General features: G+C 48.5%; 10 protein-coding genes; 4 read left to right on the top strand and 6 right to left on the bottom strand.

Moving 5' to 3' along the window:
- The first annotated feature begins 17,123 nt into the window (after positions 1–17,123).
- CHC_T00007735001 (hypothetical protein) lies at positions 17,124–17,372 on the top strand. Its single transcript, XM_005711432.1, has one exon. It carries the CDS (start codon positions 17,124–17,126, stop codon positions 17,370–17,372), a length of 249 nt encoding a protein of 82 aa, XP_005711489.1.
- A 649-nt stretch (positions 17,373–18,021) lies between these two features.
- On the top strand, positions 18,022–19,387 carry CHC_T00007734001 (hypothetical protein). XM_005711431.1 is given in 2 exon segments: positions 18,022–19,239; positions 19,240–19,387. The coding sequence occupies 1 exon segment, from the start codon at positions 18,022–18,024 to the stop codon at positions 19,237–19,239; it is 1,218 nt and encodes a 405-aa protein (XP_005711488.1). The 3' UTR covers positions 19,240–19,387.
- A 432-nt stretch (positions 19,388–19,819) lies between these two features.
- On the top strand, positions 19,820–20,924 carry CHC_T00007733001 (hypothetical protein). XM_005711430.1 is given in 2 exon segments: positions 19,820–20,776; positions 20,777–20,924. The coding sequence occupies 1 exon segment, from the start codon at positions 19,820–19,822 to the stop codon at positions 20,774–20,776; it is 957 nt and encodes a 318-aa protein (XP_005711487.1). The 3' UTR covers positions 20,777–20,924.
- Positions 20,925–21,183: 259 nt separating this feature from the next.
- CHC_T00007732001 (hypothetical protein) lies at positions 21,184–22,443 on the bottom strand. XM_005711429.1 is given in 2 exon segments: positions 21,184–22,134; positions 22,135–22,443. The coding sequence occupies 1 exon segment, from the start codon at positions 22,441–22,443 to the stop codon at positions 22,135–22,137; it is 309 nt and encodes a 102-aa protein (XP_005711486.1). The 3' UTR covers positions 21,184–22,134.
- On the bottom strand, positions 22,260–24,903 carry CHC_T00010326001 (Putative poly(A) RNA polymerase, mitochondrial precursor). XM_005711428.1 is given in 2 exon segments: positions 22,260–23,118; positions 23,119–24,903. 1 exon segment carries the CDS (start codon positions 24,901–24,903, stop codon positions 23,119–23,121), a length of 1,785 nt encoding a protein of 594 aa, XP_005711485.1. The 3' UTR covers positions 22,260–23,118.
- A 695-nt stretch (positions 24,904–25,598) lies between these two features.
- Positions 25,599–26,360, top strand: CHC_T00007730001 (hypothetical protein). Its single transcript, XM_005711427.1, has one exon. The coding sequence runs from the start codon at positions 25,599–25,601 to the stop codon at positions 26,358–26,360; it is 762 nt and encodes a 253-aa protein (XP_005711484.1).
- A 53-nt stretch (positions 26,361–26,413) lies between these two features.
- Positions 26,414–26,605, bottom strand: CHC_T00007729001 (hypothetical protein). The gene has a single exon (XM_005711426.1). It carries the CDS (start codon positions 26,603–26,605, stop codon positions 26,414–26,416), a length of 192 nt encoding a protein of 63 aa, XP_005711483.1.
- Positions 26,606–26,620: 15 nt separating this feature from the next.
- Positions 26,621–27,490, bottom strand: CHC_T00007728001 (hypothetical protein). The gene has a single exon (XM_005711425.1). The coding sequence runs from the start codon at positions 27,488–27,490 to the stop codon at positions 26,621–26,623; it is 870 nt and encodes a 289-aa protein (XP_005711482.1).
- A 249-nt stretch (positions 27,491–27,739) lies between these two features.
- Positions 27,740–31,369, bottom strand: CHC_T00008655001 (alpha-mannosidase type II manG). Its single transcript, XM_005711424.1, has 4 exons — positions 30,099–31,369; positions 29,021–29,963; positions 28,078–28,948; positions 27,740–28,023 (listed from the first exon to the last, which is right to left on the bottom strand). The coding sequence occupies exons 1-4, from the start codon at positions 31,367–31,369 to the stop codon at positions 27,740–27,742; spliced, it is 3,369 nt and encodes a 1,122-aa protein (XP_005711481.1).
- Positions 31,370–31,990: 621 nt separating this feature from the next.
- On the bottom strand, positions 31,991–34,204 carry CHC_T00009518001 (Inosine-5'-monophosphate dehydrogenase). XM_005711423.1 is given in 5 exon segments: positions 31,991–32,234; positions 32,235–33,683; positions 33,797–33,872; positions 34,002–34,075; positions 34,076–34,204. 3 exon segments carry the CDS (start codon positions 34,073–34,075, stop codon positions 32,235–32,237), a joined length of 1,599 nt encoding a protein of 532 aa, XP_005711480.1. The 5' UTR covers positions 34,076–34,204; the 3' UTR covers positions 31,991–32,234.
- Between the last annotated feature and the right edge of the window lie 35,504 nt (positions 34,205–69,708).

Genomic DNA, 69,708 nt, shown 5'->3' with positions numbered 1-69,708 from the left:
GCGAAGTGGTCTCCGGTCACAGCGACGTAAATGAATTGGGTGCCATCATGGCACCCAATTCATTTACGTCACATCTCTATCTACGGAGAAATCATTTCTTCGTAGATAGAGATGTGGGTCTGAGAGGAGAGACTTATATCCCGCGGCATTGAGATGATCCTTGAGTCCGTCCATGTAGACATGAGGCGCATGGGGAGTACCCCAGAGATTTTTGCGGACTTTGGCGACCATACCAGCCTGGCGCGGCGTGCAGTCAAAATTGGCGAGAGGGACCATGAAGAGGGGTGTCAGTCCTTTGTAGTCTTCGTGTAGAAATGCGCTGGTAATGTCCAATTGTCGCACGCGCACTCGAGCGGCGACACAAAGAGACAGAAGCAGACGCATAGAGTCTCGGTCTGCAGTATGTGACGGGATGTTTTCCGGGTCGTAGTGCATACCTGGAACAAGGCGGTGGCCTGGATACGCACAGCGGGCTTTGTAGTCCTGGACTCGGGCATTTCGGTCGAGTTTGTAGCGGAGGGCAAGCACGAGGCGGGCAATTTTTGTGCCAGGGGGCACGGATGCCTGGGGGACATATTCGAATGTACCAAAGCTGTCGTGCATTGCGCGCTCTGCGTTGTACGCGGCTTCCCAGTGTCCCGCGTCTCGATCTCGGCGGGCTTCCGCCAGTGTGCGGGGCGGCTCGGGGATGTGATTGTATGGGCTGAGAGGGGATATGGTTGCACTATGAGCTTCAAAGGGGATAACGTGATGGGCGTTCACGCGCGGTACAGTTCCGGTTGAGGGGGGTATTGCGTGTGCGTAGTAGAGGGATGGATCGAAATTGGGATTATAGGGGCGGAAGTTTGGGATCCGCGTAGTGAGGAGCTGCCCGTTGCTTGGGTTCAGGACACGATAATGGCTATCGTCCTTGCAGGATAAGTAGCGTACGAGCAACCCGCGAGGGTCAGTTTTTTCTTTGGTGCGGTGTATGTCAGGAATATATACAAACTCGCCGAACATTCTGTAGTTACCAAGGAAGAGTGAGCGGGGAGGAAAGGGAGAGTATTGGCTGCGGTGTGCCGTCCATAGTGCACGTGGGATTGCAGCAATGCCTGTATGCAGACAGGCATTGTATTTGGGTGTGGTGTCGAGGAGGTAGTGTGACCAAGCTCTGATGAAGGGCATTTTGGCGACAGTAATTGTCGCGCGTACTCGGGCCATGAGAGTGCGGTTCAGGCTTTCGGCAAACGCGTTTTCCTCTGGGGTATGCGGTGTAGTAGGATCAAGTGTGATACCCATGGCGGGAAGGGTGCGGAGGAGGAGTTTTGACAAAAATCGTTGGCGTTGTCGCACCTGAGTCGGGAAAAGGGGGTGGCCAATGTGTCTGCCTATGCGTGCGAGTACTGACCGTATGTGTTGTTCGGTCTCAGACCGTTTGCGGAGAAGGACGACGATAATATGTCTTGTATGTAGCTCTATGAACGTCAGAAAATATTTGAAGCCTTCCGTCGTCGGGGGATATGGTCTTGCAACGTGTGTAGCGACGGTGTGGCCCGGAGGGGGACGCCTAGTGCCGGAGGGGGGGAGGCGAGCTGCATATGGCCAGTCGCGCAGCCGTGGCAGTGGACAGGTACGTGTGCATGAGAAAGTCGGGAGGGAAGTCCCAGTTTGATGTGCTGCGAGGCCATAGCGCGAATTATTGAGGGTGATGTTTGGTTCAGGCGCAAGTGCCATGTGTAGAGCATGTCGGCCGCTGGGCGGAGCTTCGTGGGAGCAGAGGGAGATGGTGGGGATAAGGGATAAGGTGGGTCTTGTGGTCTGTATGGCGTCCACGGAAGGATGGTCGGGATGGACGGTTGTGGGAAGCGGTGCTCGTGGTCAGCATGGCCAGAGGTGCCGGCGTAGGCGTCCGTATCTGTGGAACCGTGGTTTTCGGTGTAGCCGTGGGTGTCGGTGTAGTCGGGGTGGGGTCAGAGGGGGTGGCGCGCGTCCGAGCGGCAGTGCTGGGTTTGGCGGCCTTGAAGTAGGCGCTGATGGGCTGGCTGTTACGTTGCGTGTTATGACACGTGGGTGGGTTGTGGTGTTTTGGAGAGGAAGTCGATAGATCCCGTTTCTGAGCTGGAACGGGTCGAAGGCTTCGGAGGGCATGGTAGATGGGTTCGGAGTAAAGTAGCCGCCTGTACTCGTGAAGACAATGGCACAATTATTGTGCCGAGTTAGTTGACTGACGGATAGGAGGTTCTTCGAAAAAGAGGGTGCACTTATGGCAGTCGGGAGGCGGAGAATGACGTCATCTGGTGTGCGGAGCTGTAATGCTGCGGTGTGCGATCCGGTGCAATTTGCGCGATTGGGGAGGGTGATGGCGACGTTGGTCGGTCGGGCACCGGGAGGGATATGAGTGATGTAGGAGGGAGAACGGCAGGAATCAAGGAAATAGTGGGCAAATTCGTTGATGTTTACGTCAGGTCCTGATGCGTCCTCGGAGGGATCGGTAGCTTCCTCTTCGTAGAACTGATTGGCAGTGTGGGGGGGAGGAAAATCGTAGATATCCTCGCAATTTGGTTGGCCAGCTGCGTTGGCTTGAGGGGCGAATTTAGCCCGCTGGTAACGAGGACCAGCGAAAGGTCGACCACGTCCACGCGCGCGGCCGCGTCCGCCGAAGGGCATGGGTGGTGCGGCGGTAGAGGGCGCATCTCTGTGATAGGCTGGAGGTGCGGCTCCGAGATAGGGCTTGTACTGCGAGGCCTGGTGTCGTTGGAGCTGTGTACACTCGATAGTGTTGTGTGAGGGGGATTGGTGGTACGTGCACCAGGTAGAGGGACTCGGTCTTGCCTGGGCTGCGGCGTGATGGGGATTGGTGTTGACAAGCTCGATGACCTGGCGGGCTTGACGAATGGTGGCCGAACGAGATGTCAGGAGGAGCGTAATGTGTGGGCGAAATCTTGGGCGACCAGAGAGGCCACGGATGATAAAGTTCACCGTGATACGCTCATCCTGTATTCCGGGTAGAGCGGCGCGAGACATTTCTTGCCGGACCGCGAGGTGTCGTTCTATGTATTTTTGATAGTTTCTTTTGGCTGTATCACGATTCGGGAGGCCTTGAGGCGGAGACGTTCATGTTCCTCTGATGTGCAGATGGTGTCGAAATGTGTAGCAAGTGTTTGGAATATGGCGTGGGGGTGAGTGTGAGATTTTGGTTGCCACCAGTGGCCAATATCTGTGGAGATAACGCAGTTCCTAAGATTCGCTTGACTTGAGCCACTTGTTTGTGGTGTAGGGTGAGGGCTTCGGGTTGATCGACAGCAGATGCAGGGACATCAGCGAAGTGGGCGACGCCAATCTCAGTCAAGTAGTTGTGTAAGGAAAACTGCCACAGTAGGTAGTTGTTCTTCGAGAGTGTGGGGAGGGAAAGGGTGAGGGATGGCGGAGGTGTGGTCATCGTGAAATGAAGGAGGGAGAGTGACGGTTCAGGTTCGGTTTGGAGAAGGGTGTTGTCGTAGAGATTATCGATGCGGTTGCGGAAGCTCAACCGACGTTGCCTGAGCGCGGCCTGCGTAGAGGGATCCAGTGTGAGAATTCGTCACCGCGATGGAAGTCACACTGGGATGGTCCCCATAACCTGTAGTAAACCGTGAGGCCGTCGCGGGAGTCGCCGTGGCCCGGCGGCTCTCAGATGACCGTATTTATAGTCAATAAATGGGGGCACTTATGATACCACTACACACACGACGATAGTTTGCTTGCTTTCCGGGAAATACGATCACGGGTGTGTACGCCACACCTGCGGCAGAGACAACGGGCATCACTGTTACTCTGTCAGGCTTTCCCTTCGTGCGAATCGCTGTCTGCACTAGTGGCATTTATTTGGCTCCATACCCTTTTCGTAGGCTTCTTCTAACCATCTTTTCGAATGAAGCACTTGATTGGTCCATATTAAAGATCAACTTACTATCTTTAACGCGAAAATATCACATGCTGCTTGAATGCGAGCGAGCAATGTGTTCCGCAAAAACGCTTTTTGAGAGGGCCTCTACACGGTGTTGTTCGATAACGCGCACCGCTTTGTACTTTAGCCCATGACGGTTTGCCATTTGGTTCACCCACGGCAGGCAAGGGCGGTTGTTAACGAATTTTATATCTTGTTGGCGAGAGTGGGTCAACAGACCCACACAGTGAGCGACGAGGTCTTGTGTCTGGCAGCGCATCAACGGGGTGTTGTGGTCGGCGAAGTGCTTCATAGCTTCCGCAATGGTGGATTCTTCAGTTTCGTGTAGCATGCGTGGGCGCCCAGCAGAACTGCATTGAATATGAATGTCACCATAGAATCGCGCTTGAGACTCCGGGTAAGCCCTTGTCCACTTCTCGTAAAATCGCCTGATAGTAGTGGCTGGTATTCCATTGCTCTTTTCCAACGTTTTCCAAGATACATCCTCACTGAGGCGGCAAAAAATCGCCTTCCGAAGGTCGTCTCGATAGTTTTACATGATTGGAAGGGCGATGATGGGGGCTACCGATCGATATGAAAATGAATATTGAGTTGTACTGGCATGCCACAGCCTGAACTTTTGGCGGACACGCGGTAATAACGGGCTTGGCATGGCGCCAAAACCGTAAAAGGCGGGCAGTTTGTAATCGTTGTAGTGAGTTACAGAGTTAGCAAATGGCGGGGGCGGTTTGGATGATTCTGTTTCGGAAAAGTGCCGCAAAAAGGGTAGCAGCGCATTTCCAAAATAAGTTATGTTTGCCAAAATAGTTGCCGAACTGTTACACCCCGAGCTCCAACCCCCCATCCCACCTCCCGCACACCACCACTCGCGTCAGGGGTAGTGTGGTTACATCCAGAAACCCAAAAAAACGCTCAGATGGTGTGCGCGTGCCGACCCCGCACAAGTAGTTACATCCAGACCACAGTAAGGCACGCACCCGTAATAAAACATTGCCAATAGGGCATGCCATACTCGCGACGCAATAAAGTCGCCAACGGCCACCCGCACCTTCTGGGATCGGGGGCATCGGAGTTCATGGAATAAAAAACCGGGACATGTTAAAGACATACCCTGATGGTGTGTCTTAACATGCCCCGATTTTCTGCAGTTTGCTTTTCTTTGCCCAAGGAGGTGATTTGGCGTGCTATCAGTGGCTCCTACGTAAGATTTTAAAAGCATTCCTGGCAAAACCGGGCAAGGCAAGCAACAACCACCCTGTTAAGACACCCTCACAGCCATGAGGCAATGAGACAGATGGCGCAATGTACGCGATTTTTCGGTACAGGGGGGGTCACCCAATAGTGCCTACTTTAGTAGTGCTTCTCCATATATAGTGCTATAACTGCCCCTTGTCACGTGGTATCGTAGCATACCCACGTGTCCACGTGTAAGACGTATCCATGGTAAGCTGCATCACGCTTTGGCGGCGTCCAACTCTAGTTTCAGACGTCGGTCCGGAACTCATGAGTTCATGACGTTCAGATCCGATCCATATCCCTCCCCCCCATTTTTTACTCGTCACCCCCAACCCTTAGCCTCCAGTCACAATAGGCCATTCCGATCCTAATGACACAACCTCAGCCCAATCCGCGCAGAAATCTCAAGGTGGGTAGAAGTGGAGAAAGAGTCGGATGTAACTTGTAGCGCCTACCGGGTCCTGAGCTACTGCTCGTAATGCGGAGGAGTGAAAGCTCTCGTATCTACGATAAGAGGCTCAGAGAGAGGTACAGAGAGGTGAAGCATAGAGGGGGTAGAAAAAGGCAAAGCAGGGAAAGTATGGTCACACTGAGTCGCTCCGTGCGTGCTCGTGTGCCTTCGTTTATTTACAGCCGCCACTATTCGTCGCCGCGTTATACCCACGCGGGAAAGAAGCTTTTGGAATGCCCATGGTGTCGGGTCCGAATCGGAGCCGCGACCTTTCCGGCGGGCCAAATGCCCACTTGCATTCACGAATGAAGGTGATCCGAATTGCATTGCATTGATGCATCGGAGGTGGTGTTTGCCACGTCAGTGCGTGAGCGAAGCATATGGATCGGGATCTCTATCCCGGATCGAGATCAAAATCCCACGCGTACGCGATGTACACGTGTTACAACTGAACAACAGCTGCTGGGCGTTACAAATTGTAGGAATAGTCAACGACGCGATGGATGGTCTGCAAAATATGTCTTTGGCTCGGTCGGGCTTAGAAAACAATGATGGCACTAATAGTGGTTCCGACACGCGACGCTGTCGCCCGATACTACTGCTGTTATGCTCACGGAATTGTTTTTGGGGCTAGAGAAATTGGCGTATGAGTGCAATGTACAGGAAGCAAGATTCATGTTACGAAGCGCGAAGAAAGCATTTCTCATTGCACGGGCTCAGTCATCACGAGAGAGGCAAGCAGTGCTGGGCGATTATCTATGACTAAGGCGCACCTAGATAGGCATTAGAAGGGTGCATATTACCTCCGTTTCACTCTCTGCAAGTAGAGCCACTTCTGAATAGTGCCATCTTCTGGCATGTGGGAAGGGGTGGCACTACTGCGTGTATCCCACTGTAAGGCATCTACTCTTTCCAGAGAAAGGCGAGTGTGTTTAGTTCAGCCCATCTGTGCTCATCTTTCCTTGAACGGAATCGCATAAAAGTGTGAGCACATGTGCATTGAGTACGGAACAAAAGTATAAACTATTTGGGCCTCAGCACGCTAGTCCCGAAGACTTGCCGCCATTGGCCATTGGTGCGAGGCCAGAAGTGTGGTGGCACGTCCGCTCTAACCCAATCAATTACTTACAGGGGGTCCCACGATATAGTGCCATACCGGCACAAACCGGTATATGTGGCACTATTGCAGGGTTGCCATTATACAAAGAGAACCAAAATACGACCTTTTACTAAGGAAGCACATAAAACCATCTTTAAAGGACTTATGATACCGCGTGCCATGGCGTTTCGCATAGCACTAAATCGAGGGCGGCACTACTCAAGCTAGCACTATTGCCCGACCCCCCCTGTATTACCTAACACTGGTTGATACCAGGGTTGTGCGGGCATGTGGCTTGGAGCATGCCCTCACGGGTACGGGTATAGAGCGCGCCAACCGTAACACGGGCGGCGGTCATAGGTGCATTACAGAGCCATAGCAATAAATAGCGGGCATACTCGCATTGGTGCTGTACTTCTGCTTTACATTCAAAATATTGGCTGCGGATAAGGGCATGACCTAGTGCAATGCGCGGATATGCACAGGGCCGACACACCGGGCATTCACACTGTACTAGCGGGACGACAGAAACAGGGCATCGGTAGAGGGCGCCTGCATGCAAAAAAATATATTCTAACAAACAGGGTATGATACATCGGCCAACGTAGCTGTAAAGGGGCGAGTTACGAGCAGGGTATCGAAAATGTTTTTAAAAAACGAGCGGCATCGGGGCATGCACAGGGTACATTCAAAAATCGGGCTACAGTGACCATGCCCGCGCGGGCATGGTCACTGTAGCCCGATTTCACAAGACCTCGCAGCCCAGTGGGACGAGAGCAATTTATCGCTCCGAGGTTGCGGGTTCAATTCCGGCCACAGCATTTCCGCCAAAAGACCTTCGGGGAGTCCTTGCGAGCAAGAAGCTGTCGTTTGGAGTCTGATTCTTATTTTATGACCCACTCAAGTTTCACTTGTAGTTGTTTTCTAGGCATCCACCGGACAGCTTCGTGGCTTGAGCATGGATGAGAGTCTGAATTCAGGCGTCACTCATTGTTCTAACAGATAATGTCCAATAGACAGCAACGGGAAGGTTGAAATCCGGATCGCGCGGGTGTAGTGCAATGCGCCTGTAAGGCAGAGACCAAGGTCCGACGGTCCAACAAAAACAACAACTGCCAACGGCACAGCGCTACGGAGTGCTCGAAGCTCCCTGTCCTCTTTAAGCGGGTTTGCGGCCCGCAGTAGCTCGGATCCCTGATAGGGGGGGCAAAGAGAAGGGCCCAGCCCGGGATCGGTGAATGGTGGTAGAGACTTGTAAAGGAAACTGCTCGACGAGTTCGGAGGGGTGTCTGGGTAAACCTGGTCCGATGGGTCGTAAATCCAATGCTCGAAGAGCGCCTTGTACACCTTATACCCTTGTTAAGGTCTTCGACGGGGACGTCGCAACGTAGCCCGTCGGAAAAGAAGAAAACGTAGCCGCGCTACACTGTCGTACTGCCCGATGGCAAAGTACGAACACCGGATCGGTCGCAACCAGATTCCGATGGAACCAACGCTGAGAAAAGCACCACGGGTGCACCAACACAGAAGCCCGATGGCTCATGACGTCACGTTGCGAATCGCAATCCTACAAGGTGGGACCAACTCAAGATTAAGGGAAATTAGGATAGGGAAATAAAGGAAAATTGATAAGGAAAAAGGGGACCCCCGAGCGCAAAGGATACCGTAGGTTAGAGTAGAAGGGAATGTCTTGTAAAAGACGGACTTCGACCAAGGCGATATCAAACTCTGGCAACTCGGGTTCGATTGGGAAATAAAGGAAAAAGGAATGGGACCCCCGAGCGCTGAAGGATGCCGTAGGCTTAGGTAAAAGGGATCCTCTTAGTAGAGACGGACTTCGACCAAGGCGACATTCAACTCTGGCAACTCGGGTTACCTTTACTAACTTGGTGGTCAGAGAGCTAAGGTATATATCGCCCCGCCGGAGCCAGTACAGTAGCTCGCGGCGCTAGATCCTAGATCTAATCTAGTGTCAGCAAAATTAATGCCAACTAATTAACTAAATAAAATAAAATAATTAAAAATTAAAACTGTGCAATTATTCACACGTGTGTCCCCCAACCCGGACTACTTTTCATATCCAAATATTTTCCTTTCTTTTCACCCCCCTTTTCAGGTGCGTATTGCACTACAGCGGGTGGCTTCAAATGCGTTTTGGCTCAGATTCATTTATTTTTTCACACATGCACTTCACGCACAGGAACTCAATCGCAATTAGGCAAAGTGGCATATCTAGCTAGATATTTCTAGAAATAGTACACGGATATTCCTCAACATCTGCCTTGGATTCATCTACAGCTAAGTCAAGATCGTCCTTTTCCTCCTTGACAACCAGAAAATCACTAAACTCTTCGAAAGAGTGGACTTCATCTAAGCGCCCCGCATGGTTGTGAGGATAGTTTCGGACTATAGATACAAGATTATATATGTTTTCAGTCGAGATCTGTTTCGACGGGGGGATGCAATTCTGCCAGCCAGACTGAAAACTCTTTCGCTCTCGATTTGGGTGGCTGGAATTGAAAGAATTTGCTGTGCAAGGGCGACGACATGTGGGTACTTCGTACGGCGTGAAGCAAGCCATATCAACTTTGTTTCCATTTTCTTATTGAAGACATCGCACCTGGAAGACTTCAGTTCGTGTTCCATAGATTTCCAAACCTTCTGATGTTCTGTCTCTGGGGGTTCAACAACAAAACAATCTTCCACGTCTGCGTACTACTCTGTATCTTGCACAGAATCATTCGGGGCTACGGAAGGAGATCGTTCAGATGTATCTCTAACACAAGATAAACCGTCTTTGGAAAGAAAGATCGGCTCTGAAGCATCTGTCTGTATGTTTTGGTCATCCCTTATCTTGACCTCATCGGCTCGGCTTGTGTTCAGCGCTTCGTGAATTGATACCAGAAGGGGAATCACGACCTCTTGGTCATACAGCCTAGCCAAAGCCCTTCCCGCAGGCGCGTCTCCGACATGAAGCCTCATGAATGAACTCCTTAAAGATTTGAATTCTGGGTCAACAACCAAAGCCACAAAATGATGAACGTGCTTTTCTCGAATTCCTTGAAAAGAAATAAGAGGACGCACTATTTTCTCCAAGCTCGCCTTAATACACAACGCCAATCTCTTCTTGTATTTCAAAAGTTGATCCTCAAAAGTAGAATCTCTTTGAGCAGAGTCTCGTTTTGCTAGTACACTTGTTGTCGGCTCAATTTGTGAGTAGAACATGTACAGATTTGCGAATTTGGCGACTTCATCGCTAATAAACCATCCGTTATGGGTCTGACTGAGAACGCAAGTCTTCATTATTGGTCCAAGCGTGTCGACCATGACCCTTATAATTTCCCATGTTTCGGTAGAAGGGACACGCTGCCTTAAATCCAACTTCTCTTGGTCAGAATAGCAGTGCTCTACGACATCCCGATACAGCAACAACATACTCATCATCACCACAGACGTGACGAATCGTGTCTTGACTGGAGTTGGCATCACTCTCTCTTTCTTTCCCTTTGCACGGCAGGAAGCACACCAAGCGTCTCTGCCTTTCGCACTCTTCTTGGTCCAGGTAATGCATTTCTGCAAAGAAGCTTTCGCCTTTTTTGCGTCAATGAGAGCCAGTCCGTCGTCGAAGGAATTGTGCAAAGCAGCATTGCAGGCATTACTTAACACATGGGCAAAGCAAGGACCTTCAAAGCAGGTATCGAGATCCAAGAAGTCACAACGCACTAAGCCCTGCAGAATAGTTGTGCAGGACCGTAAATTTGACCCACCGTCCTTCACGCAAGCTACGACACGGCTCATGAAATTATGTTTCTTCAACTCGGTCTTCAGAACTGATGCCAAATATACCCCAGTTATAGAACTGCACTCAACCATCCGTAAGTGAACTTGATGCTGCTGGAAAGTGTCATCCATGCCATGAACCACCAGATCAAAAATGTCCTCACAACCAGGACTCATCCACAAGTCGAAAGTAATCGACAAGGTTTTCATAGAATCCAGTTTTGGGGTCACAAACGTCTCTTCACATTACTTGATAAATTATGGAATCAACTGGCTTGTCAACTTGCGTCGGTCTGGTATTCGAACTCTTGGATTCAACGTATCCACATAGCCTTTGAAATAGTCATTTTCGACGAGTGAAAGAGGTAAACATGACTTTGCAATCAGCAATATGAGTTTTCGATCATGATGCTTTTGATTCTCGGACGCTTTGCCATATTGCTGGTACGTGTTAAGGATACTTCCATCCATTTTTGATGTCCTTCTATTCTTGCGACGTGATCCTCCTTCCTGGAATCCGAGTAGACCCGTTTCCAGAACAGAATGTTCTGCCGTATGATGCCCAAGTACATGTCTTCTTAACGAACTGGTTCCAATTTTGCTTTGGTACGATATCAGTCCCTTCTTCTCCCTCTTGTCTCGCACATCCATAGAACTGGTAGAGGGGTTGCAAATGATGCAAGAGTAAAGATGCTTGTCTAATTCCACGAAACCCCCCCACACTGCTGCTTTCTTGTTTTGCAAAGCATACCGCTTACACCGCTTCAAAGCATCATTGAAGTAAAAACTTATGTCATCGGAAGCAGTTGATTAGTTTTGTGCACTTGGTGATGATGTATTTTGCAAGTTTTTTCTGGCGTTAAGGTTCACCGTTCGGGTCGGTTCGGTAGCTGTAGTAGAAGCACCGCCGAGCAGGAGCACATGAGACTCATCCTGAACTGGACCCTGTATAACTAGAAAGGCTAGCGTATTAAAGATTCTGTTGATGATACAGGCGCGTCTGGAAGTACTTGAGGAGCTTGGACTTGTACCAAATTCGGAGGAAGCATAGGAGCTATGGTGTTTGACGGATGAGTTTCCGACGGGCGGTCTAGATGTTCTTCTTCGTCTGGTAGCATGATTGAGGCTGGTGAAAATAGACGAGGTAATGTGAGCCACGCTATCTTGAACGCCGTTCAGCTATTCAAGATTATTTCCGGATCGGTTCGCCGCTTCTTGTTGTGTATCACAGCCTTGATCCGAAGTGATTTGGTGCCACAACTGAAAATGGCGGGTATCTGTGCATGTGGGAAAACCACCGACGAAAAGTAGGGCATGTGTGAGGGCATCTGGCAAAAATAATTTTAGACCGGCATGGGTGGTGCATCAGTGCATTTCGCACTTAAAAAATTAGAAGCATACAGCGGGCAGCATTAAAGTACACTTGGCGGAACATGCGCGGGCATGGTGGCATGGGTGCACTAAACGGGCATTTTGGTTTAAAAACTTGCAAGGGCATGTATGCAACCGTGCAGTACAGCCACAGAATATACGACGGGCATGGGTACCAAGGGCATGCCAAGTGTACTTGTACAGTGCGCGAAATTAGAATAAATACACCATCGACGAGAAAAATGTGAACACTTAAAAGGCGGCCCGTTCATAAACTGGGACGTATCCAGTGCCCACACGTGCCGATGAAAACGCCTATCAACTCAAAACAATGATACCAGGCACCGTTATCGAGATATCTTTAAAAACGTGGACGAAATTGATATAAATACGCGAAATTTGATATGACACAGAGCACAAACAAGCCTTTAATACTTAGTTGCGCCACCTCGCGCATCCATGACGGCATGCATGCGAGGAGGAAGACTCTTGTAAAGCGTTAATAAAAGGCCCGACCCTACAGTAGACCATGCTTCCTCAATAGCCACCTTCAAATCCTCAACATTTTGGTAGTGCTTACCCCTGGCGTAAACCATCCTCGCCATCACGCCCCAAACATTTTCTATAATGTTAACGTCGGGGGACTTCGCTGGCCACGGTAGAGTAGAGAAAGAATGCTCAGAGAGCCAGCTTCTCGTAAAACCAGAGGTGTGTATCGGCGCATTATCTTGCTGAAAAAACCAGCGTTGTTCTTCTCGGAACACCTCGGCTGCAAACGGGAGTAAGCCATGACGCAAAATATCAACGTACTTCTTAGAGTCCTGCCTCCCATCCATGAACATTATCGAAGATACACCATAGAGACTAACAGCCCCCCAAACCATGACGGAAAACACGCCATTTTGACGCTTGGAAAAAATGCGCTCTGTAGTGCGAAGGTCGTGCCAATAAGATGCAAAACCATCCGGACCGTCGCTATTAAACTTCTTCTCATCGCTAAACACCACAGCGTTCCAGAAACTTTCGCCTTTACTTATGAATTTACGACACCAGTTTACCCTCATGTCTTTGTGCTGAGGGGTCCTTTGTGGTGCCGTAATCATCTTTTTATACTTGAGAAATGGAACTGCGCTGAAGATTTGCTGGACACGTCTATGACCGATTGGCAATTTCAGCTCGGCCTGAATTGTTCTTGCACTATCTTCACCCTTTAAAGCTTCACGAATTATAGCCCTCTTTTGGGTTTCGGAGATCTTCTGGTTTCCTTTCCAGTGCTTGGGGTGCTTACATTTAAAGCCTTGACGCACTACACCCTGCACTGCTCCCACCGAGCGATGAACCATCTGCGCAATGCGTCTGAAGGAGATGCATTTGTTGTGGAGTGCCAATATTTGTCCGCGCTCGATATCGGTAATGGCAGGGCCCCGGGGCATTGCAATTGTGGTTTCAGCGGAATTCACGCTTCCAGTTGCAGAGAAGAATGGTAAACGTCCAGTTGCTCACGTTTATAGCAAGATATAGCGCAATCGACGCTTGTTTTGGCGCCTTCAATGTACTGTGCTATATGGGATTCGCGTATGTATCCCAGTTTCGCCCGGTTTTATAGAAATAGAGCGAGAACAGTATCCTTATACACTATTTGGCCTATACAGACGTTTCTATCGCGTTGCGGTGGTACTGTGCACGAAGCGATTCTTAAAAAGGGGCTCAGGAAGTGTAGTTTATGTGGTGCTCGATGGGTGTATTTTATTCTAATTTCGCGCACTGTACATGCCCCGATACCCGCGGGCAACCCTGCCCGTACTTCCATATGCCCGCACAACTCTGGTCAACACAGTACCTCTCGTACTCGATGCCTCGCACCCCTCGTACACTATGCCCTATCAGGGCACTTCAATTTCAAATTTACTCCTAAACCGATAGTGTTGCGCACAGAAATGCTATATGCAAACGCAAAATTTTACACATTTAGAGCATCCTCGGTCCGGGTAACAACAATCGCCGCCGTAGCCGCTGGGTAACAGGCGCGCACCCGGGGCCGCGCAACGGGCCAAATTGAGCACACGTGGCTATGCTGGCAGCGCTGTGGTGCCAAATCGCTCCAGGTTGCTTGATTTTGCCGCTCGCCCGAATGTTACCCCCCATGTTACCCGCTGTGGCACGACGCGCCGGATGTGAAACAGGATGTGCAAATCTGGCCTGGGTCACCGGGCCGGATGTAAGTCGGATGCAGGGTAAAAAAAGAGCGATAGGAGCCCACAGGGTAGGCGAATAAAAGCCCAATAAAAGCGCATGCGACACCGTCCGGCGGACATTCATGCGGCCACGCTGCAAGCGCCGCGCCGCTACGCCCCTCTACATCTACGCCATCTCCACGGCGCGCAACTTCCACAGCAACCGCTGATCTCAGCGGTGGCTCTCAAGAGCCGTCCTGCGCTGCCTCCCGTCCGCGAAAACACCCGTCGCCTCACACCTCGCACCGTCAGCAACATCGTCACGCTCACCGCCGTCCCCAAGACTTGCACTTCCTCGTGCGCCACTGCGACGGGCTCTCGCGCACCTACGACGACGGGCTCTTCTACGTCTCCCCCGCCACCCTGCTCCGCCACGACCCGGCCCTCCTATCGACCTTCTCCAACCCGCTGCACTTCCCGCTCGCGGCCAACGCCCGCTCCATCGCCCGCTCCATCTCGCCCGACTGGTTCTCCCTGCCACCCTTTTCTCTTGGTCGCGAGTTCAATTCTTCATGAATACTAATATTTTTGAATAATGTATTAAACAATGTTTTAAATAGTTTGCAGATTCACGCAATTTTAATTTTTGGCAGTGGCCCGCTGGTATGGGGCGTATGAGCTGTTACCCGCTGCATGTTACCCGTGCTCACGGATCATAGCATCCCCACCGGTAGAATCAAATACCCAAACAACCAAAATTTGATGATTTGATGTCGATTGAAATCCCCACCGGTGCAACCAAATCATCAAATTTTTGGTGTCGATCTAAAAATCGGAACCAAATATCAAGAATTTGGTTCGGATAGTCTCTGTTTGATTACCCTTGACAATCCAGTTGTGCACGTTCTATTGGTCGACCGAAACGGCTTCCCACCAAAAAGTGCATCGATGCGGTATTTGCCTCGAGATTACCAGTGTCTCCCGCCTATCCAGGATGCCCACTACGGCGTGCATGCTCTTCCCCCTTCCATCCCTCCAGAACGTCGACGGCCCCGCCATCCCTGATGCTCTTCCCTCTTCCATCCCTCCAGAACGTCGACGGCCCCGCCATCCCTGAGCGCGTCCTTCCCCACCCGGCTCTTACACAACAACAACACTTCCTCGACCAACCAGGCGCGAATCTCCGCCATCTCCTCCCGTCCCACCTCCTTTGACCTCCCCAAGCACATTGCGACCGCCGCCGTACCCCCACCAACACATCATGGCACTCGTCCGCCATCGCGCAGTTCCGCACCCAGCTCGCCCGCGCCAGCCTCTTCTCTGCCTCCCCCGCCTCCAGCAATCTCAGCAACCTCGTCAACAGCTGTCTCTCCGCCTGCCTTCCCTCGACCAACAGGACGTCCCTCCCCTCCTGGCTCGCGCACGCATTCGACAGCCGCAGCACATTCGGAATACTCGGTACCCTCTCCACGAGCACGAGTAGCGTGCCCCTCTCCCGAACCCGTCCGCGCCCTCCGCTTCGTCCACGCCCGGCGCGAAGCGCGTCAGGTTGGACAGCAGCGCCGCGTGCAGCGCGACGACGTCCGCGCCCAGGACCACCTGCGCTGCGAGCCGCACCGCGTCCGCGTGCGTCAGAGCCGCCGGCTCCTCGTCCTCCGACAGGTTCACAAGCGCAGACAGTGCTAGAGCAGTGCGATTCGCTGCTCAGCAGCAGCAGCAGCCGCAGGAGAACGTCGCTCGCGGCTGTCGAGCCAATCATCCGCTGCAGCACCGCTGCCGCCGGCGCGTATGTTCTCTCCGGGATCGCGCTGCTCACGGTCGCGTGGGGAGCGCGTGCTGTCCGTGAGCAGGGAGGACAGCGCCGGCAGTCTGTCTTTGTCCACGGTGGAGGTGAGAGGGAAGGAGTGCAGACAGAGTGGCGAGGGAGAAGGTCGCGGGATGGGTTTCGAGTGAGCGTGCGACTACGACTGAGGGTGCGATACGAGGGTGAGTACGAGTGTGAGTACAAGGATGCGATGGTGAGTACGAGGGGAATGTACAGTACTTCATTTGGTTCTCACCGGTGGGGCAGTTCTTTCCGAAGCATCAAACAGCCAAATAACGAAACAACCAAATTCTAGGGAGCCAATCAAATTACAGAAAAAGTGTGCCAAGTGTTGTTATTTGATGATTTGATTGCGTACCGGTGGGGATGCTCTTAGCCACCAAATTTAGACAAACCGATAGGGGTGCTCTTAGAGCATCCCCACCGGTTGGAGAATAAATGAGCAAAGAGCCAAATATTTTCAACACTTGTCATTCAAATACTGGTGCGCATGCCCAGGTGCATTTGTTCACATTTGGCATTTTAGCTCCGACATCAACACACTCCACCGGTGTTGCCAGAGCTAAATGCAGAAACGCACTCAAATGGAGCAGTCTTCATTGGAGGAATAGTTAAATCCTCTGGATTTCGGCTGGTCTGTACCGGCCATTAATGTGATGGGAACGAGGCTCGAGATGGAATAGGAAATGATTGGGTGGATTGGTGGGAGCATGTTCTGCACCTGGGAGAGCGGTGTGCGAAAGGGAGCGCATAAACAGGGTGGTGGGTGGGAAAGATCGCATGTACCTTGCAATCGATGAAGAAGGAGAGGCGCAGGTTGGAGGGGGAAGCGCGGCAATACGCGAGCGAAACATGTAGGAGAACGGGAAGTACTATACGAGCAGATTCCAGCGACCAGAAACCAATAACTGCTTCACACTTGTGTCATGGACTTTTTGGCTCTGGGCTATTTTCGAGGTGTGAAACCGACCGATTTGCACCCTGGAAATATCCCCGGGCTAAATAATTTTAGCTTTAGACTCCCCGGTGGAGCGGATTCACCAGGGTGTAAAAGCTAAAATTTTACCTTTTAACTCTTTGCTCATGGTGGGGATGCTCTTAGGGGCGCTTTCTTGTACATCGCAGTTTCAGTCAGTCTGTTCGAGCCACATCGAATTTTCGGCAATGTAGTTGCATTTGATCTACACAAAGAAAACTCCTATCGATGATTTGAGCCTGTGCTGCGAGGTGGGCTTATGAGATGAAAGAACGACAAATTGATGACGACAGCCCAACGCTTACGCGGACATGAGATGGATTGCAAGAGCGGATCATATCCTGACAAGAAAGCTGTGGTCCCGGCTGCAAGCCTAGACCGCAGAGCCATCCAACTGATTCACCCTGAATCTGCGACCAACCCGCCGCCAAAACACGCGTCACTCCTTCGTCTCTGCATCCAGGCCAGTCGCAAAGGAAGTCCACGCGGACCTCTCATTCGCCACACCAATAATCTACAAGACCGGTGTTGACAACAAAGTTGGGCGGTGGAGGTAAGCACGAGGGTTGCCAAGATGGTGAGTACAAGCGCCAGGTTGGGATTCGGTGGGATCATGTTTTCGAAGCGTCCATCTCGGAGCAATGGCCGGCTTGTTTCCTGAGGATGAAGCGGGTGGATGGAATCATGCGGATGGATGCGGGCGGGTGGAGGGGAGAGGTTCGGAGGGAGCTGCGGGGCGCGGGTGTGAGGGGTCTGTTAAAGAATAGGTTCGCGGGAGCGGGAGCGGACACATTTGAGACAGAACGAGACTGTCTTTCATGGTGCGGTTGGGCATCTCAAGTCACTGTACACTGTGTACGGTGACAATGCAAAATCCGAGCAAAACTCGCGGCCAAAACACGTGTTTTCCAACATAACGTTTGCAGTGGACCCTTAACGCGGTTGAAAATCCGAGCAAAACTCGCGGCCAAAACACGTGTTTTCCAACATAACGTTTGCAGTGGACCCTACATTCCTCCCTCCTTTAATACTTTAGATCTCCAGTTTTTCGGGATAAACTGGCTATTTCAGTCGTCCTGGTGATCATCCAAAGTTACCTGGCGTCTTCCAGCTTTCAAGAACCATTCTATATAACCCCTAAAGCCCGTGTCGACCGCACGGAACGACGGCACTGCATGGACATGGCCTCAACCATAACGAAGGACAACAATAGCGCCCCGTCTGCAATCGTCGACGAACTTGTTGCAGATTTTCCAGGTCCTGCACAAGTGGCAAAACGACCAGGTCATTCGGTCCACATCGACGAAGAACCCAGGGCCCTTCATCTTACCCCCTGCACGTTTACGCGGTACGCCGAACTTCCGCAAGGTGACCGTGAGAAATACGACCTCGTCGACGGCTTGCTTGTCTTCTCACCAAGGATGGGCGATAACTTGCACGAACGCATAGTGTCCTACATTATCAGCAAAGCTCAAGTTCTTCACGCCACTAAGAAAGCGTACATAACCATTTATGGACGCGGAAAAGTGTACATACCGAGTCGCAGGAGGGCTCTGGAGGCTCAGTTTGGTGAGGTGTTCGATGACTCCGGCTCACCTACGTCCTCCCCAGGTGGGTCTAGTTCCTCCGGAAAATCGGACACGGTACGCGAGCCGGACGTCTCCATCGGCAAATATCGTGACGATAGAGCTATGGAGTCCACAGCAGGCGAGCAATCAAAGACAATCAGGTTTGGAAAAAACGTTGATCCCCCCGTACTCGTGTTTGAGGTCACGAGTCCCTCCACTCGCAATATCGACCTCGACGATAAGTGGAGAGCGTACCGCCGAGCCAACATCGAAGAATACGTTATTGTCGACCGTGGTGGAGTTGGTGGAAAAGATGCTTGCGTCATTGTGGGTAAACTTCATGGCCGAAGCGACAAGGACGGAGACCGACAAGCGTCTGGTGATCCTACTATAACCACTCGCGCCAGTGGCAGTTCGCCGATGTACCACAGAAAGATCTATCGGGGAAATGAGTCTGTCATATGCCGTATCTTCAGCCGTGAAGACAAGATAACGGTGAAAGAGTTGCTCAATCCTCCGAGTGGCACTAAGGTGATTGCGTACGAGCTGCAGCACAGGGACACAAAAATTGCAAAGAAAGATGCAAAGATTACAGAGAAAGATGCAAAGATCAGGAAAATCACGAAAGAAAGGGACGAAGCTCTGGCGTTCGTAGACAGATTGGAAAACGAAAAGATGCAGAATAAGCGCGGCCGAAACGACAGAAGTCCGGATAATACAGGGGCAAGCGGAAGCAAGGACAAAAATGACTCGCCCAGCAGCAGCCCGAACAAGAAGAAAGGCCGGAGCGGACAAGGCTCGACGAAGGGTAGGGGAGGGTCGGGGAAGTAGGCAAATAGGATAAGGAAGTATGGGGATGAATAGGCAATGGGATTTGATTTTAGGAAAGTAGCAGGATGCGTAGGCCAACTGAGACAAACAAGTTGTCGTGACTCGAATGTACATGTTAGCCTTTTGCCAAAACACGTGTTTTCCAACATAACGTTTGCAGTGGACCCTATATTCCTCCCTCCTTTAACATTTTAGATCTCCAGTTTTTTGGGATAAACTGGCTATTTCAGTCGTCCTGGTGATCATCCAAAGTTACCTGGCGTCTTCCAGCTTTCAAGAACCATTCTATATAACCCCTAAAGCCCGTGTCGACCGCACGGAACGACGGCACTGCATGGACATGGCCTCAACCATAACGAAGGACAACAATAGCGCCCCGTCTGCAATCGTCGACGAACTTGTTGCAGATTTTCCAGGTCCTGCACAAGTGACAAAACGACCAGGTCATTCGGTCCACATCGACGAAGAACCCAGGGCCCTTCATCTTACCCCCTGCACGTTTACGCGGTACGCCGAACTTCCGCAAGGTGACCGTGAGAAATACGACCTCGTCGACGGCTTGCTTGTCTTCTCACCAAGGATGGGCGATAACTTGCACGAACGCATAGTGTCCTACATTATCAGCAAAGCTCAAGTTCTTCACGCCACTAAGAAAGCGTACATAACCATTTATGGACGCGGAAAAGTGTACATACCGAGTCGCAGGAGGGCTCTGGAGGCTCAGTTTGGTGAGGTGTTCGATGACTCCGGCTCACCTACGTCCTCCCCAGGTGGGTCTAGTTCCTCCGGAAAATCGGACACGGTACGCGAGCCGGACGTCTCCATCGGCAAATATCGTGACGATAGAGCTATGGAGTCCACAGCAGGCGAGCAATCAAAGACAATCAGGTTTGGAAAAAACGTTGATCCCCCCGTACTCGTGTTTGAGGTCACGAGTCCCTCCACTCGCAATATCGACCTCGACAGTAAGTGGAGAGCGTACCGCCGAGCCAACATCGAAGAATACGTTATTGTCGACCGTGGTGGAGTTGGTGGAAAAGATGCTTGCGTCATTGTGGGTAAACTTCATGGCCGAAGCGACAAGGACGGAGACCGACAAGCGTCTGGTGATCCTACTATAACCACTCGCGCCAGTGGCAGTTCGCTGATGTACCACAGAAAGATCTATCGTGGAAATGAGTCCGTCATATGCGGTATCTTCAGCCGTGAAGACAAGATAACGGTGAAAGAGTTGCTCAATCCGCCGAGTGGCACTAAGGTGATTGAATACGAGTTGCAGAACAGGGACACAAAGATTACAGAGAAAGATGCAAAGATCAGGAAAATCACGAAAGAAAGGGACGAAGCTCTGGCGTTCGTAGACAGATTGGAAAACGAAAAGATGCAGAATAAGCGCGGCCGAAACGACAGAAGTCCGGATAATACAGGGGCAAGCGGAAGCAAGGACAAAAATGACTCGCCCAGCAGCAGCCCGAACAAGAAGAAAGGCCGGAGCGGACAAGGCTCGACGAAGGGTAGGGGAGGGTCGGGGAAGTAGGCAAATAGGATAAGGAAGTATGGGGATGAATAGGCAATGGGATTTGATTTTAGGAAAGTAGCAGGATGCGTAGGCCAACTGAGACAAACAAGTTGTCGTGACTCGAATGTACATGTTAGCCTTTTGCCAAAACACGTGTTTTCCAACATAACGTTTGCAGTGGACCCTATATTCCTCCCTCCTTTAACATTTTAGATCTCCAGTTTTTTGGGATAAACTGGCTATTTCAGTCGTCCTGGTGATCATCCAAAGTTACCTGGCGTCTTCCAGCTTTCAAGAACCATTCTATATAACCCCTAAAGCCCGTGTCGACCGCACGGAACGACGGCACTGCATGGACATGGCCTCAACCATAACGAAGGACAACAATAGCGCCCCGTCTGCAATCGTCGACGAACTTGTTGCAGATTTTCCAGGTCCTGCACAAGTGGCAAAACGACCAGGTCATTCGGTCCACATCGACGAAGAACCCAGGGCCCTTCATCTTACCCCCTGCACGTTTACGCGGTACGCCGAACTTCCGCAAGGTGACCGTGAGAAATACGACCTCGTCGACGGCTTGCTTGTCTTCTCACCAAGGATGGGCGATAACTTGCACGAACGCATAGTGTCCTACATTATCAGCAAAGCTCAAGTTCTTCACGCCACTAAGAAAGCGTACATAACCATTTATGGACGAGGAAAAGTGTACATACCGAGTCGCAGGAGGGCTCTGGAGGCTCAGTTCGGTGAGGTGTTCGATGACTCCGGCTCACCTACGTCCTCCCCAGGTGGGTCTAGTTCCTCCGGAAAATCGGACACGGTACGCGAGCCGGACGTCTCCATCGGCAAATATCGTGACGATAGAGCTATGGAGTCCACAGCAGGCGAGCAATCAAAGACAATCAGGTTTGGAAAAAACGTTGATCCCCCCGTACTCGTGTTTGAGGTCACGAGTCCCTCCACTCGCAATATCGACCTCGACAGTAAGTGGAGAGCGTACCGCCGAGCCAACATCGAAGAATACGTTATTGTCGACCGTGGTGGAGTTGGTGGAAAAGATGCTTGCGTCATTGTGGGTAAACTTCATGGCCGAAGCGACAAGGTCGGAGACCGACAAGCGTCTGGCGATCCTACTATAACCACTCGCGCCAGTGGCAGTTCGATGATGTACCACAGAAAGATCTATCGTGGAAATGAGTCCGTCATATGCGGTATCTTCAGCCGTGAAGACAAGATAACGGTGAAAGAGTTGCTCAATCCTCCGAGTGGCACTAAGGTGATTGAATACGAGTTGCAGAACAGGGACACAAAAATTGCAAAGAAAGATGCAAAGATTACAGAGAAAGATGCAAAGATTGCAGAGAAAGATGCAAAGATTACAGAGAAAGATGTAGAGATAGATAAATTGAGGAAAGAGAACAAGAGCTTGAAAAAGCGCGATAGAAGTCCAACCCGAAGCCACCACAATGGTTCGCCCAATGGTTCGGCCACCAACAGCCCGTCCAGAAAGAAATAAGTAGAGCCAAAGCATACAGAAAGGTAAGAAAAGATATGCTCTTAGGAGGGGAAGTCAGATTTGCAGTCTGTACGGGATAGCCGTGACAGATATTATAGCGGACAACTAGATAGTGTTCTTGATTATGCCAAATCATGCAAGCAATTGAAGATAGTAAATGAAAAGCCATAGTTGTGAGAAAGTTGTGAGAAGTAATATAGATCCAGTTTATCTTCACAGCCATTACTAACGAAAAGTAGCCCGCATATCTGACACGCACACCCAAAAGCATAACGTTTGCCTCTGCGCGCCGGAGGCAACTCTCCTTCGCCGTGTGCAGAAGACATATTTGCGACGCGATAAAGGCCTTCTGTTTCCAACGCGAACGGTGGCATGCTCCTATTCATACTCTGACATGCATCTTGATGTCTACGCTCATATCAAACGGACGCCTGCGGACTCACTCAGCGACAAGTCGGAAAAAAAACAAGAGGACCTCAAATTTCAGGCTTGGCTTTCTTCTTCTTCGGCGACCCGGGTGAAGATGAACCAGATCGTCCACCCCCGTGCGTCTTCGGCAGAGGACTGTCCTGCGATGCACCCTCCCCTTGCTGCTTACCAGATCGACTTTCAGATGCTGACTGGCCGCTCTCCAGTCGTCTCCGCAACATGGGTAGGGTGTGCGTTGTTCTTGGACAAGGAGGTCATGTGTGCGGCACAGGGGATGATGAAGCTGATTGCAGGCGCTGGGAGAGACGCACTTGGCTGTAGTTGATACATTTCTGCTGTTCTAGCTCTACGTACGGTACTTGTAATAAGAGCAAAACAGTCACGGATATTATGATGCAAATCAGGACTTTTTCAATTAGTCACGAAAGAATTCTGTCCTGTCCGATGCATCTCCAATCCTCTCCTTGAACAGTGTTTCCGCGTCGCCAACTGTAAGGCACATGAAGCAAGCTCTCCGCATTTCTGTTAAGGTTCTTTCTAGGCTACTTTTTGTCACGTGATTCACCACATTTGTTCCCGGCACCAACGGATGTTCGATAAACACTGGTGAGTTCATGTTGATCCGTGCCGCTTCCGCATCAGAGAGTGCGTGGCAGTTCAAGGAAATAGCAAATTTGACGAAATCAAATTCAGACCCAAAAAACTGAAAGAACCGCATCAATAACACAGACGTTGTCTGCTTCTGTCCCATGGCTTGAAAGCACCCCAACAGCCAAGGGACTTTTACAATCGCACAGTGATTAGATTCCTTTCCTTTGACACGGAACAATGATCCAACACGAGGACTTGCAATGTGGTGCAGGAAGAAGATGACCATAATTGTCCATCCAATCGAATTGATGAACCCATCAGGAAAAACCCCTGTCACCTTTCTTTGCTTCGCCCAGTATTTGATACACATACAGAGTTCCCAAACTCGAGCGTCACTCTGCATGTGACATCGCATGAAACGAGAAAGCAAGATAGGATTATCGGTGCTCAGAGTTATGTCCACATCAGCTTGAGCTACTGGATCCCAGTATCGTAGTACAGGCACCTTCGCAGAGTCAATGAGGCAAACCGTTTCCATTTTGGCTTTCACGGCACACCTCCGAAGTAACGCCAGCACTTCTGTCCTTCTATTCTTTTGCGGCTCGTTCTTCTTGCCATCAAGTGCATCGGGTTTACCCGGCAGTATGACGGCAATGTCAACGTCCGAACTCCCGAGCGCGAGACCGACGCTCCCAGAACCATACATAAACACTTTTGCTCCATACAAACCGGCATCGTGATCGCTAATCACTAGTTGCTTCGCTCGTCGGTATGCCACCGTGCAAGATTTGCTGAAATCAGCTGTTCGCCAAACGTCGCAGTAACTTGAAAGGCTCGCCTGCAGCGTTTCTGCAGCATTCTTCGTCACGTCCCTTCCCATCTTTTGCAGGGTATGAAAACACTCCTTCGCTGCCTGTTTTGTTGCACTTATGTATACTTTGCTCCCTTGATGTGTGTCATCCGTGGGCCCATACCGACAGCTTCCGACTCCGGTAACTAGATCTCCAAAAAGTCGCCGCATTTTCTGCGAAACATCTAATGTTACTGAGATTCGGACGTGAAGCACGTTTCGCAAATTATCTGCTTCAATAGCAAATTTGGGGCGAGAGCGGATTTTGGATACAAACAATTCGTATACACCTTCTGGCTTGCTTATAATGGATTGCAACTTTGATAACCAGTCTATTGGATCTTCCTTGACAGCTGCAACGGCCTCATCATCTTCGTCTACGCGCTGTTCGTTCAACAGTTTTTTCTTCGACTCCTTTTTATCGACATCATTTTCTTCCGCGGGAATATCTTCAGGGTTTCTTTCTGGTGCTTTCAAGAGTGTTTGCCGTGATTGCCTAATCTCTGGAAGGATGTCTTTCTTTCCTGAACTTATGCAACAAGCCTCCAACAAGTCGAAGCAAAGACTATCAGCAGTGACAATGCCTGACTTGAGAAGCGCAAATACGCTTGGCAAGGGCGTGAAGTTGCCTTCCTTGAGACATTTCTTGAGCAACTTTTTCACCTTGCCAACTGTAGGAGCGGCACGAGGAGGTTTACGTACACCAGGGGGTTTCGGGGGGACCACTTGCTGTTCACTCCTTTCATTGGAGATTCCCATTCAGTTATATGGAGCTTTCTTTTTGAAAGAATGAGTGAGAGCTGTCGGTACGACGGAGAATCAAACGCAGCAAAATTACTGTAACGTACTGATGATGGCGAAGAACGGATGGTTGCTACTTGCGTCTCCTGCTGTTGCATGAGTTGCACAGCGTCAAATCCCATCCGTGTGCACATGGGTCGGGAATTCCCGCTTTGAAAGAACGTAGAACAAGCCACGGAAAGTAGAATTTGTGAAACTAGGATCAATACATGAACGCGACCAAGCTGCCTGACGGTTGCTTGACAAAATAGAATGATCGCGAAAATGCCGAGCAGAAAGAACCTGCTTGCCTCATACATTCTGTGCCCCGAAAACTATGGTTGAAAATTAAAAGAAATAATACATGCTGTACACGTGTACAACAAGCAGCAAGCCAATCAACGGACGTAAAGCGCGGGAGATACACGTGGAGGTCTTGACCATCGCCCGCCTTTGTTTATTGTGGTACTGAAGCGCAGCGGTGGCATCTATCGACCTTGGTTGCCCGGAACAACTCGCTTGTGGTTATCAGCCGCGTGAGGGATTAGGTTGCATTCGTAGCGACTGGAACCCGTGTGTCTTTCCAGGCCTGTTTCGACTTACGCAAGAGCCCGGAAACAAAATTGCTGCTTTCCGGTGCCACTGCTTGTCCTCAAATACAGTTCCTCGGCAACATGAGTCTTGGCAATTGGGATGACGATGATTTTGACATCAGCAGCCCTACCCCAGGGGCTGGTCCCTCTGCTTTTGACGCAGGCGCCGATCTCTTCGAGTTCACGGAAACGCTCAAGTTATCAGATGACGAATCTCACGGCGTTAATGAAGCAAAGCTACCGCCTTTACCGGAGGGCACGCGCGATGTAACAGGAGACCGCGGCGTGTTACTCGCTGTGACAAAGGCAGCTGACGACGGAGATCGGCCATCCAAGGAAGAACCATTTGTGGAGATGCACTATGAAGGCTTCTTGGTGTCCACAGGAGATCGTTTTGACTCCTCGCGCGAGCAGAATTATGCTATGATCGTGCATCTGGACATCCCTCCATCTGGAAAGTCCTCATTGATCCGCGGATTGGAAGCTGGGCTACGCGAACTGCGCGCGGGCGAGGTTGCCACCTTGACGGTTGCTGCCCGGTATGCGTACGGAAAGGATGGTTCACAGGACGTTCCCCCAGATGCAGACCTCCGATTCGAAATTGAGGTGCTCGATGTCCGTGCCACGCACAAGCGTATTGTTAAGGTCGACTCCACAAAGCAAGATCTTTCACGTCTTGAGGAAATCAAGCGAGAACGCGAAATTGCACAGCAAAGAAGAGAGGATGAGGAAGCCTTGAAGAATGAGGAGAAAACACGAAAAGCAGATCGTGCTGCAGAATTACGGGAGAAGCTCGCAAACAAACATAAGGGGAAGAAAGGAGGCAAAAAGAAAAAGAAGTAAACACGGGACCGAAACGAAGTTGCAGCCCCAAAAAAAGCAGATATACGACACGGCTACGGTGCAGTAGCTGTGAGCGTGTCCACCCAGAACCCCGAACGGAGTAAAGAGGGAAAGTAAGCTAGACATATGAGGAGGAATAGCCAGGGGTTCTGCTTCGCTACTGCGAGTAGTGGGCGCGAATGCGAGCAAGTGACGTTGCTCAATTGAAGATTATTTGGTGCAAACACGACACAGTGTAACTCCATTAATTGATGTACATATCAAAGTAAACCAGCACGGTCCAGGATAACATCCACAATGCCTGGGTGAGTTCCAATCGGCGATCGTACTTCGAAAGACACGTTACGGTTTTGGGCAGCTGCTTCCGCTGCCAGATTTGGCACGTCTGTGGTCGCATGTCTTCCTGGGGAGAGGAAGAATGGTACTACAATGACATGCTCTGCCCCATTTTGCACGCATTGTTCCATTCCGTCAGCAATCGTCGGGGAGGCAATCTCCATGTGAGCAGTGTAAACAGGGATGTCACTCTTCTCTCGAATCATATCAGCGACTCTTGATAGCATCTCGTTCGCAGAGGCTCTCTTCGAGCCATGATCGACAAGGAGCAGGGCGGAGGATTGACGAGTTTGTGATTCGACAGGCTTAGATGGGTTGTTTGTTACTGCGACAAAACGGGGCCTAACGCATCTTCCTGTGGAATTCCGCGCTTGCCGCTGCACGCATCGCGTTCGAAGGTGAGCCCCTCGTGAAGTTAGTAGGGAAAACGATGCGCTTTGGATGAAACCTAGTGCTCTTTCGGAGTCCATTGGATTGCTTGGAGTTTCTGCAAGTACCAGGGTCCGGAGAAAGAGATGAGACAATCTTGGACGATGAGTTCCGACAAGTGGACGCTGCGTAAATGTGATGTGTACACTCTCAAGCAATGGCGAAGAACAAACCGAGAACTGGGACTTCAGAAGAAGTCCAGGCAATTGCAGGAAGCGGGCAACAAACCCATGCAACTGCCCTGTGCTCACAAAATAAAGAACCGAAAAAGTAGAAAACAGCAATTCAATGGGTACCCTTCGAAGGGTACCCCCAATGATATATTTATCAGTCGAGGAGGAATGAGAAAAATCACAGTGGATCATACGGTATGTGATGAAGATGGCCCTCTAACTAAGCACAACGGCCTGCAAATGGCACTCTTGCTGTGTTAGAAGTATGGGTATGTACCAGGTATGTACTTACTAAGTACATACCTGGTACTACTTACATCGAGCATGCTTTGCTTTCATTAACTTTACGAAACGTATCAGTGCTGCTTAGAAGGGAAAACTTATTGAACTATCGGCCCCAAATGCTGTCAAACGTTTAACAATCACGAATTCAACTGCTAGCTACTCCCTCACCGCAAGCGTGAGCATTATTGTACGGATTTGGAAAGGTGTGAAAGGGACGCCAATTACACATGACCCTTGTGTTGACTCGGCGACTGAGAGAGTGCCTGTAGACATACTAACAGTATCCTCCAGCATGTTGCACTCTTGAACTGTAGAGACTGTCAAACCTGAGGGACAAGAGAGCTGTGCCAGACCACGTGCTCCCATGGCCTCATACATTCTCACCACAACGTTGTTCGTTTGCTGTTCTGCTTGCTCAGCTTGTTTGATGGCGCTAATTACTACCGTGTCAAGCCCTCGCGATGGACCCGTGACAACCATCTCAAAGGTTTGACTAAAATTGTAGAGCCGTGCGCCAGCGCAGGCATGCCTTACTTGATTAAGCAGGGGAGGCCAGTTCAGATCCGCAGCTTCGTCTAACACTGTACGAGTAGGAAACGATTCCCAATGAGGCAGAATTGAATACGTCATGCGGTGCATCCCCATATCGGCACTGTCATCCGGAGACTTCGAAGCCCGAAGAAGCGAAAGCCGCATGGTATTATCCCTAACAGAATATCCATACTTGCAATCGTTTAGAAGTGCAATACCAAATTGATGCTCACTCAGGTCGCAGTACTGATGTCCCACGGCTTCAAATTTGGCAATCTCCCACGAATGGTTGAACGTGGTAGGACGTCGCACGAAACCAAACTGACTATTGTAGCTTGCAAAGGGCGCTTTCACCCGCGTGTTGAACAGGACTCGAAGAATCTTGCGGCTTTCTTTCCAATCAACATCTGTTCGGAAGTCTACACGTGTGCTTTCTGCCCGCAAAGAAACGAGCTGCCGTACTGTTGTTCCTGCCTCCGTGGAAGGATATGTGAAATGTAGGCTTACCCGTAAAGGACCCTCATCGACTACCTCGCACCCTACCGCATTTCCTATCACAGATTTCTTCTCAAATGAGTACACTTCCGTGTCCCATGCGCACCAAAATTGGCTCACGTCGTCATAAAGCACTAGTCTGTTTCCCCCATCGATCTCTGACTTTGCCTTGCCAGCGGTCTGTACTAAGGCTTCACGATGACGGCCGGATTCGTCCAGAAGGATTAAACTACTCATATGCCCTGTAGCACTAATGGTGGCTTTGACAAATCGGTTTGCAAGAACATACCTCATTTGGCCATTTTCTTCTTGACAAGCAACTGTTGCTGGTTCAATGCTCTTCTTAATCTCTTCAGCGTCAAGCAGTTCTGGCTGCAATGTGATTCCTAGACCGGAGGGCCGTGATTTCACTGCGACGATAGAGCGAACTAGTGGCTTCTTATTCGTTGTGCTTGCGTTTTCGGGATAGCACGTGACAGCACTCATTCGTGTCGTTTGGACACCAACACCTGAGCTGAAGAAGAAATCTGGAGATTGCTTCGCCTCAAATACTACGGGCAAATCATTTTGTGGCTTGCAAGCGGCGCCCCGATGGAGAAGAACTGTATTAAAGCTGTGTTGGTCATGACTCAGTGATTCTCTCTCAGTAGCTTGCGTCTTCAAGCGCTTCGCCGCTCGTGAATCGCCGTTGGAATAAGTGGCTGTGAATGCTTCAGAAATTGACGTCACCGCCTTTTCAATCTCTAGAGTACATTCTCCGGTAACCAAAGCGTAATCTCGTGTCGTCTCTTCATAGACTTCGCCAATGCATGACCCAGGAAGCGTATCATGGAAGCAGTTTTTAAGTACCAACTTCCAGCATTCTGCAAGAGTAGAAGCTGGATACGAAAATTCTTTTCCAGTTCGTCGACTTGCAAGAACAGCAATGGTTCCGACGAGCTCTAAGTCTCGCAATGCATTCTCACACTGCCGATTGCTTTGCTTTGTGCGGGCCTGATTTGTGTAGGTGCCTCTATGGAGTTCAAAGTATAATTCTCCAACCCACCTTGGCAAATCGTGCTGTTTAGATTTAACGCCCTCAAAGAACTTCTCTGGAGTAGAGAATTCAACTTTTGGTACTCCATCTAGATCATGCATACGCTTCATCGATTCCAACATAGCGGGAGATGCACCACCCCCGCCGTCCCCATGACCAACAAGCATGATTGCACTGTTGTGCACAGCTGCATCCTTGTTTTTGTTTGCTGTTCGCATAACCTCCTCTGGAAAGGCCTGTGCGTTGTAGGTATCAGCTGGTGGCATATGGGCTAACACTTGGGATCCGTCCAATCCTTCCCATACGAACGTTGAATGTCTGCATTTGGATATTCACAGAAGTAAACCAAGCAAACCCATTAGGAAAAAATAAATAAAACGCCCCGAGTTAGTATCGCATCTCGACGGTTCTCTAATTCGTCTCATTTGTGCAGCCAGCAGAGACCAAACTTACGGAAACTTATTAAACAGATTCCAACTTAGTTTTTGAGTCAGAAAGTAGTCAATACCACATCCGCGCATGATCTGTGGTAGCTGTCCACAATATCCAAACGTATCAGGTAACCAGAATTCCTTACAACGGAGTCCAAAGTTTCTCTGAAAGAATGCTTGTCCAACAACAAATTGCCGAATCAGAGATTCACCAGATGGAATGTTACAATCCATCTCAACCCAGGATCCTCCTACGGGGACAAACCTTCCCTCACGGACTCTCTTGCAAACTTCTTCCCAGAGGGAAGGGTACGATGACTTCACCCAATCGTAGAGTTGGGCCTGTGATTGCACAAAGATACTATCCGGAAAACGCTCCAACAGTCGCAGCTGAGTTGCGAAAGTTCGGACTCCCTTTGATGGCGTCGAAGCCATTGGCCATAACCACGCTAGATCGATATGGGAATGGAGCATGGAATAAACTCGGCTCTGAGAGGAGCCGTTTCGACAGTCTAGGAACTTCGCGGCAATTCTTCGCCCACTTTCGTACGTGGATTTCGTTCCTACTTCAACAGCGTTGACAACTTCATTCGCAGTCTGAAGCGCCCGTGCCCTCCGCGGACCTTCAGGAAGGTGCTCAGCGAGGCCAGAAAGTAGAGTTACATCATGAATTAGATCCCAAGCCGAAGAGTCAAATATGGCAAGACAGCATTCTTCAAGCTCAAAACACCTATCTCTTTGAGGGGGTTCGATATCACCGCCGCGACCCGCCCCAAATAATCCATTACAAGAAATCTCTATGTACAGGATTATCGTTTCTCCACTGTGACCGACACCGTGGGGTCGGTCCGGAAAAAGGGGATAATCTGCTCTCCTTGCCCAGTGGTCGCCGCCTACAAGACCCTGCATTGGGTTCCCTTTTTCAGAAAGCACCAATGCTTCAGAATTGGAATCCCACAACAGATGGATGGGCTGATTGTGCATACTTGCGGGAACGGTGATATTGAGTCGAAAGACATGAGTAGAAAACGTTGGACCGAAGCTCTCTCCTATGCGTGCTTCACGGTATTCGAGAGATTCGAGATACTCGGGTGAAGGAGCACGTAACTGCTTGGCCGGAGAGGCAACCGAAAGCTTGACTGCTTTACGGTCATGACAGGTCCACAGTCGACCACAAAGATTTTGGTCCATGCGACCTGGAGCTACATTGCCCTTGGGGTTGAAGTGGTCCCACCCCAGGAAGACTCTGACTCTAGCTTTGGTGATGTCTTCGTTTTTGTAGTGTTGCGCCATCGCGGGACAGGTACGAACTAAAGCCCTTCTGAAATAGACAGTGGTCCCGGAACTGGAGGGATTCCCGTTTTCTTTCTTAAAGATGTTTCATGAAAAGGAAGAAGAATATTGGCACTTCTGTTCCTCTCAACTGCGACGGCCAGCCTTCGGAAATGTAAGAGAGAGATGCCAGTTGGAGGGCGCGAGGGGTGGGCTTCGAAAAAGAAGACGAACTTGTGCCTTTCGCGCTATTGTGACACTGACAGGTTCAATTCTCTGCGCATGCTCCTCATTGGTCGATTGTTTGAGCACAAGAATCTCCCGGCACATGAAATTGTAAAATATGGTTTTATCCAGTAGCGTTGTGACCCTACGACACACACGAATCTGTCTGTCGCAAGATCAATAAACGCTTCTACATTAGTATATCGGCCCCAGATGGTGTGCAGAAATCGGGCCCAGAAGAAGACTTGGACAACGCAAGCCGAGGCATTATCATATTCTCAGAGCTATTCAGTAAATGTCACCAAGACAGATAAAGATCTCCAACCTTGGCTCCCTGCTTTCTTCCGCGGGGGGAATTGAAAACTGCCAATTCCCTCAAACAGCGTTAACACCTTACCCGGACAGTGAGTTCTACACTGTGTTAACTCACGGGTCCCCGTTTGTGTGCCAGTGCTTCAGCTTCAGTAGAATAGCAATGCGAAATCGAAAAAGGGAATCGCTCCACAGACCTTTCTGTGTTTTGACGGCCAGCCCAACTGAGTGCTCTCACATAAGGTGAACCAAACTAATATGCACAGTGACGCATCCGTTAATGGTGTTTACTGCAGACTGCAAACCACAACATCACGACGGAAGTGTGTATGTGTGCTGTATCTTCATGCTAGTGGGTTGATTTCTCATATGTAAACAACGAGTGGACGTTGCCTTCTAGCTGTGCAGCCGGTGTCCTGACCTGGAACCTCAGCCGGCCGTCATACACTTGTTCATGAAGTTCTGGAATGCTTCTGACTCCGAGGTCCTGGAAACCGTGCTTCACACCCATTCGCAAGTATGGCAGGAAACGTTTGACAGAGCCTTTGTCCGCAACAGCACCAGATACTCCCTGCGCAACTCGAATACGGTCATCTTCAGAGAAATATCGCACGCTAGAGCCCTTCTTCATGGCGTCGACCGAACCCATACCACGGTACTTCTTAAGACGAACACCATCTTTGTAGAAGTACTCACCAGGACTTTCCTCCGTTCCGGCCAGCATACTACCCATCATAACACACGAGGCACCACAAGCTAAACCCTTAATGATATGCCCAGATGAAGACACACCTCCATCAGCGATGCAAGGAACATTGAACTCCTTTGCAAGCTTTGAGACGCGGTAGACAGCAGTTGCTTGCGCTCGCCCGCACGCCATCACTTCCTGGGTTGTACAAATGCTTCCACTTCCCATCCCAATACGCAGGCCATCAGCACCGGCCTTGATAAGATGGTACGCCTGATTCTGTGTGACGACGTTACCGGCGACAACCTCTAGGTGTGGATACTTCTCCTTGACATACCTAATCATGTCCAACTGAAAGACTGAATCTCCCTGACTGGAATCAAGGACGAGTACATCTAGTCCGACTTCTACGAGAGCAGCGAGACGCTCTCTATCCTCTGGCCTCGTGCCGATGGAGGCGCCAGACAATAGCCTCTTGCGAGCCTTATCCTTTGACGATTCCGGAAAGTCGCGATTTTTCAGGATGTCCGTTCGCGCAACAAGTCCAACAAGCTCACCTGCATTGTTGACAATGGGGAGCTTCCCCTTCTTACACTCCTTCAGTACTGTATATGCGAGTTCAAGAGAGCATCCCTCGGTAGCGGTTTGCAGCTCGGTGGTCATGATATCAGAGAGCGGAGTATCCTTATCGCGAATGAATTCGACGTCCCTATTGGTGACAATTCCAACAAGCTTGCTGTTCATGCCGCCGCTTTCGGTGATGGGGATGCCCATGAAACCGTAGCGATTCTTGATTTCCAGAGCGTCGCGGATGGTATGTTTCGGGGAGAGGGTCTTGGGATCCGTGATGAAGCCGTTTTCGTAGCGCTTGACGCGGTCGACTTCGCGCTTCTGCTCACGGATGGAGTTATTGTAATGGATAATTCCAATTCCGCCTTGCAGGGCCATGTTGATGGCCATTTCTGACTCGGTGACGGTATCCATAGGAGAACTAACTAATGGGAGGCTAAGACTTATGTTACGTGAGATACGCGATGTGGTGGAGACGTTTTCCACGCCAAAATAGATGTGGCCTGGCAACATGACGAAGTCGCTGTAGGTGTAGCCGAGCTGAAGAGTACATGAAACAATAGCAAGAAGTTAGCACAAATGCGAAGAGACTCAAGGCCTCGAAATGGTGCGCACATCGAAGAGGGGAGGGCTAGTGGTGGGGACCAACGCACGATTCCAGAATCAAGAAAATCGGCAGCGGCGGCGCCATCTTGGTACTTGAAGAGATCTTCCGGTGAGAATTCCGGTCTATTTACAAGCAAGGCATTTCCGAAAATTAGATGAACACACAAGAGTGGTCAGTGAACGGTCTGGGTTCAAATGATGAAAATTAAAAAGAGTGAAGAGGTATCGGCGCGAGCAAAGAAAGCAACTCACTTGGGCTGTTTCTTCATGGTGTCATCAGCCACATGGGCGCCGTTGGCGCCCATGTGGGCTGTCGTCGGGGCCATTGCAGCTCGAGCTCCGGCGTGTGCGGTGTCGAGGAGAAGGAAGAGTCCCTGCACAAAGCGGGGCTCGAGGAAATTCAGATGCGACGGACAGCCGCGCAGGGACACAGGGGAGGATGAGCGAGCACGAAGGTTTTGTGTGCCGCGGCGGTGGCGTCGAGGACGAGCCGGGCCGATGGGAGAAGCCCTGGGTTGGGCGACGGACCACAAAAGATCAAAAAAATCAAAAAAGTGGCTAGTGGGGTGAGCCCTTCGGGCCCGGATTAACGAGCGAGCTCTGAAAAATAATAAATACTGCCCGCAGCCTGTCCGAGAGTGGTCCGGTGATGTCGTGAGACAGAACAGTGAGGGAGAACAGAACGCACTCTAACCACAACCAGTGCACGGGGAGCACTCCGCGACACTTCTTTCTCAGTCGGTGACCACCAGTAAAAAATGATGCAATTTAGGATGTGTGATAAATTTGTGGAGGCAGAGTCCCGTGCACGTGATGAGCGAATGCTTCTCTGCCAAGCCGTACTACGTGTAACGGTTGAAGGACAAGCACAGTATGTATATCTTTCTAATTTTGCTTTGTATAAACATACTGTGCGTGTCCTTCCCGAATGTACTGACTCCTCCATTCTTTAAAAGGATGGCATAAAACTCCAATATAATTTCTATGCCATCCCTAAAAGAATTGTCAAAGGAGGAGTACAGTGTCCCCTAGTATTAAAGAGGATGGTCTGGGAGATTGAAGGCAAGGACATAAGCAATTGTATGGAGACAAGTAATAGAATGAATGCATAGTTTATTGTAGTCTAGCATGTACTGTATCGTTCTAAGTTTCAGCTCCGAATTCCATAAAAGGCGCAGAGTTCGGACGGGGAAAGCAAAAGGGGGCAGGCACAACCCCTCACTAACCCTGAGAGCCACCCAACCTGCAACCCCAAGTGTGTCCAACTTAAGAACCGCTTTGCAAAAACCATTCAACACAAGTAAGTCACTCTATTCATTTTATTAACCCTGCGCACCGCTAAACTACGGCTTACTCTTAGTAAGAGTACTTTTTTGTCACATCCCGAAACCTCTACATTCCTAGCTCTCTTGTGCACTCCCTCCGTATGCGGCCCATCCCAATTTCTTCGGTGCTTAACTAACTTGCGGCAGCCCTACACTAACCGTGCTCTGATGGATAATGGAAGCTCTGGAAATCTAACATGTCATTGGACTTGTTACAATGCAGCCCACAGTTCTCCAAGTGTTCAGTTCACATGGATATCTGAAATGATTCTGCTCTTTACATGCGAATAAGAAGTACTTTGGCAATTTCTGCGAAATACTGCAATTGCCGTGAGAAATTCACTCATAACTTTTGCAGAAATTTATATCGAAATTATAGTTGTGAAAAATTTCGGGCGAATTTACGCTAGGAAATTTGTTAGTAAAGTTGTGAGTATTATCCGAAGCTCTTCTGGAGCAGTACTCGATCCGAATGTCCATACGCAAATCCACTACACTTATCACAGTAATTAACATAGTCCATGTCAAATCTGAACGGCACTTTTTCGCTCTGCTACAAGAAGAAACCTGGTCCAGACTAATTTTGAATCCAGGTTAATCTATGTTGGAATTGAAAATAACATGTACCAGGTTATTCAAAAGCCGCCAAAGTACGGTGGGTGCAAGATCATTACTGTCGTTTATATCGTACCAACCTTTTCGCAATTTTCTAACTGTTCTCCATCAACATGATTACGATGCTTAGCTATGGTACTCTGCAGCTCCGAAAAGAGCTGCTTTTCGTCCCACAGTCCGTTCAAGTTGAGGGACATGCCTGATCATACCATAGCCTTCCTTTCGTATGAGATACCACTCTTTTCGCACTGCGTGTTGACCTCGTAAACAGCGCTGGCGGCCAGCTTCAAGAAGAAAGCCTTGCCTGGGTTCTTTAGCTTCCCGCACTGTGCTTCGCCAGTTCTCATCACGTTCCCTCGTGCGATTTCTCCGGCTTTAAAATGGCCCCACTTACGCCACCGGTTATCCTTGATCTTAGAAATGATAATCGAATCTGCAGGCTGCACAAGGTCCGTGGCATTTGGAGGGAGTTTTTGAAGGTTTCTGTTGATTCTTTCAAGACAGGCTGCTACCTCATCGCTCTTATTGTGACCGGAACAGTTGTCTACAAAAAGAGTACGGCGCTTTCCATTATGTCGCCTCCCGATAGCTCGCGGTTCGGACAATCACTCCTTAAAGACTCTATTATCCATCCACCCCTTCGGTCCCGATCCGTATCAAACGCCCGGAAGTGCATCAGGAACACCCTTAATAGGGTATTCTGATTCTTGAACACGAGCATGTATGGCTCAAGATGAGCATTTCGTCCACCAGTTATGCACACCATCATTGTGACGCCTTCATCTCCCACGACGATGTCTGCATATTCGCCTTTTTCGTCTCCTCGCATCCCAACCGTGCGTCCGTTGTCCATATTAAAAACGAAATGGGTCGCATCCGCATTCTCTATGAGATCCTCGTGAAGCTCCCAGTTCTCAAAGCCTCTTCGCAGTGTACCCAGATTGAATGCTTCGCTTTTTTGGATATGAAGCTGCTTCTCAGTATTGACAGAAAGCTTCCCGGTCTCACGGCGAATGACGGTGTCATGCGAATCCATGAATACTTGTATCCAGCCGGACGTGATTTTGTTCACTATCGGAATGTTGTTTAGTTGCACAGTTGCCGCGTAAGAAGATCTCAACGGCGCACGCTGTATCAGCGATATCGCAATTTGCTTCAGAACGGAAGGAGAGATCTTCACACTGGCTGCTGGAGCTATCTCAAACTCATTGACAAGGTCGTCATGAAGTGCTTTGACCCACTCTGCCCTCTTAAGCCCACGACCCGAAAGGGTTTTGACGTTATGCCGCGTCCGGCCCATTTTCCCATGTGTAGTCATACGTCCTATTCGAGTGCCCGCCACCCTTAAAGCCGTAAAGCAATCTCGTTTGCGCCACCATGAACTGGCCTTGGCAATATTGGCCTTGTAGTCAGCAGCAAATAGCTCCGGAAAGTTTCTTACTGCTCGTGCGAAGAGACCCTTCAACCCGTTTTTGTCTAAATCGGTATACCGAAAAACGACAAACCTTGCTTTGGATGACTATAGTCATCCAAAGCAAGTTTTTTCGTTTTTGCCACAACGTACGAACAAAATGTTGTTGACGTCGCAGTGTAGAAATATTGTTTGGCACGCGGAGGAGCGACGATGGCCGGTGATCCATCCCATATTTCATCTGTGTTGGTGTTACCTCGATGCTGAACTGCACTGGCCAACGCGCGCTCGATTGGGCCTTGAGAAAGCATGAGCGATCAGGTCGACAGAGGGATAATACTGGACAGCGTTTTGGCTGCATGATTGACGGCATTGGGCAAGAAAGCGATTCGGAATGCGATACGCACTGGACCGTCCCAATGCGGCTCTGTGATACAAAACTGGATCGCTTTCTCTTAGGGCGATTAGCAGAATGAACCTGGTCCACTTTATAAAAGAATCCAGGTTAAATATGTGACCAAGGTTAAATACTGTGATCGGATGTACCATGACCGATGGTAGGCAGTGCGATTACACGCCAAAATCAATTGGTAAACGGGCGAATACTCTCATCATTGCGTTGTGATCCCAAACGGCATCAGCAACATCCAGCATCTCTTTTCTCATCGTCAACGTGCATCACTTTCATCGCTTCAAATAAGCAGGACGAACAAACTGAATTGAACAAGTCTATCTCGAGAAGCAATCGCATTAACACGTCGCAGTTTTCCATCAACTGCGATTGCATTAGGGAGTCGGAATGAATTTTATACTTAATGCTTCAACAACGCAAATGTTTTAAGAATGATGTATGCAATGGGGTGGCAGAATGTAAAGACATGTTCTACTCGTAAAAGATACTCTGTCTCTCCTACTACATCTACTTTTATTGTTCTTCGCCGCCTCTGTACACCATCAATATGGACGGATATAGACATGTTCTTTTCTAAACACACTTCTCACCTTTCTGAAAGCTTTTGGGAATCTATTGAAAATCTACTTGATGCAAGGAGTGAGCTGATTCCAGGAAGAATCAGCTCCCAGTTCATACAAGGTCAAGCGGAAAGATTTTCACGAGCCATTTTAGACAAGAGCAGTGTATTTGGAAACTGTATGGGTTTATTGACGGAACTGCCATTGGAATCGCTCGGTCGGGCGGTTATAATAGTCAGCTGGTGGCATATAACGGCCATAAAAGGAATCTCGTATTGAAATATCAAGCAGTCAATAGTCCAGATAGTATGATACTTCATGCACACAGTCCTATGGAAGGACGGCTCCAGGGCTAGACATTGTACGTCAAAAGTGGTCTGGGTGAGCCGCTTCCTGCGTTGATAAATATATATAGGAAGGGATACAGTCCCTACGGTGACTCTGGATAAAGCAGATGGTGGTTCATGGAAATTCTTTATCAAGGAAGCAACTTGAGGGTAGAGCAGAGAGCATTCAATAAGGCTATTTCATCATCGAGGATTTGAGTGGAATGGATATTCAAGGAAGTGAAGATGAATTTATCCACACTGGACTACAAACGCAACATGATATCGCGTTTGTAGTCCAGTGTAGATACAGATGAATCCGTTAAGTTCATAATGAAGTTAATGGATTCATCTGTAGGATCACTTTACATGGCCGGCATGCTACTCTGCAATATGAGTATTTGTATCTACCCTAATCAGATGTCGAGCTACTTTAATTGCAATTCGCCCACCTCGAGCATAAGCGCTAGCCATTGATCTCGCTCCTCGTCCGGCCGATGACAAAGTCCGCTCTGTTCGCGGTCTGCGGCACGGCCGCGACGGGACCCTCGCGTGAGCGGAAGCTCGGCAGATATAGTTTGCAAAACAGTTGGTGACCACCTGCTGGCCTGGCGCTTACATGATGCAAATCGGGATGAATGGGGTTGTTTTCCAAGGTTCTAATACCTGAAAAAAAGCAATGAAAATAGGTTGAGGTAACGGTCATCATCTTGGCGGCGAGAGAGCTGTAGGCAATGTGCCTGGCAGGCCGCGAACACAGTCCAACGGTCAAACAAAACGAAGAAAAACAGCAACAGAAACAACCACTGCCGATGGCACGCGCTACGGAGCGTTCGAGGCTCCCTTTCCCCTTGTGTGGGCTTGCCGCCCACGGTAGCTCAACTCCGACGGGGGGGTAAGGAAAGATGCCCGGCCCGGAAGGATAATGGTGGTAGAGACTTGTGAAGACTTGAGTGCTCGGCGAGTGCGGGTTGGGCTTGTGTACGAGAATGTAACTGCGGTTCGCTGGGTTGTAAGGCCAATGCTCGACGAGCGTCTTCAGCGCCTTGCGTATAATTCAAGGTCTTCGACGGGGGCTTGTTCAGCACTACCAGACGGGATCATAACCGTGTAGCAACGCTACTACCGACGTGTTGCCCGATGGCTAAAAACACTCTCACCAGCGCGATCGCGATCGCGGTAGGTGGTACCAACTCTGTCTTATACAGTAAGACCTTCGACGGAGGCGTCGTTACAACAGCCTTCCTACGGAACTTGAAACAGTAGCAGCGCTACACAACGTGTTGCCCGATGGCTAAAACACCTACACCGGATCGGTCGCAACCGACTCAAATGAAACCAACACAATTAAGGGAAAAATAGATGTAGAGATAGAAAAGGATAGGAATTAGAGATAGAAAAGGTAAAAGGATAAGGAAAAGGAATGGGACCCCGAGCAATAGAGGATGTCGTTAGCAGCGTAGAAGGGAAGCGCGTCGCGTGAACGGAAGCGGTCTTCGACGAAGGCGAGATCTAACTCCGGCAACTCGGGTTTGATTGGGAAACAAAGGAAAAAGGAATGGGACCCCCGAGCGCTGAAGGATGCCGTAGGCTGAGGTAAGAGGGAGCGTCTTGGTAGAGACGGACTTCGACCAAGGCGACATTCAACTCCGGCAACTCGGGTTGCCTTTACTGACTTGGTGGTCAGAGGGCTGAGGTATATATCGCCCTGCCGGAGCCACTACAGTAGCTCTCGGCGCTAAATCCAAAATCCAATCTAATGTTAGATAATTAATTGGTAACTAATTAAAATTAAATAATAAATTAATATCGTGATCCATTTCACACTTGTGTCCACCAACTGGGACTACAGTACCCAACGTTCCAGCTTCCCAAGTAGCTTATTGCACTACAAGAGCGACCGCCAATTGGCTTTCGATAGAGAATTCCTCGAGGACTTTGGGATGGAAAGCGCCAGACAACTCCCTCTCACTTTCTTAAAATTCAGTTTGAGGCAAGAAAACGACACTCAAAGGTAAGCTGCTCTCAGGTCTGCGTTCTTATTACGAAATAGCCATTTATTTCGCTTGCAGTCCGCCCTGAAAACATGCTACACAGCGAAGTGTGCACATCACCGTTTACATCTTCCCGAGACACCATTATCTCCAGCACCGTCTTCTCTCCATTTTGTGTCCTTCCCAGATCTGGTGCATTTACATATCCAGTGGTGGAACTACTCTCATTTTCCGCAGAGCTCTGAAAAGCGAGCAAACGTTTTGAATAACTCTTTTTGGGCCCTATGGACAGTCATGTGCCCATAACAGTCATCAACATGCCTCTCAGGGGGGTTACAGCATTTATCTGTACTATAAGGTCCGTTTGCAGTCGCCTGGAACGCTCCAGCATCGTGAGTTTTTACTTTCTTGGGCATTGGCAGACAGGATGTGAAGAGGCTATTGCAGGACAAGCTTACAAGATGGGCAAAACGACGGCTCACTGCGGCCTGTTATGGTAGCGAACGGAGATGAAATGCCCGGGGCCTCCTCTATTTGCTTTCAAGCCGTACTTTTACGGGCTCTAGAGCGGAAAATGAGATTAAACTCGTTTATAACTTCATGGATTGTAACATCTTCATTTTATGCTCTGTGGCGCTTTACAAGTATGGTAGACACGGAACTCTTTGCAGATTGCTTCAATCACAGCGTTGTACTGGAAACGTACTGCAGCGCTGATGTGGAAGATGTCCAATTAGGTTCCAAAGGCACATGGGAAAGCAACGAGGAGATAGTTGAGGGCGGCGCAGCAAATCCTCCATTCGAAAAAGATTTAATTAACGAAGTATTTTTGAAGTTTGAGAGAGGAACTAGGAGAACGACACCATTCTGCAGATGTGCACTACTTCCACTTTCGAATAGGTATAAAGTGATGTCGCATTTAAGCAAGTTAAACTCAGAAGGGCATCTTTTTGTGACTATTCCTGCAGACTGCATTTCGTTCCAAAACGAGCAGGTCTTCGTTTCAGGCGACTGATTCACGCCTAAGCCAAACATTTACCACACTGTCGGACTGTTTGTTTGGTCCAATCGGGAGTCTCTCATGAAAAACCCACCGCCTCCAGATGTCCAAGAAATGTACTTCGTATGAACCCGCTATGCTTTATGCCAATCAGAAAAGGTCGATATACACAACGAGGCGTTTCTGCGGGCATTCCCGCTAGAGCTCCGGGGAGATTATTGTGCCTTAGACGATTTTGCCACATATCTTTCTAATTAATATACACCACAAAGAGAATGGATATTCCGCACTCGTGAGCAGTCATGAACCTAATCGACTTCTACGGCAACTTAGGCTGGACGAACAAACACCGCGGCAAGTCGAGAATTAGGTTTGACGGAAGTAGAAGATGCTAGAGCTGTACTTCGAAAGTTTAAGGTTCATTTCTAGACCGCGGCATAAAGCGCCATCATAAATCCGTATATCCATTCCGATCCCTAAAACTGCCTCTGCATTCTGCAGTACCATATCTCGACTCGTTTTGAGTCTTGTTTCTGCAGTACATCATTCTATATCAAGTGTTTACTGTTCTAAACATGTGAACACACTTTGTGTTTGTTTCGTTTCCTTTTGGAACCACGCCATTTCCTTGTCCTTGTTCATGCATTATGTCAGAAGTATTTGTGATCTTAACGGAATCACACTCCCAAAACATCGTCTGCTACAACTGCTCCTCGTATGACCACCACATACTGTATCCCCTTCCGCTCTCACTTCTTTAATCCGTTTCTTCCCGATGTGACGGCTTGTCGAAAATTCCGGTCTTTCCCCTTCCGCCTAGCCACGCTCCATTCGCCATCTTCACATAGTCCCCTCCAATCTCCAATTGACCCTTAAACGTTTAGAGTAAAGCGCTCACATCTTCTAGTTCTGTCAAATCTATTTCTCCAGACGAAGAGCTCTGCCAACTGGAAGCACCAAGGATTTGAACAACTTCCCACGCAGATTGGTTGCCATCTTCATCGTCATTCTCTACTAGCTCTACCTCCACTTCTGAGGCCAGGGGACCAGTATTAACGGAACTTTCCGCACCATGTTCAGAGAGAGAACTCTGAGCGATACAGTCAATTATTTATAGTTCATGTCTCGTTTCAACTTTGTTGCTACAAATATATTCATTACATTGACATCCTATGCACTTTTTACCCTTCTTGTTACAGAGGCAACGTTTCGTGAAGCAGCCTCCCTTGCAGAGGCAGAACTGTACTGCACAGGAAATATTCCTCTGAGTACGATAAAAACAGTCCACATCCTCCAACAGGACGTCCCTATTATTTTCATATCCATAAGTAGGGCTGCAGCCACCTACACGATATAGTGAAAGGTCCTTGGACTCGGGCTCGCCCCAATACTTAAAAATCACGAAATGTGCCCTCTTGGCATGTAACATCAAATGTCCAACAGGTGGTAAGAGTTGGTTTGAACAGGTCGCCGAATCTGCAACAAAATTGCGCACGTCTCGCTGCCATAGTGTCGACTCGACAGAATGCTCTGACACGAACACCTCTTTTTCAACACCTCAACTTCTTTATAACCCTTCAAACCGCTTAGAACTTGAGTGCATAAAAAAGCCATTTTGCTCTTGTACTGTAGAGAATTGCGAAGAACTCTGATGTCGCGTTTGAAAAGGATTACCAAACAAAAATATAATGCAAACTGGTCGACATTCTGCTCAGCAGGAGTTCTCAGTCCTCCTAAATACTGTCTAAACCAACCAAAGGCCATTAAGAATACCTCATGATCTACTCCATATATATACAGCAAATAGTCTGAGCCTGCCAGATTTGACACCAGAGCAGACGCTTCTCCGGTAAACTCTGCCTTACGAAGCACTCTCCTTGCCTCATCAACGTCATGAACAGTATCATTAAGCACATGCTTTATACCTAAGCCATAAAGCTGTGGGTTGCACATCATAATCATGAACACATCTGTGTCATCTGATACTATCACAGAAGCACAATTTCGAGTGCATGACGAGCTACACCTTGACGACTTCCAAGCACTTAACTCCTGCACGACATACTTCGCCACCACCGTTACGAACCTGGTTTCTGACTCTCGGTGACTAATGTCCATTTCGCTGATATCCGTCCCTCCATCTCTTCTAAAAATCAGGCACTTTGTTCGCGGAATGATAAAAAGATCATCACAAACTGCCTGCCCTTCTGCAACGCTTTTCTTTTTAAGCATCACGGAAACCTTCAGAATATTGTCGCAGTCTGGCGTATGCCTTCTTGGAATGTAGTCCCTCGGAGCGCAATTGCTGAAATCTCCTTGAAGGGAAAACATCCCACCGTGTAAGTACACACAGGGCTTGAACTTTGTCTTATAGTTCGACTCACACATAACGTCGAATGCAGCAATCGCAGCACAAAACAAATGGAGTGAAGAAAGCTCGTCTTTGTACGACCTGTCACTTAGGAGAGTTTACCACGGCACATTTCGATGGTCTAGAAAGTCGAGTCTGTTAACTGTAGCGCTCATACCATAGCCCTCATGTCCTGTACGGGAATTTATTTGCTCCTGCCGGCATCTCTGCGTCTCTGCTCGGCTAGTTTGTGAGTAATCACTCGCGATGGGTCGTCAATATGCAAATGTAGCTGATGCAAGTATTTTTCCCTTGGTCCCTTCAGCCACGGCCGCAGGATAGTTCTCATTTTTCCTGTTACAATGTCCAGCAGTGAAGTCCCTCTGTCGCCTTTGTCCTCCCTGTAATGAAGTGCGTTCATAATATCTATTTGAATAGAGAAGTATGGCTCGAAGGTGGCTTCATAAAGGCTGCGGGACACGACAACATTGTCATCAGTCGATGTTAATAAGCCATTCCACGGATATACTATCTCTCGGTTGTTTCTAGTACAGTACTTCAGAAAGCGGGATTCGCTTCCATGTTTTATGGCACCAGTGAAATCGACAAAAGCAATCTGCAAGTGGTGATATGAGGTGCCGCGATTGATGAAGCTCGTCCCATCTCAAGCGCACTTCATCTATGGCCTGCTTATTACCAGCCTGAATTGCTTTTCTCTCCTCCAAGTACAAGGCATCTTTAAACTTAGAAATAATGCGCCTCCGTTCCGTGACAACTTTTACGAAACCAGCTTTGTCCTTGTGCCTTTCCATGGTTCTGACAGTTGTACCCATTACCATGCTTGAGTTTGGTATCTCGCCTTCCCCTTCAAGAACGGCAAAACCGTTATTCTTCGCCATTGATTGAGCAGGTGTCAGTACTCTTCGACGCTTGGTCCACTTCTTAAATTTCGCCCCGTCAAAATAAGTACTTGTGTCTTCATCTGTAAGGTTCCCAAACAACTCTGGGAAGAGTACTGATGCGTGGAGATTCGCTGTATCATGCCCTAGTTTCCATATGTCAAGGAGTGTTTTCTGGTCGTTGCCCAGGGTCATTCTTCGTTTTTGGACGGCGAACACGTTTGTCAACCACTCTGATCCGCGATGCTCCCGGTTGAGGAATACGCATTCTCTCATTAAGTGCAGCATCATAGCCACTGTTTTCCACTGACAAGCGTTCCGGTCGTACTCGTTCAGTGGACCTGTCCCCTCACCCCCATGTATATTTGCACGTTTAGACCCAATAAAGCGAGAAGTACCTGTCATATATCTGCACAGTGAGCGGCACAGTGAGACCGGCATTAACCAGACAGCGTAATTCTGTAAGTGCTGCAGCAAGTTCACACTTAAACCGTTCAAATGTCTTACAATTAGCATTTCTAACCCCTCATCCAGGTGCCCATATGTCCAGCCACGAGAATCCTGCCCGACGCTTCCAATCCCGGTAAAACCCAACAGTTTCATGACGCTGCGACCGGGTTGCTTAGTGAAAAGTTCTTCAGCTACAACAGTTGGAGTTATACTCCTCATGAAGGCATGATGTACTGCTAACTCCCGGTATTTGAGATGGCCAGAGGAGTGCAATATGGCATGATGATGAAACAAAAATGCCTCATTCAAAGCAGTGTGGCCTGTGCGAGAAAATACGTGAAAGCCAACCGTCGGGATCAAACATCCTAGAAGAATTGTCTTCACGAAATGCACGCCATTTGGTCCACCACAAAACTTTTTCTCCAGCTCCTTCCGCAGTACGGCTCTGAACTCTATAGCTTCAGCAGTTACCAAATCCGTTGTTTGATCAGAAACAGAACCGCAGGGCTTCTGTTTATTATCACTGTTGTTCCATGCGTCCTTTTTCGCATGAAATGATGCGATACAGTCACTTGAAACCTGTTTCTTGCCTATCTTTTCGTGCAATGCTGTAACGCGCCTTGCGACTCCTTCATCCTCCATACAAACCATGCCTCTAGTATGGATAATCATAGCACACGCTAAGTTGAACAGAACTGCGCGGTTGTTGCGAGCGTGTGAATGGCTGATGAGGTTTTGCGCTTGACTGGGTGACAGCCCAGAGCAATTTGTCATCTCCTCACCACCAAGACCATTCCACATGTCTTTGCGGTTCGAGTACAGTATTTGTTTCTCTGCATGAAAAAACCCTATGAATGGAATAAGCCATTCATGTAGGTCCACTTTCTGCAGCGTACGATTTTTTCGGGCAGCTCTCCATGACTCTACCCAGAGTGTCATGAACATTTTATGGGACGGCTGGTCACCCGCAAGCAAGACGTATCTAGAGCATCCGTGTTGACCTGGTCTTACAGATTCTTCTATGAGTTGCAAAAACCGCCTCGCCGTTAAAATGCCTGCGGCCGAATCTTGACTAATCTCAACGTAGACTACATGCCCCCATGCGGTTTAAAACAGGAAAGCATGAGGGTCCTGAAGTTGATAGGCCGATGATGCATCAACGAGTCAAGACCTTCACGTGTTCCCGTGATGTATTCAGCATTTGCACCTTCGAGTCCCCCAAGCAATTGTCTGCGATACAAAGAAGACATGCCAAGCACAACAGACTGGAACTGTAGAATTATCGCCTCATGCTCTCGATTTGAAAGACTGTCCGTAAAATTTTCACGACTTCCCAGCTGTTCCATGCGTCTCCATGACGATTGGCGCTGTCTCTTCAGTTCTATTTCATTCCGCCAACCTTTTGATTTTCCTCGCACGGGCTTTCTACTCTGTCCTTGCAGTAAGGAACCATTTAGATTGGGCATGGCGTTGCCGTCCACCTTGACCGCGTGTAGTGGTTTGATATCCCAATTATCAAATTGGAAAGTAGGAATTACCACTTCATCCATCTCACTCACATCCCAGCGTCCACGACGCTCCCGCTGCGCTATCAATTCTTGACGATACCTTTCCGTTTGGTTGTAGGACACGAACAGACCAAGAGCGTTTAACACACTCACAAATGAAGGGCTTACCTCGCATATGCCAGCAATAGAGACACTGATAGTGAAAGGGCCAGCAACGCCGTTTGTTCTGGAGAGGACCATCTGCTCGATGACCTTCAAGACTCCGATGCTTATAAGTAAGTCTGACCTTGTATAGTTAGAACACTTTCAGTTGAGGCACTCTTCAATAGACGGAAGTGGTAAGGCGTTGGATTTGTTCAATATAAGAAAAACATCATGAAGTTGTTTGTTTGAGGCCTTTGCCATCAGATGCCAGTGCGCAATGCGTCTTTGCGAAGCCATGGACATCAGGACATCACTCCATAAAAGCGGTGGTATGGAAGAAATGACTGTCGAGAGAGACCAGTTGCCGGTCCAAAAAGAATCCTTCTCCGAGATGAAATAATCGGCAACATCACCAAGCATAGATCTCGTGTGTGCAGGGGACGGTCTGGTAAAGCCTCTTGTCGTGTTTGCATCGGAGGCAGCCATCTTTCCCAACATACTGTGCACTGATGTAGCGGGTATATAGTAACGGAGCTTGAAGCTCAGCTTATGTAAAAGCATCCCCATTCCTGCTAATACATTCCAAATCTTTTTCTGCAAGGTTCTGTTGTCTATTGGAGCATTTTGAATCACGCTAGTGCGGTCGCCAATATTGCAAAGACTTCGACGACAACTGCAGACATATACGAATGGTACCCTTCTTAGAATGTGACCTTCTATATTCAATACGATGCAAGAAGACTTTAAAGTCATGGCAAGGCTTTTGACAGGACTGCTATCTCGCTAGAATGTATCTGCCGAGCTTTCCTGCAGAGCATGTACAATACATCGCACAAGTAGGCGGTCCACCACGCATGAAAGACTTTGAATAGATATGCTGGGTGCAGAGCAGTTTCGCCCTTCGTTGACGATGTACAGACAACTTGAACAACAGTACTTGCCCATTGCATCTGAAAGCTTTAAAGAACCATTGGTATGATTGTGTACAGCTTCCTCCAGTTCAAAGTAGCTCTCATTGCTTGCAAGAGTAGCACTGTAGAACACCTTAATAGGCCAGAGTCTCATACTGTCCAATGATACACGCGAACAGCCCAACCTTTAAAGACGAAGAAACCATCCTTGCTTTCACCGGAATCAAATCCAGCCCTTCGAGAGACGTTTCTAGAATATCTGCTGTGATTCATATGCACATGGCACAAAAGATACTCACGAGGATTGCGTAGCAGCTGCCAAAGTACTTTTTCGTCGCATTTACAGAGCCGCGTCATTTCCGATATCCATGTGGACTGCACACCTGGTGAACTCTGAAGGATATTGTACAAAGTCCAGTCGCATGTTGGATTGCGAGTTCTTTCGCTGTCAGATGCAGTGTCTCTCGATATTGTGGTAAGGCGTGGATGGTCTCGCAAATGATACATGTACGTGAAATCAGTTTTCTAGAAATTGCCCGCACTCTTGTAGCCCATGCTTGCAATGCGCGACTTGATTGCCCCTTTCCGTACTTTCGTGGATTGATGATGATATAACAACCATTTTTTGTCACGACACATTGTGCACAAGATGGAAGACATGGAAATGCGAGTCGTCAATAGACGCAAAGGGGTTTTCCAGATCACCAGTATATACTCTAGCCCGCACAGTGATCTGCTGAGGTGTACGTCTGATCCGGAGGCTCGGTCTGCGCTTGTCACCAGTGTTACGAGCAAAGCGGCTTTCAAGCGGTGGACCATCGCGCAAGCATGGATCCGCAGTTACGATTTCCCGAGCCTCCATTATCCACCCGCCCACGCCTGGTTATGGGCAGCAGCAAGCAAACTTGACAACAAAGAAACTAAGATGGGTGGGGAAGGCGCCGCTTGAGGAGGGAGTGCACAAGGGAGCTGCGAATGCCGAGTTTTCGGGATAACACAAAAATGTGCTCCCACGGCTTGTCGGTGAAACATTTTCTCACAACGCACACTTGACTCGGTATCCCAAAAATTTACCATACCTCCCAAATTGCGTCATTTTTTACTGGTAGTCACCGACTGAAAAGGAATTTTTAGTTAGTATACAACAGTTGAAAGCGGGCTGGGATGCCAATTCTTGACTCCTCGTTCAAGGGCCTTTATCAGGAGCTTGTACTTGGCTAACTCTATCTCTCGCATTTTCTGACGCTCCTCACGTTATCGTGCACTGAGGGGGAAGACAGTAGGTCTCGCCTCAGGCAGAGCACCGCGCGTTCGGGGCGCGGGGGTTGATTCGGGAGACCACCCGTGGGGTAACCCGCACGGCGTCCGGGCTTCTAACGCCGTAGGGAAATTAAGGGGTGTGAAATGTTTTAGTACACGTGTATGAATACTTTGTTCGCAATTTCAATCACGGAGTTGTAAAACGTAATTACGCGAGCGAACGTAGCGCTCTCCCCCTGTAGTCGCACGCCGACATGCGAATCATAGACAAAACGCTCGGCGAGTGCAGCAGTAGGGTTAGGCAGTCTGCCGTAGCGCTAACCGCCATCATCAAACGCTACAGCAACTGGCACAAGAGTTAATCGACCTTTCGGAACAGCTCCACAGTACCTCTTTGGACATCCGCGTCTGTCATCGAATCGAAACATGAGGATCTACGTCTGGACCGATCGGTAAGGATCGCTGGGACGCTTCATCCGCGCCTTTCACATCACTTTTGTTCCCTGAAACAGGAATACATATGTCTTAATATTGATTCAGAGTTCGTATGAGCAACTGCGCACTTTTCAGCCCGTTCTAATTAAAACGTGGACAGACATTTCGGACAATAACGAAGGCGCTGTAATGTTTGTACCGCATTTGATCGCTGTTTTCCTCACGAAGCGGAGGCGTATGCTCCCTAGTATCTCGTATTGTGTACTGTATGCTCCTAGTAGCCCGTGAGATCACCCTTCTTCTCCAACACCTCAATTGAACAACGATGAATAGAATCATAAAAGCTATTCAAGTACTGCTCTGTAATAGACCTCCAGCAATCTATAGTTCTATCAGCATGGTTGTTCAGATTGTTAAATTGGCGTCGATGCCCATACACACGCCGAGGTAGTAGACCTCAATCGTACTCGTTTATGCTAAGGTGAGGTGACATGGCTGGCCAATATAAGAACTTGACATTCTGCATTAAGCCAATCTTCGGTGTAGTTTGACCGATGGAAGGACGCACCGTCTTACTGATATGTCTATTCGTCTTTTAGATTGTCATCTGCAAATGGAAGAAGGTATTCATCCAGTACGGTACAGTATAGCGTCGAGTTCATGTAAGCTAATATGCACCACATGAAAGGTACTTGTAGCATAACTACAAGAGAACTAGATTAGGAATTGGATCTGGCTCTGAAAGGCACAAACCTTACAGGCAGCCTGTAGCACACGTGTACGGTAGCACGCCCACACACGCCCACGCGTGTAGGGGGCCCGCACACCCACACATGCCCACGCATGTAGGGGGCCCGCACACCCACGTCTACTATACGTGTACCACACGTGTACAGTCAGCACGGGAAGGCCCGCGCCGACTACAGTAGCTCTATATTGCAGTCCCTACTGTGTTGTAGGATGAAAGGACTTACATATATATTAATAAACCGACCGGACGGACGGCGAGGGGAGGCACAAGCACAGACTTGTCCCGGACCTTCCGCCAAGGTCCGTCCGCCAGCTTATTCCAACCGCGCGCTTTCCGTTTAGCACTCGTTTAGAAGGTACCAAGCGAGGAGAGGATGCGCGAGCACGCGGGCCAGCCTACATCCGCCTCCGCCCGTCGGCGCTGGTACGCCACCCAGCGCTGCTCCTGGGCGTCGAGTCGTAGATCAGCCGGTGCGTGCGCGCGTCGTCGTCCGACCCTGCTCTACCACAACGCCACTCGGGCCAGCTTCCCGGTTCCGTTGCAAGTTGTGCGTCCCTCGTTTTCTCTTCCGATCTGGTCTTGCCGAACTGTGCATACACCCCTATATGTTTGGGGGTGTTTATGCCACAGTATTGTAACAACAATCGCACTCCAAAGCGTCAATGAATCTCCTCCTCGGTGATTCGTTGAACATCCCTTTTTCCTCTCGCTTCAATTCATTCCAAATCGATTCGAGTCTATTTAGGCCATCTCGGTTGAACGGTTCCTCTTCGAAGAAGATAACCAGATCGGAAAAGATGGCGGTACTTCCACCATCAGGAAGCAAGCCACTCAAAATCTTTGGAGGTTCTCCCAGTGCAGCACCCCGACCCCAGCCCGATGTTTTCACAAACTGCTTCCCTTCCCCTGTACTTCCCTCTTCGTCACCCCCCTTCGTTACCCTTCAACGTCGTCCGAAAACTGGATACTGTTTTCACTACACATCTCTTTATTCAGCTTCTCTTCATCACCAAAACCACCTGCTCTTTATGGCACGCTTTTTGCCGCTGACCTGCGGCTCATCTTCACCCTAAATGCAGTTTCGCGGTAAATTGCTGCTGCGCCTGCTTTCCTAACATTCATTTCATTACATCTCGCTTCATCGAGAGAATATTGGTGGCCAAACGCCATGAATGCCGCCTATTGCATTCCGTCGTACATGCACTTCACCCTATATTCGGCTAATATGGTCGTTGCAGTCTAGGCCCTACGGTATCACTCGCCTGGAACCTTTGGTACGTGAAGTCATTCCAGAGCCAGATTGGAAATAACCGTCCTTTCTATCGGGATTATTCTTGGCCAGGCCCACCTGGCATTGTTTTTCCTTCATTCCATTTCCGGACGCGTCAACATTTTCTTGTACTTTAAATGCGGGCCGTTAATGATGGTGATGTCCGAGGGTTTGTGTTCTTCAACTTGTAGAGCACAAAGGTGTGGTTGACGGGGAGGAGTGATAAAGGGGGAGAGGGGCGAATAGGAGAAAGCTGTGGGTCGTTGGGGCTGATTCGCGCGCACGTGGAACAGTGGTCGGACGAGTCAGGGAACCCTCACTCGCACTTTAGGCGAGTGGCGGCGGCGGAGAGCGATGTGCGCGTCAATCCCGTCGACTGCCTGTAGGACAGGGTAGAAGTAGCCTCTGATAGGATACAGAGAGGTATATCTTCGTAGCACGGAAGATGAAAGCGGTAAAGGTACGTTTACGTATTATTGTTGTTCAACAACAATACAAAAGGAAACAGAAATCATCATCATCAACAACTTGTTGATGATGATGATTTCTGTTCCATTTTGTTGGAACTCTTCAAGAAGATTGGATAGTGTCCGGTCATCGTCAGAGGTCCCGCTGCGTGGAAGACGGAGAGAGTTTCGTTTCGGCGCAGCGTGTCGGTCCGCTTTACAAGTGACCGTGCGCCAGCAGCGGAGAGAGCGGAAGCGTAAAGGCATCAGGTGTCATGTCCTGATTGGCTGGACAGCAGCCGCCATCGGGCCACAGTATGAACATACATATGATGTCGTCCCATGGCGGTTGACGATAATCGTCGACCGATGCAACGCGCAAGCGTTGCCAGAATTACAGTTAAGAAGTATCTGCCGTATGGGATAGACTCCCACACCAATTCTAAGACTGCTTTTTCCTTCTTTGCACCACTTTCTCGAGAAACTGGTTGCCAAAAAGCGGTTGCATTGTTGCTGGGTTAGGCAAGTAGGGCATCCCTTACTGGCCTCTCTCAGCAACATTGCCGTTCGTCCTTTCCCCATTTTTGTTTCGATTTACGCTCATTGTCGTGCCTCAACTTGCATTGGACATTTCAAAACGTTTTTATCGCACCTGGAGATGGTTTGAGTCTGCGGTCAATCACGTGAATTCTCAGGCGCCCTTTTTTCATGGCCAATATGAGCCTCTTTCAAATTCTGACAGTGTCTTTCCACGAGGCACTCGTAAAAGTACAATGGTCTCACTGTCTTTTCATTGTTTCGCTCCTAAGAATCGAGGTGTCGAAGGAACTGTAATATTCATTCTTTCGGTTTCCGCCATATTGACCGGTAGGAAATACTGTACTGTTACGAAGCATCTGGTACTACCAGATGCTTCGTAACAATACAGCATACTGGAGCTCTTATTGGCTATGTACTGTACTACAGTACAGAAGTCAATAAGAGCTCCAGTATGGACTGTACTACAGTACATAGTCAAGAAGATCTCCAGTAGTGAGACAGGTGCCTGCGTATCTGTTGCGTAAACCCCGAAGCAGAAGGGCAACGCAGTTCTCCTCAAAGGAGACTTAGGACGCGAGAAGAAGACAAAGAAGAAAAGCACCGGTCCGAATTAGCTGCGGGAGAGCATTAGTGCGTAATAGAGGCAATTACACATGCAGTAGAGCAGATCAACGCGCTCTACGCCGTTGAATGGTATTAGATGTCATAAGAGTATCGCAAGGCGGAGTCGGTTCCTGGCTGATGCGCACAGATGCGAGTACCACCCGGTGGCCAAAGAGAAGCCGGGAAGTAGAGGGAAAAGGATTGCAGTAGACGGATGGGGTTCTCTCTTCCCGGAGAGTTTCTGGTTCTAGGACGCTCGTGTACCCTCTTATCCCTCCGACGCCGGTTTTCCTATGATTAATTATATAAGTACTACCCAATTCCACTGTAATAACGTAATAATCCGGGTATTGTACCGTACCTACTTACGCAGTGAGCCGGCGCAGACCTTTCTGCTCAGCACAGCTGTCAGCCAGTAGTGCTGCTATAGCATGACTGTATACAGTCTGCCCTCCCAACAGTACTCCTCCAATAGTAGTAAGCCCCTCAGTATGAATGTCACCCGTCTTTCCCGCAAGAGAACGTGCAATTTGAGATGTCATAGCCAGGTCATCTGGATATTGACATTATGTCAACAGTATGATACTGTTATGTTTTCGCAAAGCACATTGAATATTAATTAAAATTTAGAAAAACGCCATTTCCATTAAGGATAGTCGCCACAGAGTATGTTGCCACCAGCTATGTTCTGCGCGATCGACTCCCGCTCTTGCATCCACAACCTCGAAAAGGTTTTACGTAGGCGCTCGCTCATAGTTGGGAGCCCATCTCATCCCCTAGATCATCTCCCTTGTCCCCAACTCCAACCAACACATATCTGAACTCATTTGCGTAACTATCGCTCAGCGAAAAGAGCTGCCCGCTGAGTATGGTCTCTGCCGTCGCAATGGGGAACGCCGCGATCAGGGCTCTGGTGGAGAATGGGCTGGACGGTTCTTCAAACTTAACCGACTTCTTCCGCAGTCTACAGTATCGCGCATAGTCAGGATCAGTGGCTCTAAAAAAGCCAAAGCAAAAATCTCCTGTTTGGCATGCTGCAACGCAAGCGGAAGAGTTGTGGGCCCCTTGAGGATAATTTAAAACTCTCGATCGCCGAGGGCATTCTGGAGAAAAGTGGGGAGGAGCTCGGATTCCTCTAGAAAGGTAATGCCAAGCCTCAGATGACAAAGGCCCTTTTTGAGTGGCTTCAATTATTCGATTCGAGGATGATTCGGAAAAGAAAGGAACCTAGTCTCTTGTTGGACAACTGCTCAGCACATGGGAACTAAGAAATATTGAACTTGTCCAACACGAAGATTATTTTCCTTCCTCGGAATACCACATCTTCATATATATGAATTCATATATATAATGGAATTATCGCCGCTTTAAAGTGTGGCTACAGGCGATTTCAAATGGGAAGAGCTCTTGACTTTATTGATGCGGGAAAAAGGAACATGTAAGGTTGGTGTGATACAAGGTATGCATTGGCTAGAACAAGCACCGGGAGAAACGGATCGCAGGGTTAATCGAAACTGCTGGTGTCACACGAAAGTCGTAGGTGAGGGGATTGATGCAAATGTTGACATGTTGATGCAGCTTGATCGTTGCGAACTAGTCGATGAAATTGTCCAAGTTGTACAAGACAGGAGCGCTCATATGCGAGTGGAGTACCTTCTCCATCATGAATCCGATATGAAATCTATAGAGCCAGTCAGCGACCGCGATCTGGTTGCTTTCATCTCCGGTCCTGAAGAACATTCGGTGAACAAGGGAGAAGATGGTGATGAGAAAGTGTTTATGCCTCCTTCTCGTGAGCAGTTGCGCATTTTGGCTTCTGCGCAGGTCACTATGAGCAGTTATGGCACCTTGGGGGTTCTAAGGGGGTTGGAAAAGGGGCAACGGGGATTGTGATGCCAAGTACGTGAGGAGTTTCGTGAAACGAGATTCAGCAATTTTTAGGACAGAGTTATCATAATCACGCCTCCCGTAATGATAAACCTCTGTGTATGGATATGGTTGTCCTATACAAACGACCCTCTTATTTGGAAGTTGCACTGAAGTCGAGTCAAGTAGTACTGTAAAGTTCTTACCTCACAGTTTGGGCTCCATTTTTTGCCGCCGCTATAATACTACACAGTTCTGAACAGACATGCTCTATAGTGGTCTGCGGAATCGGGACGCCCGATGTCGAGACTGCCTGCGACGTACAACCAGTGGTCGGCGGCAAGCATATCAAGCTCGACGTCGCTGTCTGGTCTCTCACGTCTCATATTTGTTCCTCCGAGGATTCTTCACCTGACAGGATGTCGGATGGAAACTCAACCAACAACAGGGGCCGTGACGTATCTGTGCGATTGATTTTCCCAGAAGCTCCAGACGGCACACAGGGCTCCACGGCTGTTCGGAAACCAGTGGGTCCGTTGACGGTAGCAAACTGGGCGAACCCGAGGCGGACGTTGATCTCTCACGACAACCAAACCGATGAGCTCGTGTACGGAAAGCAGGTATTCTAGAGCTGGGGGCTCCCCCGGCGAGCACGCATGGACTGGGCATTGACGCCTGTGGAGATAGCAGGAGCGGAGCCGCGTGTACCCATGAACAATTGGGTCCCTGGCGGAGTACAGTAGACCAGAATCCACTAGGGTGTTCTGCAGCACAATTGGATCACTGTAAGACTACCCAGGCCGCAAAGATCGGAGTACCCAGGGACTGCGTCTGTCAGCTCCAACCGTAACGGTGGCAGCAACTGTTTGGCTCCCTATATAGCCCCGACCCAGCAGAAATAGTGCCTCGTCTTGCGTGTAGTGGAGTAGATCCGAGGTAGAAGGGGGGACGGTTCGGAAGTTGGAGCTGTGAAATCGTACGGTAGCCCGACGCTGGAACAGAATTTTAACTAATGCCGGACAGTGGGAACTGACAGTAGCGCCGTGTTACTGTACGCAAATGACCAACTCCCCCTGTACACATGGTGCGCGACATCCTGAGGATGTACGCCAGAGCCGGCGTTCACCTGAACGGCGGTACTGTACTACATTAGGAATACGTGTGACAAGTAGTGTACAAGAGAAGAGCGCCGCCGGTTCACGCCTTGACGATACTTAGCAATGTCGGCAAGGCGACTGCCCCTTGTAGAGTAAATTACCGCACACGCCCGATCTGGCATCACCCCTCTCTTTTCCCAACTACTGTCCCTCTTTTCTCCCTCTTTCATGGTTTCATGGTCGGCACTCACCCTTTACAGTCTGAAGAGCCGCCGCTCCCCTGTTCCCATATAGTGGGCCACTGGAGGCAGTGTGTTCCCAGTGATTCTTCTGCCGTTAATCGTAGTATTCCTTTACTTTTTGAATCGGACTCGCTTAAGCCACCCTCATGTTGAGGTAGTTCAAGTTATAGTCTACCAATACCAAAGCTAACCCCCTCCGTATCCGGCCACAGGGTAAATGCAGGATACAGTGAAGCCCCGATATAGTTAACTCTCTCGGTAAAGTGAACTTCAGATGCCGAAACAAGTGCCACATATGGGTTTTTGGCTCAGAATCGCTCATTGTGTTTCGTACAGAGAAATAGGGCACTACGGTGAGCAATTCAGTGCACTGAACAACAATGTACACCATTTCACTGTACAAGGCCCCATTTTCGGTGCTTCAGACGGGGCCATGGCTGCATCAATTTGAACTCAGGATTCACACTCAGTTTATTAGTCTACGGGGCCAAAAAAAGAACTAAGAGCATGTCCAACATGCGGAGTTCTATTTGAATAGAATTGCTACGTGTTTGGCCCAGAACTTCCGATGGTTGGAATAGGTTTTTGGGACATCAACGTACAATCACTATACAAATCATCATTCTATCTATCGGCAAGCTCCCTATCGCAATTTTTGAGATATATTCCACGAGATGCACATAATCCACTGATGCTATTGTGCCCAACTGAAAACGCACTGTTTCATTCCATTGTGATGACCTTGGGATCGGATTTGCATTCGCTGACCCCATGGCAGGTGCGAACCCAAACTCCGGGCACGCGATATCCGTCGCACGCGAAGAGCTCCTGGTGTCCAGCAGCGTCGATGATGAGGTGGCGCTATATCTTCCTCGAAGCTACTGGGAGGACGAAGAACAGCATGAGGGCGCCGCAGCCTCTACACATGGTGGCTCGCGGGCTGGGCGTGGCCAGAATAAGGATGGAGATTTTTGCAGCGGCGTCGAGAATATCCAACGGGATTACCTACGTCACAATCCAGTGTACTCCCAGCGTGACTTTGAGCGACGATTTTGAATGACCAGGAATGTTTTTGACCGTGTTTATGAGAAGGTTTCTCAGCGGGATTTTTTTGTCCGAAAGGTTGATGCTCTCCGTCGTGCTGGTATACGTATACCAAATGGTGTACACCATTTACAGAGAATAACAGGAGGGCTACGCATGATGTCTCTCGGAGTTGCTGCAGATGCTGTATACAAGTACGTTAGAATGTCCGATTCAGCCATGTTGGAATCATTGGAGAAATTTTCTTGTGCGGTGATTCTGGAATTTGGCGATGAGTACTTACGCTCGCCTAGTACGTCCGATATGGAGCGGATTCTTCGAATTAACGCCGCGCGGGGGTTTCCTGACATGGCCGGCAGCATACACTGCCGGCACTACGTATGGAAGAATTGTCCCACTCGCCTTGCGGGACAGTTCCAGGGAAAGGGTAAAAAGCCGACTATTGTACTCGAGGGGATTGCGGACGCAGAAGGATGGATATGGTATATGTGTTATGAATTCCTTTGATCGCTGAATGAAATTAATGACGTAGACAAGTCATCAACGATGAGGAAGATATTAGAGGGTTCATTCCCTCCCCGAATGCTATTTACTGGAAATGGTTGCCTGAGAGCTCTGCTCTACTTGCTAGCGGATGGAATATATCCGGACCGTTCTATCTTTTTTAAAGCAATCAGCAACGTTGGAAACTCTAGAAAGGCAAACAACTTTTCTTGTGCCCAAGAGGCTGTAGCAATCCCATTTGTGAATGCACAGGCTTCGAGCGTGGGTTCCGGAGAACCGTCCCCGTGTTTATGTTTTGTTGTAAGTCAATACAGAGAAAAGCTCGGTCACCATTTGAAGCACCTCAAATCTCCCTTCCAGCCAAATTACGACCCCTCGCAAGCTCTTCAACTTTCGGAGTAGTCCCCATACTCTCTTGAAGGTTCCCAAACCACCGGAACAACAGAGCATGAACCCCCCACTCCGTCAGCCCTCCTTCGCCCCCGTCTCCAGTTCCAACGCTGTGCGAGAGCAAATTGCGATTCCTTCCATCCCCCTTGATCAGCTTATACAGAATTCAACCACTCTTGAGGAAAACGCAAGACTTTCTGCGGCGCTAGAAACCCTTCTGGCCGTAACGACGCCTTAGTGTGCTGCTCAAGCCCGCTCTACACGAAGAAGGTAGTCTGGAAAAGGACGCCCGCTGGCAAACAGAAGAGCTGGTGGACGTGAAGCCGGAAGTAGCAGAGGGGGACGAGCTAAAAGAGATGCTGCTGCGCATACAGCAGGCTGGAGGATTCAATCTGTCACCGAACAGCTAGATAATTTCGAAAACGACGTTACAAAATTCCGTTCTATCAGAACGGGCACGCCTATTCTCTCGCGCTGCTCTTGAGCTCATGAAAACGAAATTGCAAGTTCTGTAGCTACATCACACCTTGCGTCAGAGTGGCCAAAGTGTAGAGGAGTCGCCCGCAGTTGTTGTGAATGACAGTGAGATTACTCAACTTCGTGAGCTTGCGCGAAAAAGAAAACGCAATCAGCTAGTATTTTTAACAGTGTGGAGGGAGCGCGATTTCGCCTACATGTTCACGGACATTGCCAAACGCAGATTCTGGCAGAGCAGTGGTGCGCTCTGTGCGGCATGAATGTTAAGAATAGTAGCAGTTACAGAGGACATAGTTCATCATTTAAATGCACTCAATGCTAAACACATTTGTGTGTAAGGACGTATCACGGAATGCGGAGGTCCTCTTGGGACATGTGGAATGCTGGAAAGAGGCTAGAAAAACGTGAGATGGAAGGAAGAAGAAGTGCTTCTCGGGGCCGGTCGGACCGTTTGTCCGAAATATCGAATTCCGTGGGTGAGACTTGGACCCCTCTCCGACCCCGGAGAGGTCAGAAGCGGCTCTCTGATGACTCTACAAGGCCTCATACGAGGTCTGTGACAAATATTTTGTCTTCAGACATGCAGAAAAGTAGTTAGAACATCTCCATATGTAGGATGTACCATACATAAGTAATTTTGGGAGCATTAAAATGGTCTTCAAGTAGTAGTTTTCCAGGGGTCATAAAAGATTGTTGTAGTGGTCCATGTTCGCTGAAACTTCCCGTTTGTACCGCTTATGCCCTTCTCAGTCCGCGTGGGTGGTCGATTGGTCCCATAGAACTCCCAGGGATGCACTCTCGACCGTTAAAGTTAATGTACGGTGTACCGTACATTACATTTAACACTAGGGATATTAATTTTGAATCCATACTGTTTTGTGTGTCTAGGTTAAATACTGTGATCAGAGTAGTTGTTATATTTTCATGACAGTAGCCCAAAAATTCTACAATTATTTGAATTGCAAAAGCCCGCCTAAAAACTGGCCTCACTTGAGGTCATTTCTCACCTAGACACTAGAAGGAGTGAAGGGGACCATAAATTGAAGGGCAAAGTCCTGAATGGTGGACATACTACGGCTCAATTACAACTGCGTTGACATCCAGAAATGGAATCGCAATCTCACCGTAATTGTTGCAGTAATTTGGCCTGCAGGTAATACAAATGTACAAAAAGCGAAATTGCGGAAATAAATCGTAATGTATTCCGAATTAGACGTCAGCGGGTGAGGGGTTTCGCATGAGTGGTAATGCAGGCATTAAAGTCGACATGGTAGTCATTTCAGTCTCTTGGAATCTAGCATTGATGTAATCACAGGATGGTATCGAATGGTCGTTGCAAAATATGGCGGCATTCCGAGATCGGCGTCATCGAGAACCTGTGCAACATTTCAACAAGATTGACATCGGTTTTCCGTCAGAACTGTATGCGAGGCACAAAGAAGGCACAAAACGGCGCGCCGCGATTGCCTGCCGGAGCGGGGCCCCCGTATGTCATCATGAATAGGAGAACTGCGAGACGTTCCCAATTTGTCATCATGGCCACCACCGCATGCGTGCCTCATGTCGACACATTCCCTCCCGGCGACACCCACCCCGCCATCCGTTTGATTGACGACGACCGAGACGGCCTCGCCAACCGCAAATTCCCTGGGCAATTGCCCGCCGCTGCTCCTCCACTCCTTCATATCGCGTCGCACCGGCCGCCCCTGTCACTCACGAGCACGCCGCCCTTCACGCACCGCATCGCTCCCAGCTCCCTGCCCCGTCCTCTATCCCTGACTTCGAGGAGCGCGTCGTGCAGGACCGCATCTAAAACGCGCATAGCTAGCTGTTTGAGTGCTGCTGTCGCGTCCGTCCTACGGCACTGCGCGCCGCCACCGCCCCGTTCGCCGCTCCCAAGCTGTTACCACGTTGCACCTGCTCGCCGTTCGCCCGCACTGCCGCTTGGCGGCGTTGCTCACACGCTTTATCTCTCAAGTCATGAATTTTAGCATGTGTCATTGCAACAATATTGATACGTTTGCAGGTATTTCACCGCTCCTGCATATCGATTTTCTATTATTACAATATCGCAATTTGAGTGAGCATTGTATCCATTACAATTATGACACAATAATGTCCATTGTTTTGGTACCTCTGTGTAACGGTTGAGGACAAGCACAGTATGTATATATTTCTAATTTTACTTTGTTTAAACATACTGAGCTTGTCCTTCCCGAATGGACTGACTCCTCCATTCTTTAAAAGGATGGCATAGAACTACTCCATAATTTCTATGCCATACCTAAAAGACTTGTCACAGGAGGAGTACATTATCCATTAGTAATAAAGAGGATGGTCGGGAAGACTGAAAGCGAAGTACATAAGCGATTGTATGGAGACAAGTAATAGAATGAATGCATAGTTTATTGTAGTCTAGCATGTACTGTATTGTTCTAAGTTTCAGCTACGATTTCTATAAAAGGCGCGGAGTTCGGACCGGGAGAGCAAAAGGGGGCAGCACAACCACTCACTAACCCTGAGAGCCACCCAACCTGCAACCCTAAGTGTGTCCAACTTAAGAACCGCTTTGCAAAACCATTCAACACAAGTAAGTCACTCTATTCATTTTATTAACCCGGCGCACCGCTAAAAGTGGTAGCGTCGCCGAATCGATTTAACCCTATTTTTACCAAACATTTTCCAGTGCGCAAAATCAACACCAAAAGCACAGATTCCACACGTGCCACCGGCAGCACTAATAGCGAGCCGGAGCCCATTATCGTCGAAAACGTGGCGAAATTCAACCGCAGAGCCAATTTACCTCGGCTAACAAGAGTGCACCACCGCTGCCGGCTGAAAAAGAGTTACTTTTAATATTGCTCTGGAAAAGAGTGAGCTCAACCGTGGGGCTACCTTCGAGCGACCGTCGGCTAACCCGAGACCGAGTGGAGAGAAGTGCTCCACTTGTCAACTTAACAAGCCGTACAAGCAATCGTGGCCGGAGCACAACCGGTCTAAGTCCCATATAAGGCACCTCATTTTAAGCCGTGGATTTGGCCCTGCTGTGGAAAACCTTAACCGCGAGCACTCTAATATGCTTACACTAAAGTGCGATTCATGTCATACGAACTACAGGAACGCCTTATTGTTCAACGCGCATAAGGTTGAAGACGAGCACCGCCGCCGTGTCAAGGAACTACATCGACTAGTACACTTGGCATCCAGGAAGGGCGTGATTGGACGTTGGACCAAGGTTACTAAACAGAGGAAAACGAACCCCGGTGTATTATCGAAGACCTTGGGGCACTTCAAGAAATACCCCAAACGTTCAATTTACAGGTATCGATCACAGTAGAAATTGTGCATTAAAAATTGCCTTGTTTGAAAATTTAAAAATTGTCTGCTGTACACTATGGAGCCAGATTCAATAATCCAAATGCAAAATGAGATCAGCTCTCTTCGCCAGCAAGTAGCTCAAGCTAATCAGTCATTACAGGAGCAAATAGCTCAGACCAATCGAGCTGTTGCTATCGCCACCCAATTTATTTCTAACGAAAATACCACGAATAGCAATAGCAATAGCCTTCTGTTAAAAACTGGAAAACCTGAAAAGTTCAACGGAGAAACTGCCCGAAGCTGGGTGAAAAAGTATAGCAACTATTTTTGCAGCGCACAGTAATACAATCGACGACAATACAAAAATCAACTATGCCGTAAGCTATATGACGGGTGCGGACTGCAATGGTGGGAGTTAGCAAACCTAAGTGACAATGCTATAACATCATATGATGAGTTTCAAAAAGAACTATTAAACTATTTTGAACCCGTGAACAGAGAGTTGACCGCAAGAAAAATGTTGAGTGATCTGAAACAAATGGGCAAGTTAACCTTAGTCCGGCGGACTAATCCCGGCTGGAATATAATAGAGAGTTCTCAAGATGGCTCTTGCAGATCCCAGGTATGACATCTGCGGGACAGATATTCCACTACAGCCAGGGGCTTAAGACACGTACGAGAATCGAGGTCGAGCGGGCCACAATCATTACAAGACGCTATGAAAATTGCCGATAGACTTGATAGTCTCTTCAATAGTGGTCAAAACTACTTTGGATTCGCAAGATCGACGCTTATTTTCTCCTCTGCGCCTACACCAATGCAAATTGGGAACATGTAACCGCGTAGAAGTACGAAACTGTCCCCAGGAGAAACATCGCGAAGAATTGAGCATAGGTTATGCTTCGTCTGCCGTAAACCAAACTGCATAGCCAGAAACCACTACAACGATCGGAGGCCTAGACCTAACGCGTTTACTCAAAAGAAAAACCAGTTGTTCTGTTAAATGAAGGTGGCACATTGGCGGATAAATGTACTATAGCCGAAGACAAAACTACAAAAGCACAAAAATGATAAAATACAAAAACGCAAAAAGAAGCAGTATTCAAAAGAGAACAACGGTAATGAGTCCGTCAAAGTATGTGCATTCTCACCATACAAGAAAAGAAGAAATGAAAAGAGGCAAGCTCTACTAGTATTCAACGGGGAGGTGCAAGATGCAACCGACAATTCCCGTTGCACTATTCAAGTAGACAGTGGGTGCGAAGAAATAGTAATATCAAAGGCATATGCAGAGAAATTGAAGTTGAGAAAGGAGAATACTAACCTGAGTGCAGAACTATGGGACCGAACACTTGTTCCTATGGAACGGTGTTGCCAGAACTTTATCATACGGATTGGAGAAGCTACCATTACCGTACGGCCATACTTGGTGTACTAGATTGCTTAGGACCTAATCCTAGGCAAGGCGTGGTTATCCGAAGCCAACCCTTTAATCGATTGGAAAATGAACCGTATGCTCCTTAAACAGGAGGAAAGGTTAATAACTCTGGGCGCAGAGGCTCATAAGCATAGGGAAGCCCGCCTGACATACATGCTTACGAGTAAACAGTTCGTGAGGTTAGCGAAAAATCAGAAAAGCACCATATATCATGTCGTATTGAAACCTTCTCAAGAGGAAGGAGAAATTACAATAGAAGCTAGTGAAAATGACGATTACATGAAGCAGTTAGACAGACTCCTGGGAGAATACAGATGCATATTCCCGCAAGATCTGCCTAAAGGATTGTCCCCAAAAAGATCCGTTGAAATGAGAATAGACTCAGAAATGGATGCAAGACCCAAACGGGTCCCCATCTATAAACTTTCAAGAAAAGAGCTGCAAGGAATGAAGAACCAGCTAGAAGAAGCCCTTGAAAATGGATTCATACTCTCAAGTATAAGTACTTGGGGTAGCCCTGTCTTGTTCACTCCAAAGAAAGACGGTGGCCAAAGAATTTGCATCGATTATCGAGCACTCAACAAACAGACTATTAAAAACCAAGTACCCTTACCGAGAATCGATGAAGTATGAGATCAGGTAGGAGGATCGAAATACTTCTCCACCATTGATCTAAGATCTGGGTATCATCAAATAAGGTTGAGGGATGCTGATATTCAAAAGACAGCATTCCGGACTAGATATGGTCAATGCGAATACCTAGTAACGCCCTTTGGATTAACAGGGGCCCTAGGATGCTTCCAGACCCTCATGAACAATATCTTCAGACCACACTTAGATAAGTTTGTCCTTGTCTACTTAGACGACATCTTTATCTACAGTAAAACGAAAGAGGATCATCTGAACCATCTTAGGACAATACTGCAAATATTGAAGGAGCATCAACTATATGGAAAGCTTTCAAAGTGCAAATTCTTTTGTCATAATATTGAGTACCTTGGCCACATAATAAGTGATAATGGTATTCAAATGAACCCAAAGAAGATTGAAGCTGTTCAAAAATGGGAAGCTCCTCGTAATGTAAAGCAAATTCAAAGCTTTCTTGGACTTTGTAACTACTACAGGAGATTTGTAAAGGACTTTGCGACAACAGCAACCCCTTTATCTAATCTAACAAGAAAAGATACACCTTTTCAGTGGGGGCCATCACAAAAAGGTGCATTTGAAGAATTGAAGAGCAAACTAAAAGAGGCTCCCGTACTTCGATACGCAGACCCCAGTTTACCGTATGAAGTAACTTCTGACGCATCTCAAACAGGTGTTGGTGCTGTCTTGACGCAAACTGATGAAACCGGATGCCGTCTAGTGGCATACGCTTCATGGAAACTGAATAAAGCAGAACAAGGATACAGTACACATGGAAGAGAACTTCTTGCTACTGTGTACTCTTTACAAACTTGGAGACCATACCTACACGGCTCAAAGTTTAAGATACTGACTGACCATCATCCATTAAAATACTTGGATTCACAACGAACCTTATCCCGAAAACAAGCCAGATGGGTTGAATTCATGCAAGAATTCGACTACCACATTGATTACATCAAGGGAAAGCAGAATACAGTAGCTGATGCATTATAGAGACAGTATCAGGAGGTGCATCAAACACCGGCCAGTGTTGTGAAACTGTTGATGGCATTTACGCTTGTGAAGGTGGATGAAAATATTCTCAAAAGCCTTGAACGAGAGTACAGAAAAGACCCAGATTTCCAAAATGCGTTTGAAAACCCAACTGCTCCGTTCAGTAAGAACAAAAACCGCCTCTACATTGAGAATAGGCTTTGTATTCGCAAAGGAAAGATCAGAAAAATCGTGTTGCACGATAATCACGAATCTCTCCGTGGTGTACATCGAGGATTCAAAAAGACCTTACAACATGTCAGGAGACATTTCCATTGTCCTAACATGAATAAAGAACTACATGAATACATCAAGATATGCCCAAAGTGTCAAGAAGCGAAAAGCCTAACCCAGAATAAACTGGGAAAATTCAGACCATTTCCGCCACCACTAAAGAAATGGGAACAGATATCTATGGACTTCATATTCGATCTCCGGAGGACGAATACGAACAAAACTACTATACTTGTTGTTGTGGACAAACTCTCGAAACACACATTTTATTCTAATTGAATCAAACCACACTGCCAAAGATACAGTAGAGATGTTCTACAACGAGATATAAAAACATCACGATCTTCCAAGAAAGATAATACCAGGCCGTGACACAAAATTCACAAGTGCATTATGGAAGGAAATCATGAAGCTACTACGAGTCAAGTTAAACTTATCAACCGCCTTCCATCCTCAACTTGATGGACAATCAGAAAGGGCATTCAGAACATTGCAAGAAATGCTACGTTGCTTTGTGAGCTATACGCAAAGAGACTGGAGTAAACACCTACCAAGACTCGAGTTTGCGTACAACAATCACATAAGTGACACATCTAAACAAACTCCTTTTTCCTAGAGTATGGTCAGCACCCACTCTCTGTTTCTGACGACCTCCACTCTGATGGGTCAGAAACACCTACTGTGACCACACAAAGGTTTTTGGAGATCATAAGAAGAGCCAATGAATTGGCAAACCTGTCCATCACAGCTTCTAACTAACGAAACGCCGAACAAGTCAACAAACATAGAAGAGATCATTCATTTCACCTAGGAGACCAAGTCATGCTCTCGACGAAGAACTTAGCACTCAAGACAGGAAGAAGCAAAAAGTTATCACCGAAGTACATTGGACCATTCAAAGTCATTGACATCCTAGCGTCCGGAGACGCATACAAGTTGCAACTACCACAGAAATATCAAATTTTTCATCCTACATTCCACATATCTCTTCTCAAACCATACTACGAGGATCAAAACAGAAGAACCATCGGACGCGAGTCTACATTTAGGACAGAAGACAAGACGCCTACTACAATTGACATCATTTTCCACCGCAGCACTCAAGACTCTATCGAATTCCAAGTATCAGAACACTCAGGAAACATACCTCAAGACAAATGGATTGATGAACAAGACCTTCCAAGCCACAAGCCTTCTATTCAACGTTACTTCGACTCCATCACATACTATCCACCGCCAAGTTTATTCGAGGACGAATTACCATCTTAAAAGGGGAGGAGTTGTAACGGTTGAAGGACAAGCACAAAATGTATATCTTTCTAATTTTACTTTGTTTAAACATACTGTGCGTGTCCTTCCCGAATGGACTGACTCCTCCATTCTTTAAAAGGATGGCATAGAACTACTCCATACTTTCTATGCCATACCTAAAGGACTTGTCACAGGAGGAGTACAATATCCAGTAGTAATAAAGTGGATGGTCGAGGAGACTGAAAGCGAAGTACATAAGCGATTGTATGGAGACAAGTAATAGAATGATTGCATAGTTTACTGTAGTCTAGCATGTACTGTACTGTTCTAAGTTTCAGCTACGATTTCCATAAAAGGCGTGGAGTTCGGGCGGGGAAAGCAAAAAGGGGCAGGCACAACCACTCATTAACCGTGAGAGCCACCCAACCTGCAACCCTAAATGTGTCCAACTTAAGAACCGCTTTGCAAAAACCATTCAACACAAGTAAGTCACTCTGTTCATTTTATTAACCCTGCGCACCGCTAAACTCTGAGAGGATGACAACTGGATTGGATTCAATAAAATTAAATTTCATCTAGTTTGTGATCTTGTGCGGAATTACAGTTAATTCATTATGTGCCCAGAAGATTACCTCCGAGTGGTATTTTTATTGGTAGTAGACCTTTCAGGGAAATAGAGGAGGGCAGGTAAAATAGGCAATCACATGCTGATCAGACAATCCTCGATGACATATGGCCAGGGATATTAATGACACAGGGCCGCTGCACGAGAGGTACCCAAACCAATGGGCAATCCTTGCGGACAAAGGATATAAGGGCGCTGCGGATTTTTGCCGAATAGTGCACCCCAAGCGAAAGCCGCAAGGTGGATTCTTGTCTCCTGCGCATGTGGCGGGGAACATGGCAATTTCGAGCGATAGGATAATTGTGGAGAACTACTTCGGGCGGCTTTGTGGAATTTGGAATGTAATTGGAATGAAGTGGAAGTGGAGTGAGGAAAATTATGATCCAGTTTTAAGGCTGTGTCTGGGCTTGAAGAATTTTCATATTCGATGGAAGCCTTTGCGTGAACAGGATATGAGCTTGTATCAACAGCTCACGAGCCGTTGGTATAAAATTGGAAACAGTCAGCTGGAGCGCCGGCGCCGCATCCAAAAGCGCTACCGCGAGAAACGCGCCGATACAATGAAGCGACAGTTTCGGGCGAGCTGTGCTCTCGATTTGCTCGGCCGTGAGCCCAGTCAAGACTGTTAGTCACCGCTTGGTTACCTGGTGGATGATTAAATGCTATCAGTTTGCGCTTTGCTGTAAGCTATTGCCAGGATCGCAATTATTTGTGCTTTGCGAGATCTTTTCGGGAATGACAGAGTCACTTCCCAATATAGGCAATCATTTGGAAATGGCTTGGCGATTCAACGAAATTATGATGTTTGCGTAGGAGATCTAGTGGAGGGATTCATAATTGCAAAATGTTTGTGGCAAAAGCGCTCGGATTTGCGGCAAATCGACTTTGGAACTATGAATCCCAGGGTCCGAATAAAATTCCTGCATTTTGGGATCAATCAGGATTTAGTTTCAGAATCAAAGGATTGGAATCTCAAGACTTGTACTCAACCCCATCTCGTAGTCCTTCCCGATACCATCATCGCTACACACTTACGACGTTTCATCCTGCGTCCCGCGAACTCCCAAGCCAACTACCACCACCTCCCTCTCCCCCAAACCTCCCACCCCTCTCAATCCTCCGCACATTAATGCTATTAGATCGCCTGTATTAGTTTACGGCTCCACCCCACGTTGGACTTGTAACCGTTCCGATTGCTCAGCCATTCTCAGTCACGAAGTACGATTCTCGAAGATATCTATTCTTCACTTCATCTCTACAACAAATCTTATCATTTCAACCATTTGGATACAATTCCAAATATGCCTCGTGTCAGCAAACGGAAAAACACAATTGCTACGAAGAAGAGGCATGTTCTGCTTTCTCTTCTCGGAGAAAGCTTAAGGCTCATAGAGGCAATACTGGACATTTCATTACCCATTGGTGCACTGCAACTCTCTGTATTCACTTTATACATATGGCGGAATTCTATGATCTCGAGAAACTCTCCATTCTTCGTTACATTCCTGGATCGCGTAAATTTTCTGTTCCCAAGTCATCAGAATGGATGCGTCGGGTTTTACCACACTACGATACCGCGAGAAGAGCGACAGTTTTGCGCGTTAGCGACCGCGTTTTCGAGCGACTCATTCGGTTTTGTGAATCCAGATGTGATGACATATTTTCCTCTAGATCCGGACCACGTCAAACGAGCATTCGTCTTCAAATTGCAATTGCCCTAGCAAGAATAGGATCATACGGCCATGCTGCTTCAGTCACACGTGTTGCCGCACTGTTTGGAAAAAGCGAAGGACTTGTCTCTAACGCAACTTCGCGAACCATACGGGCTTTAAATAGACTTGCTCCGCTCGTCATTAAGTGGCCATCGTCGCGCAAACGCGCTCAACTCATCGATTACTCGTCATATAAATTTGGCTTTGGTGGAGCAATTGGCAGTGTTGATGGGACAACAATTCCTCTTTTCAAAGCACCCGCTATGACTCCCTGGTCTTTCTTAGACAGGAAATCTCGTTACAGTCTGCATGTCCTGGTAGCAGTCAATCACAAGTATGAGGTCATTGACCTCGTGGTTAATTTTCTGGGGCCTGCCCCAGACTCTGTAGTGCAGCGGTCGGCAATATGGGAACGATACCCTAACGAGTTTTTTTCAGTCGGGCAGTATTTACTTGGAGATAAGGGCATGTTGTTTACGACTATATGTATGATTCCTTATAAAGGGGTAGGTGCCTCGATTGAAGGAAACGCAAACTTCAATACGCAGCTTGCACGGTTACGAATAATTGCCGAGCAAGTTATAGGACAAGTCAAGATGCGATTCGCATGTATGCAAGAACTAAGGGTGCAGATCGAGACTATAGAAGATGTTAAACGAGGAGGGGAGTGGATTGTGGCGGCGTTTGTTCTACACAACGTTTGTGTTAAAGAAAAGGACTACGTCACCCCAAGAGACTCGAGTGCTTTTAGAGGTTCAAACTCAACTCCGAATTCAACCCAAGTAACAAGCTCGGAAAACCCGGCGTTTATAAGACGGGAACATTTGAAACACCGTGTGCTAGACAACATGTTAGAATCAAACCGATACGT

Source organism: Chondrus crispus, genomic scaffold, assembly GCF_000350225.1.
Source record: "Chondrus crispus Stackhouse genomic scaffold, scaffold_82, whole genome shotgun sequence".
In the NCBI taxonomy this organism is placed as follows: domain Eukaryota; phylum Rhodophyta; class Florideophyceae; order Gigartinales; family Gigartinaceae; genus Chondrus; species Chondrus crispus.
Note: the sequence above shows the minus strand (reverse complement) of the source record. Positions and strands in the feature narration are given on the sequence as shown.

Bases quoted from the DNA above. Each gene is read 5' to 3' on its own strand.
- CHC_T00007735001 (XM_005711432.1), top strand. From the start codon at position 17,124: ATGACGACAGCCCAACGCTTACGCGGACATGAGATGGATTGCAAGAGC.
- CHC_T00007734001 (XM_005711431.1), top strand. From the start codon at position 18,022: ATGGCCTCAACCATAACGAAGGACAACAATAGCGCCCCGTCTGCAATC.
- CHC_T00007733001 (XM_005711430.1), top strand. From the start codon at position 19,820: ATGGGCGATAACTTGCACGAACGCATAGTGTCCTACATTATCAGCAAA.
- CHC_T00007732001 (XM_005711429.1), bottom strand. From the start codon at position 22,443: ATGGCTTTTCATTTACTATCTTCAATTGCTTGCATGATTTGGCATAAT.
- CHC_T00010326001 (XM_005711428.1), bottom strand. From the start codon at position 24,903: ATGGGAATCTCCAATGAAAGGAGTGAACAGCAAGTGGTCCCCCCGAAA.
- CHC_T00007730001 (XM_005711427.1), top strand. From the start codon at position 25,599: ATGAGTCTTGGCAATTGGGATGACGATGATTTTGACATCAGCAGCCCT.
- CHC_T00007729001 (XM_005711426.1), bottom strand. From the start codon at position 26,605: ATGGAGTTACACTGTGTCGTGTTTGCACCAAATAATCTTCAATTGAGC.
- CHC_T00007728001 (XM_005711425.1), bottom strand. From the start codon at position 27,490: ATGATCCACTGTGATTTTTCTCATTCCTCCTCGACTGATAAATATATC.
- CHC_T00008655001 (XM_005711424.1), bottom strand. From the start codon at position 31,369: ATGGCGCAACACTACAAAAACGAAGACATCACCAAAGCTAGAGTCAGA. The intron at 29,964-30,098 runs GTAAGTTTGGTC...ATCCAAATGCAG, and splicing joins AATCTGTTTAATAAGTTTCC to ACATTCAACGTTCGTATGGG. The intron at 28,024-28,077 runs GTCAAACCTTTG...TTGACACGGTAG, and splicing joins CGCACGGCTCTACAATTTTA to TAATTAGCGCCATCAAACAA.
- CHC_T00009518001 (XM_005711423.1), bottom strand. From the start codon at position 34,075: ATGGCCCCGACGACAGCCCACATGGGCGCCAACGGCGCCCATGTGGCT. The intron at 33,873-34,001 runs GTGAGTTGCTTT...GCTTGTAAATAG, and splicing joins ACCATGAAGAAACAGCCCAA to ACCGGAATTCTCACCGGAAG. The intron at 33,684-33,796 runs GTGCGTTGGTCC...TGTACTCTTCAG, and splicing joins ATTTTCTTGATTCTGGAATC to CTCGGCTACACCTACAGCGA.